Here is a 72089-nt window from a genome sequence, read left to right as displayed (position 1 = left end):
AATTACACAATTCCGCTTAATGATGATTTGCCCCTTGCTGGAAATTCATTTTAAAGTGAAAACCTTTGAAAGACAGTGCCTACATCCCCGACTCGGCTTTATTTCACTTTATTTGGTGGGTTTTCTCTGATGCCTAAACCCAAGCAGTATGAAGCCTGCTTCCTGCAGAGTCCTCAAAGTTTTGAAAAATATAATTTGTGGAAGATGCACGCATTTGGATGAATTGTAGGCTATAGTTAGAAATGCTGCCCTCTAACACAAGACCCTGAAACGTCTCATACAGCTCATATTAGATCAAATTATGTTAGACTTTCTCCTCACCATGGAGGAGTCTATGTATCTGCTTGTATTTTGCCCAGGAAATTTTCATCACAAAGCGGTTCATTTCGACAACATGATTTAGGCTCCACTAAGGCAAAGATGAGGCATGAACTTTTGTTCTTTGAAAGGATACACGTAAGGAGATGTTCCTTCATTCAGGGCTGAAGATAAAGAAAACAGGAAGCAAATGCCATATCTCCTCCTTCACGGCAAGTTATTATTTTTATGTTTTTACATTCAAGGTCCTTGTATCTCTGAACAGCTAGGAAAAGGCTTCCTGGGAGAAAAAATATCCAAAAAAAAAAAAAAAAAAAAACCCCAAACCCAAACCCAAACAAAACAAAACAACCATGTCCCCCAACTCCTATGGCTCCTCCTTACCAGAGAGAGGAGGATCTCTCTCACTGAAATCGTCAACACTGAAATCGTTAAGAGTGGACAAGTTTGCAAAGTCATTGGACCCTAAGCTCACTCGTAGTCCAAGGGAAGCCATGCAGGATGAAGACGGATATGTCACTTTAAATATTAAAGGTCGAAAACCGGCTCTCACCTCAGGTAAGAGTGCCCGGAGCCAGCAACTTGGAAATTAATTGTTGAAATCGGTCAGTCGGAGTTTCCCTTCTCTGCTAGGGGTAGCACGTGTCGTTTCATTTTCCTGATGACCTTCCTTCTCTTCAGAATTTGACTAATACCTACGTAGGCTCAGACAGACTTATTTAGAATATCAGCGATAGAAGATAAAAGCAGGGAACGTTACCCTAAGGTTTACACAGTTTCTTGCTGGGAGGAATCAAAATCAAGCGGATAAGGGGAAAGAATGTTTTCTAACCTCATTTTCGAAGATTTCAACCAATGGGTATGATTCTCCAGCTCTGGCTTATAAAAGCCATCATTTAGGGGGGTGGGTACAAAACACAACGAAGACCAAGAAACAAAACCCTTAATCGTTGTTTTTGACTCAGGGTCGAAATCCATTGGAAAAAGATGGGTGTGTGGCATGGGGAATGGGTTATGCTCGCTATTGATGATCACCAAAAGAACACTAGCAAGATTTGGCAATGAATCTGTTTATATCACTCAGATAACCTTGAGAGAGCAAGGGCAGAGGTGACACTGCCACATAGCCCGCCCCCTAACATCTTTATTGTGTGCCCACAGTTGACTCTGCTTCCTCACCTTTGTGGCGTGTGATGGCTTTGATTCTGCTGACCTTGTGCGTGGGGTTGGTTATTGGGCTGGTGGCTTTGTGGATGATGTGTAAGTATTGACTCATTGGGAAAGAGTTGACCTGGCGAAAGAAACACCTGAGGGTCCGGGTGGATGCCCCTGAACCAAATTGTCACTGTCTTGTTACTATTTCAATCATCTTCTACATGGCTGCCAAGAAATTCTCAATTTCGACTTCCGACTTTTTCCTTCTGTTTACGATCACTTTGCTGATTTATTAATTACAATCCTTTTCAAGAATTTTAAACTGGTCTTGGAGATCCCGCTCGGTTTAGATCCCCACGATCTTTTCAAGTTTTTTTTCTCCCTGTCTCGCATATCCCACGCCCCGACCAACATGGGGCTTTCTCAGTTTCCCCGCCTGAGAGTTTGCTCCCTCTAGTCCCTCTTCCTAAAAGCCCTCCTTCCCATTGTGTTTAATGAATGTGTTTATTTTCAGTCAGAAACAATTTGTGTCCCACACACAAAAAATTATCATTTTTTTCTTTTTAGAAGTCTAAAAGCCCTTCTTTTTATAAATCTAAAAGCCCATGATGTAGCTGTTGCTGGTTTGTGTACCTGTTTATTTTTCATAAGATATTGTAGAATCTTTCATTTGTCGTCTTTTTTTTTTTTTTAGAAAATGTGTAGTGTTAAAAATATTTTGAAATGTTTTATTTATTTTTGTGAAAGAGAGACAATGCGTGGGGGAGGAACAGAGAGAGAGAGGGACAGAGGATCTGAAGCAGGCTCTCTACTGACAGCAGAGTCCCACGCAAGGGGCTCGAACTCACAGACCATGAGATCATGACCGGAGCCAAAGCCTGAAGCTCAACCGATGGAGCCCCTCAGGCGCCCCTCCTGTGACATCTTTTATTCACCCGAATATCACAATATTTTGAGCACAACCAGAAATCAATAATGTATTTTTTAAATCAAAAGAGATTTTGGTATGACGTGAAAAACAAAGTAACGTGCCATCCACCTTTGAAATCTGCTTAGCAACCTGCATTCAAGCAAATCTCAAAACATGCACCTCATTTGATCAGGGCATTTTCTTACTTTGCGATGGTCTCCTTCATATAACTCAACTTCTTTTGGATGACCACCAGGTGTCAGTTTTGCGCAGTTCTTAATTTGTTCTGGGTCCCCTTCCCCCCTTTTCCCCAGACCCTTTGCAGTCCTCGTTTATTCATGTGTATCCAGTAACCACTCAGTTTGACAATTCTACTGAAAGTAGAGTTCATTGAAAGGTCTCTGCATCACCGTTATTATCCTGATGACAAATTATTACCCAATGTTTACATCCAGCTGCCACAGAGCTAAACTACCTACAAGTGGAGAACAAAAATTTCTCAGGCACTCTGCACCGGTTGGCACAGCAGTTCTGCCAGTATTTAATAAAACAATCCGAACAAAAGAGCGGCGCCAGTAAGTATGGTTTTGTAACCTCTTCCTCTCCGCCCCCCCTCCGGAGTATTTCTGTGATGTTATCCGTAGGGAATCTGGAGATCTGCAAGAAACATTGAATATAGGGAAAAAGGAAAAGTAGAAAGTAAAGATTCCTATGCTGGGTTTCTCCTTAAGGCCATAAATGCAGCCCATGTGACCGAAACTGGAGATACTACGGCGATAGTTGCTATGGATTTTTCAGTCACAACTTGACGTGGGAAGAGAGTAAGCAGTACTGTGTTAACATGAACGCCACTTTGCTGAAGATCACCAGCCAGAAAGTTCTGGTAAGGAGATTCTTCTGTCAAATATTTTGGAGTCATGCAGAGCAAAATTGTAAGTGAAGCATTTGATTTTATGCACACAACGCACACACACACACACACACACGTTTCTCGAGTCTTACAGTTTGTACTAATCTGCGAACCTTATCAAGCCCAGTAGAAATGACCACAGCTGAGACTAATAAGTGTGAAAATGAACTAATGAGACTTCGAATTCTGGTCTTACTCCTGTGACAAGTCATTTAAGCTTTCTCAGCTTTCTTAACTCCATTTACTAATTCACAGAAGAATCTGAAAGTATAAAGAAACTCAGCAGCTCAATATCACTGTAAAATATAAATAACAATGTCATCTCAGTAGTACATGGCTCCCCAGGTCCTGCTAAGTTGTTGAACAGTTGAACTTGAACAAACCATGATACAAACTCCACCTTTCCACAGGCTCTTCGGTAGGATGGGGAACAATCTCATTTACGAAACACACAGGATTTCAGTTGAAATTTTTCTGCAAAACGCGTTGCCTCTTCCACATTTTCCTCTTTGACAGCTTCTAACAAAGGCTCTATTTTTTTTTAATGGTTATTTATTTTTGACAGAGAGAGACAGGGCATGAGCGGGGGAGGGGCAGAGAGAGGGAGACACAGAATCGAAAGCAGGCTCCAGGCTCTGAGCTGTCAGCACAGAGCCCGTCACGGGGCTCGAACTCACAGACTGCGAGATCATGACCTGAGCCGAAGTCGGACGCTCAACCGACTGAGCCACCCCAAAGGCTCTATTTTCAAGCGAACTATGTTCACATCCACTCATGCACTCTCTCTTTATTATTTAGTATAGCTTTTCTCTTCTTCGTGAATCCTGGAAGCAAACCAGAAACCGTGCCTTAGAGTCTCCCTTCCACCAAATAATAGGTTATTTTTTTTAATTTTTAAGCAATACGTTTATTAAAACATTTTTTAATTTTTTAAAAATATTTTGAGAGAGAGAGAGAGAGATTGAAAGAGAGAGAGCTAGCAGGGGAGGGGCAGTGAGAGAGGGAGAGAGAGCATCACCAGCAGGCTCCACTCTGTCAGTGCAGAGCCTGATGCGGGGCTCGAACACATGATCGTGACCTGAGTTAAAACCAAGAGTCAGGCGCTTCACTGGCTGAGTCACCCAGGTGCCCCTGAAACGTTTTTTAAAAGGCATAAAGTATTTATGGTATCCATCCTACACCTTCTATTATGGTAAGTATCATATTCTGTATATTAAACATGACCGCAAGTATAAGTTCGAATACAAGATCAGGATTTGGGTTGTGTGCAGAGATCAAACCAAATGCAAATGCTCAAGCCAGTCATAGTCTACAAAACTGCCATAGTTGATCAGTAAAACTGACTTCTACTTTCCTGAGCTGGAGTCCACAGAACTGGACCAGACATGAGGAGAACATTCCACTGACACGCATGCTCCTTTGTGTGTGCTGCTTCATCTACTAACTCTTGTCGTGGACTGAAACTCAGAGACGGCATTTGGATAAATACATTAATTTTCTTTCCAATCTGGCAAAAGAAGAGAGTGCCCGAAAACCTCGACTTCAACAGCCAGAGATTAATTGGAGACATGGAAACATGTCTTGAATCTTGCTACCCTAAGCTGATGCCAGATTGGAGATTTACGAATGAAAGAGGAAGCAATGTCATTTTTGAGAAACAAAGAACAGTTGAACGGCAGGTGGACTATACTTGGTAGAGTGAAGTATACAATGTGGGTGTATTTTAGCGAAAAAAACAGGGGGTTAACAGAAAGGTGAGTTATGCCTGAAGCTTTAAAAAATAAGCAGTTAAAGGTGACTTTCAGACACTATCTCTTATGGAATGCCAGTCTGTGTCTCACATCTGTCAAAAAGCTCAAGTCACTTTTTATTTATCAAGAATGCATTCTCACCTGTTTTTTCTGAGAGGTATGAGCGTATATGAACATTTGACTCCTTTTAATTTTGTTACCCATAGATTGATTGATTGATTGATTGATCCATCAATTCCACAAATATTCACTGAAACTAGTCCAGAATCTGAACCTACGCAGTTAACAAAACTTCCAGAAGTCCCTAACCTTGGGGAGCTTATATTCTAATTGGGGCAATAGGCAATGACCCATAACGTATAGTGGGTAGTGTTCATTCCTAGGCAGAGAAAGGTAAATTAGAGGGCGCCTGGATGGATCAGTTGGTTAAACATCTGATTTCGGCTCAGTTCATGGGTTCGAGCCCCGTGTTAGGCTCTGCACTGACAGCTCGAAGCCTGCTTCAGATTCTCTGTCTCCCTCTCTCTGCCCCTCCCCTGCTTGTGCGCTCTCGCAAAATAAATAAATAAACATTAAAAAAAAAAAAAAGAAGGCAAATTAGATAAAGCAGACGCTGTTTGTAATCCCTTTGAGAAAGACCTCATATAACTTCCTTTTACTCAATCAACTGAAACAAATTAATACTTCCATATGTAAATTTTGTAGGCTACTACAAAACTAAGCTAAGCAATGAAACCAAAGCAAGTAGAGGTTAAACCTAGGGAATAATAGTTTCGCCAGCAATATATTTCTTTTTTATGTTTCTTCTCCAGTTGTTTGCCGTTATCTTATTTAAGAGCCATATTTGGTACTCTATTTGAAGTGGTAATAATAGACTCTAGTCTTCTGTCAGTGAAAGATAAACACAGAGGAGGTTAGAATATCTGCTTTTTGTGAACATTTCTTCCCTGTATTCTACAAGCAATTTTTCTTTCTGGAACAAGCGAACTTGGCACAATTCTAAACACCAAATAAAATTAATATTAATATTGACGTGTAATCTAATTTATTGTTGTTGTTCAGGGTCTTATCAAGAAGCTTTGTCTTTACATCATTACAAGACCTGTGAAAGCATGCTGACCGTTCTATTTATTTGTGTTTGCAATAGGAATACGTGAAGTCTAGGACTGGATTCATTCGTTGGGTTGGATTGTCCCGCAAGAACACTAATGAGGTCTGGAGGTGGGAAGATGGTTCAGTGCCCTCCAAAGATGTGTAAGTCACTGGACTTTTGGAATACAACTAGCAAATTTTATTCCTGAGAACCTTTGCTCTCTTGATGACAAGTTACTTAAAAGTTGGGAGGTGACTTGGGGCGCCTGGGTGGCTCAATCGCTTGAGCGTCGGACTTGGGCTCAGGTCACGATCTCGCGGTCTGCGAGTTCGAGCCCCGCATAGGGCTCTGTGCTGACAGCTCAGAGCCTGGAGCCTACTTCGGATTCCGTGACTCCATCTCTCTCTTCCCCTGCCCCACTTGTGCCCTCTCTCTCTCTCTCTCTCAAAAATAAATAAACATTAAAAAAGTGAAAAAAAGAAAGTTGGGAGGTGGCTCTGTACCCTTCTGTGTGCTACATAAGCAGTAGCTGAGTCACTGACACCCGAGTCCTAATAAGTGACCACTGGTAATAAGACAGTTCTACCTTCCTTACTCTCCCATGCCTCTGCTCTTTATCTGTGTCACAACCAACCTCTACTTCCAATATTTTTCCCCATTCATTTCTACCCTCAAATTTACCGTTGTGATATTTGCATGTGTGTGTGTGCGTGTGAATGTATTTAACGTGATCTGATTCTCTTCACATATTTTTCGAACAAAATTATCATTCTTGTTGTTTTGTGGTTGGAAGTGATTACTTTGAGGATTCTTTGGACTTTTCAGCATCATTTTACCTACTCTTTCACGCCAGGGTTCTCCAAGAATCAGGCACATCGTTTACAAGGTGGTTCCAATGTTCATATCATAAGGCTCCATCCTTCTACAGACAAGCCAGGCAAAGGAGCCAATTGCATTAATAGTTAATATGGCTTTCCAGTTTCCAACCTCAAGATTTTTGCTCATTTTGTATGTCAAAACTCTGTCTTTCCAGTTAAAATGTAAACCATATAACTAAGACTTGTACAATCTGGTCGTTACTAAAATTTGCAATTAATTGATTCAACAGATCCTAAGTATTTACTATGGGGATGAGCAAAGGATACTGCAGGTACAAGCAAATTTCTTCATAGGTCTTGAGCTTTAGCTCCTGTCATTTTCTGCCTCATTCCCAATACTCTAGGCAAACGGGTGAACCCTCTGTGCTTTCAACAAGCTCAACTTGTTTTGTTGTCTCAGGGCTTTTGGATTTACTGTTTTCTTCTGGAATGTTCCACCTCTGGAACTCCATGGTGGGCTCCCCCTTGTGACTCACATGTCTGTTTAAACCTCACTTCCTCAATGAGGTCAACTTCAATTACTGAAACTAAATTAGCCCCACATCCACTCGAGTCTGTTATCACATTGTTTCATTTCTTTGTAACTCTTACCACTCCCTGAAATTTTTTATTTGTTGGCTTCTTACCAATATCCTCTTATATTTAATGTAAGTTCCCTGATAGAAAGGACCGTGTCCTTGTTGACTCTATCATCGGCACATTAAACAGCTTTGGCACATGGTAGGTATCCTACAGATGTTTGGCAAACCAATTAGATGTATACATTCTTTGTTCTCTTGTCACGAGCAGTGTGGCAGGGAATAAAGACAAGGTAAGGCAATCACGGTAGAGTGTGCTCAGCCTTATATCTGCTACCTTGTAACATAAATCCTCATTTAAAAAAAAAGTCTAATCAACTTACTTTTTCTTGAGCTCCTTCCCATTTTGTGCAGCTACTTGTCCTACGGGGTTCTTCTAACTCCTCTCTGTTGCTCTAAATACTATCCTTCTTTCAAGACAGAGCTAAAGCATGCTCTTCTATGAAAAGATGAAAAGATAAAGCCTTCTCCATAGTTTTAGATCCCATCCATATCCGTCTCTTTCTCTGGACTCTAATGGTGCTTACTGCTCACTTACTACTTAATAGATGCTGTTTGAAATCGCTACGGAGCTCCTCAGCTGTGCATACTTTATACTCCCGAGCAGAGTGAAAATTTCTCAATGATCTGAATGTGTGTTTTCATTTTTTTTTCCACTTTGTGCCACAAAGTACTTGCACGCAGGGTTTGATCGTTGATTGTTGACATCGTTTTTCACGGGAACTCATTCTCCCTTTTCCATTCACAGGTTTGAGCTTTCTGGAAATGGAGGAGACAATATGAATTGTGCCTATTTTTATAATGGGAAAATTTACCCCACCTTCTGTAATGACAAACATTACTTAATGTGTGAGAGGAAGGCAGGCTTGACAAAGGTGGACACACTCCTGTAATGCAAAGAGATGGGAAGGATATCACAGACAGGTGCTTGATTGTACAGTGACAGATCTGGATGAAGGACTTCCTGGACATAAAATTGTTTATTTTTTCCCTTCATCCCCCTTGGAGTCATCTTTATATTATCTTTTCTACCAACCCCGCTTCATTCCTCCTTTATCTATCCCTTCATACTAAGGGATAACTTAATCCCTTCTTTATACCTCCGGAAGCCAGTCTGTGAGTTGATCATTTGTTCTCAGTTGTTCTGTTTCCATGGGTTTTCTTTCTTCTTGTCTTCTCCTCATAATTATGTCAACCCAGTATGATTCACTGCATCTTCAGACGCAAACAAAAAAACACTTTAAATTGGAATGAGAACGGCTAGGCTTTCATCAACCGAAGCTGTGCAAGATATCTACGTTTGAAAGACAACATAAGGTAGTGGAAAGAAAACTGAACTTGGACTCCGTAGAACAATGTAGATGATGACTTAACTAAAGTACAACCATGGACCAAATAGTAGTGTGGCCCCCTTAACGTTCATTTTCTCATACTTCAAATAGAATAGCATCCATTATCTCACGCTCGCACAACCTAAGAAAAGGTCAGGGTACTAACTAGATCGATAACTCCATGAAGGCAAACACCATGACTTTCCTATACGCCCAGCATTAAGCACGGCTCCTTGTGGCTCACGGGAAGCAAAAAAATAGTCACTTGTCATCGCGTGAAAAGCACCACAATCTGTAAAACATCACAGAATTACAATTTGGATTCTGAGTCTGCTTTGGTCAGACTCAACCTCTGTAATTTTCTGTGCAAGGAAAATAAAAGTTTCTTTGCAAGAAGACTGATGGGGTTTAAAAATAAGAAAATGCTTCCTTAACAAGGCCCGTAGGCACGTAGACAAAACGGCAAGTAAAAATGTTTTATCTCTTCCTGACAGTTCTATGCTTGTTTTTTGCTGAATAACTCCTGAAGTATTTATAGATACGTGGGGAGGCACCCTTTCACGGGATAACAGGCAAACATTGCATTTCTTTCCCACAGCTTCCTTGAAGCCACTCTTTCTTCTCACATTGGTGGTAATAAAATTTGTGAATGGGATTCTCAAACATCTCAACTGAGAGGTTTGTTAAACCATGCAGATGTGCAAACACAAATACTCAAGCTTCTCAGTTGGAAGGCTGAGAAGACGCTGAGTCCTGTGCTTTTAAGAAGCACTCGGGCTCGATTCTGCTACAAGTAGTTTTTAATACATTGTGAGAAAAACTACATTAGAACTTCCTCCCTGTGTGGCTTTTGGTAAGTTACTCTCAGTTTCCTCATGGGTGAAATGGTTTTAATATTATTACTTTACTCACAGGTAATGGGATCATCTGATATGATATATATATACAACATTGAGCAGAGTACCAAACATGTAATAAATACTCAACAAATAGGTATTATTTTATACCTTTGTGCTCTAATACCCAAAGACCCTTGGATCTTTATCTTGTCTTAGACTATCGGTAAACAAGCAGATTTTGGAGAGACAGGAAAAATAACACAAATACCTCAGGTTTCGCTTCCACTTCAAATGTCTTGAAATTATGGTCTTGGGGGCAGAGTATCATTATGTTACTGTTTTTATTTGCTGATTCAGAGAAATGGAATAGGAACTAATATTTGAGAAAATCATCCAGAAATCAACCATATCTCTGGACTTTAGTGTTTTATCACCCGCAAATGGAAAAAAAAAAACAACACATATATTTATACATCACTATGGCACAAGTAAATTTCAAAGAATAATATGATATCTTAGGTCCCGGAAAAAATGCAATTAAAAAATGTAAACCAATCAAACTGTGCCTACAAATATTCTTTTTTCTGGTCCTCAAATCAAAATAATCTTATACATGAAATCAGAATAGCACAGATTTTAATAGCACAGGCTCTGTGATCAGAGCACTTAATTTCAAATACTGACTTCCACTTGGTAAATAGTTTGATTTCTCTGCGCTTCAATTTACAACGAAGTTACACTGTGCTAATGACAGTGCCTGTTTCATAGAGCTGTTCTGAGAATCAAAATAATTCACATAAAAGCCTTTTGAAACACTACTTGGAAAGTCATGAATAATCAGTAAAAGGTGGTATGATTAAAAACATCAAAAGCGATACAAGTAACCTATTAATTCTTTATCGGGAGAGCCCAGTGTTTCCCCTAAAGAAATTTATCAGAGCATATACTGTGTTACAGAAAACTAGATCTTTCTAAGCTTGATATTTAGTCCTGATAAAATGTGAGCACACCTGGAAATTAATGACAACTCATTGAACTTCCTGTTCCTGTGCTCCTGACATTAGTCTTAATGCACGTTTGGTATGCTTATGGCTTCTTCCTCTTCTTCTCTTCAAGATAGAAATCACTACATTAAAAAGGCTACAGAGTTAAGTGACATTGTTTTTCAGATCAGAATCTCAAGTCACATGAAAACCATTAGAAGTATTCAGAGAATTTGCTGGATAGTCTCCCTTTACCTCTTGAGATCCTCTCGGCCCCACCCTGTGTCTTGGGAGGCAGAACTCAAATAACCAGCATTATTTGGGGAAACTTGCCGCTGGCTTCCAGTTAATTTAGCTATTGGGAGGTCCTAGCAGTGATCAAAGGTTGAAATGAGACAGTGGTCAAGGTATTCAGTCCCTTGGTCTTCCCTACCATGACATGGTTTGGCAAAGGAAAGGCTGTAAGTTCAGTATCTTAGGCCATGTCCCCTATCAAACAAGTCATGGAGTTCAAACACCCTCCCCTTAACTCCTCAGGCCTAGGGGTGATAACAGTATCCCAATGCATATCTCACCACCTTTTTTGGGTCCATTAATCCTTCCCCCAACAGTGCCCTTATTCAATGCCCTTAGATCACTCCCTGAATATGCCATTTGTTTTCTTCTGTTACAGAGACCAATGATTGACGCAGGGAGACACTGAAACAAAAGGGAACATTGCAATTTTGCAGATTGTTGAGATTTGCAAACTATACATTACTAAGACATGACCTTTGGCCATACGGACAGATGGCCAATATGTGAATGGTGATTAAAGTACCAAGTTTCTTAATACCAATGCTATAGTCACAGGATGTGACAGAAATGGCCACCTATCCACTAAATAACTCATGCTTCCCATTTAGAGTAACATTGTCATAAAAATTTCCCTGGCCAGGCAAAAATCACATTTATCAGGCCCAGCCTTTTAGATCCAAACACAAGCATTACATTAGTGGCTGTGGATGTGCTACATGTAGGTTATGGCTTTTCGAGCAGATGTAGATTTGCCATCTTCTCTTTCCCTTTCCAAAGGACTCCGGTGTCTCACGAGATAGAAGGAGCCTGGGTCCCCCTTGGAAGAAATTGACCCACTAACCAGGGTTACTCAAGCTAAATTGTTATGTGAGCAAGAAATAATCTTTAGTGTGCTTTCTGAAACTCACTTGTCACTACATTACCCTAACTACTACAGCAGGTAAATTAATTTTAGAGATGAAATCCCTCCCTAGCTTTTTTGTTTTAAGGATACACAGTGATCCACAGCTCCTTAAATCCAGGTGAGCGAACCCTGGCTCTTTGCTCCCTAGGTCATCCAAATGCTTCCTACACCAAATATAAGGGTGCTGTTTGGACTTCTTTTCATCTTGACAATAACCTAGTGCTGTCACCTTCAACATCTGCTCTGCTTTCGAAACCAGAGCAATAATCTATTCTACCATCGGCCGTTTCAAGTTCAGGTTCTTTCTCATTTCCTTCTTTAACAAGTTCTACTTTGGCTTCAACTTCACAAACTTCTACTTTCTAGATGAAGATGCATCGATTCTATTCCTTAAACCTAAACATAGTTTCCCACTGGTGTGAGAAGTAGTCAATTTCAATTCTTTCACCAGCCTGCTCCTGCCACAAGAGGAGATATTTTGCCTCGGCTTCTCCTGGAGACTGCCTTACCTATCGAAGCATCTCAGACATGCAGGAAGAAGGGACATACAACTCACTCCAGTGGGATAATCCAACACCAAACCCTTACCAGAAACATCTGTCTTCCACCAAATGTTCAGGTAACCAGTTCTGATTATTTAGTCCAAGACTTTGCAGTTTACATTTTGTTTCCTGGCCTACGATGAGCCCAAGGTGATTTTTCTAATGAGATTACTCACGTATGCATCTGATAATGTGCATGATACGCTAACGTTAAAAATGAAGTGATATGGGAGAGTAAGTAAAGGTGCGAAACGAAAAGAGCAATGGCTACGACAAATACGTAACCTATGACAAAAAAGTAACCCTTTTCCCTCTCTCTCGCTGGAAAGACAACGAATTCCCAAATTTGGAAGATTCATGAAAGAAATCATATATTTTTTTATTAGTTTGGTTCCTGCATAAAATACCCTGAAAATCACCTGACAAATACTAGGAAATAAAGAGAAAACATGGGTTGAAAACCTGGCAAAATCTTATCAGTCTGGAGCTGTCTGCTCCAGTGATCAGTGCTGGTATTATTATTTAACATTTGTATTAGCTTCTTATTATTTTGATAATAGATTAACATGGACTGCAGGGTTTAATACAAGACAAATTTGTTATCTTACAGTTCTGAAGGTCAGAAGTCCAAAATTGGTTTCATTGGGCAAGGCATTGGCAAGGGTGCGTTCCTTTAAGGGGCTCTGGGGGAGAATACATCTCATTGTGTCTTCTAGTTTCTAGAGCGGCATTTCTTGCTTTCCTCGGCTCATGGCCTTTTCCTCCATTTTCAAAGCCAGTAGCATTATGTTTTCAAGTGTTTTTCTGCTTCCATTGTCATATAGCACCCCGACTCCCGACCTCCCACTTATAAAGTCCCAGATTAAACAGGATAAAGTCCCCATCCCAAGATCCTTCACTTAGTTTAAAGTCTCATTTACCACAAAAAATATTTACTGGTTCCAGAGAGTAGAACATGGGCAGTTGGGGCAGTGGCATTATTCAGCCTACCACATAATCCAAACAAAGATAACTTTTAATTCTTTCTGGCTAGTGTTAAGAATATAGCAAATCATACATTCTTCATTTTTCCTTCCTGAATAGATGCAAAATTACCTGGAAAAAAAAATGTCCCTCAGCCAAAATTTTATGTTTTAAAATTAAGGGATGCTTGGGTGGCTCATTTAGTTAAGTGTCTGACTCTTCATTTCAGCTCAGGTCACGATCTCCCGGTCCATGAGTTTGAGCCCCGTGCCAGGCTCTGTGCTGATGGCTCAGACCCTGGAGCCTGCTTGGGATTCTGTGTCTCCTTCTCTCTCCGCCCCTTCGCGATTCATGCTCCGTTTCTGTCTCTCTCTCTCTCTCAAAAATAAATACACATTAAAAAGAATTATTTTTTTATTAAAAAAAAATTTTTTTACATTTATTTACATTTGAGAGAGAGAGAGAGAGAGCACAAGCCAGGGAGGGGCAGAGAGAGAGAAGGAGACACAGAGTCTGAACAGGCTCCAGGCTCCGAGCTGTGAGCACAGAGCCCGACGTGGGGCTCGAACTCACAAACCGTGAGATCATGACCTGAGCCGAAGTCAGACGCTTAACCGACTGAGCCACCCAGGCGCCCCCCCGCCCCAATTTTTTTTAATAAAAGAAATATTTTTGAACCAATCTTGTTCAAGTGGCACTGGAGAGAGATGAGGATGTTTGCTTTCAAAAATGAAGGCTTACTACCCGGTTTGCTCTAAAAGATTGCTGGAAGAGAAAACTAGAAAACTAGGTAGTAAGATTGTGGCATCATATACCGTTAAGAGAAGTATGTTGTTTAACCTATTGGATTTGACATTTTTCCAAATCCAACTTGCATTTCCAAAAGTTCAGAGTGCTTTTTTCCTGTTACCACAGTCCCCAGGGCTTCAGGGATTCTCTAGTAGGAATGCAAATTCTTTCTTTCACTCGGTCTGCTCTTAGCCCATGTCTTTCGTCTACTTTCTCTAACCCAGTATCATTGGCCCTATTCCTTGCTCAGGAACATGGTGTCTTCTGGTGGTGATTTCATGTATTTTCTGCGTGGGCTCAGTAACAACCTCTGTTTTCCTGGGCATCAAGTGTAAGTACAAAAGGGTATCTTCTAAATAATCTCTCTGTATACATACTACATATACTTTACATATAATTATACATTATAAAAATACATATGTACATATATGCTGCATGTAGCTTTATAGACAATTCTATACATCATTATAAATAAATATCATAGTTTATAAATAGATAAACCAATCAATGAGAAACCTGTAAATGCATATAAGTGATGTAAAATAATGGCTTACTAATTTAAGTTATGGGGCATTTATGTAACTCTCTAACCACTGGGATGCTACTGATAACTTTTAATGCTCATCTGCACGAGTTAATTGTTTAACTCAATTCTAATGCCATAGTCTCTTTGGGGAAAATAATGCAAATAATGACTTATATTATGATTCAATTTGTGACTTTTATTAGTATGCCAAAGGATGCAATTTGAAAGATTTCAGTATAATGCTCTTTCTTTTCTAAATATGCATGTATTCTAAATTTAACTTTATGCAGATTATGTTAGTAAGAGCTTTTCACTTTACATGAGGCAAAGTACAAGATAGTAAGCTTAATGCAATCTGAACACTTTATTTGGGCCATAATTAATCACATTTCTTTAGTCCAAATTTTAAGACATGTTTTCGTATCTGGCTAGTGAAATTTTTATAAAATATAATAATTACAGAGCTGCAGATTACAAAAAACAAACAAAAAAACAACCAACAACTTGGATTATCACTCATGCTAGCACTAGGAAGTATATATAGAAGGACAGAGATAAAGTTTATTGTCCAGATAATTCCTCCTTTTCATATGCTCTGGAAAAACATTTCTCTATCTAGCAGACTATAGCTGGTGAGAATTATGAGTTCTAGAATGAAGAAGAGACAGGTTCAGATTTGCTTCCACAAAGTACAAGAAACTTGATCTTGTTCATGTTAGCCATGAACTTATTTTCCTGATTGTTCTTAGAAAATTGTTTTAAGAATTACTAGAAGTTCAATAAGTAATTGTTGCCTTGTCTATCACCTCAAAAGAAATTTCACAACAAATGTTAGCACTGCGAAAGCGTTCCTTATCTCACCGTCTACTCTCTCTGGGTATCATATAAAAACGTTATTTAAATCAAACGCAAGTCTATTTTTTTTAGGAAATTCACACTTAAATGTATATTTCTCAAACAGACACACTGGAAATAGATTGAGGAGTTGAGAGAGAACTAACAGATAAGTAAATTAACCTCTAATATTTCAGTTTCTTCTGTAAAACCTGGGCACTTTGAATGGAATATTGTCTAGCTCCATTCTGACGACAGTACAAGCATTCATGCACAGAGTGACACTGGAAGGATACAAAAGTAACTAAAAATGGGGTCAGGAAAGTAAGATAGACGGTGACATCATCAGTGATTGCTGCTTGTTGTTTTTTTAATGCCGTAATCCCATGGATGTAGTCTGTATGAAACAATTTTTTTTTTAACTCCCAAAACAAAAAATATGGGAAGAAAATACTTCCATGAGGATAAAGGAAAGCTAGCTAGAAAATAAAGTATTTAAAACTTTCAGTAATTTCTGGAAAATGCTTACAACTACAAGTTTTGGCTTTTTTTTGCATTAATAGCTACAAATACCTACTTTTAAAACTTATAAATATCACTATACAAATGTAAAATATTTTTACTAGTGGCTTTTCTTCACGTATAGTGGCTTTTATTTTTTTGCTACCAATATTGCCATTGGCCAAGATCATCTTTTACACTCTCAAAACATTCTTAGGGCTTTTATTAAGTAAAAGCCAGTTACAGAAACAAGAGTTGTGCTAAACAAGAAGTGGTTTGTTTCCTTCAGACTTTCTTAACTTATTGCTGTCCTTCCAGTTATAATCTATAACTTTTATAGCCAGTATATTTTGAGTTGTAAAAATCATGTTTAATGTCTAATAATTATCTCATCTTAATCATGTTCCACTTAATAAAGAATGTTAAATATTCTCTCCATGAAAATTTTCACTGTAAGAAAAAGGCCAATATTAATATTTAAATTATTATATAATATATAATTTAATATACATATTAGAAACAGGGACATGTTTCTGACAAAGAGTAATGAATGAAATCTATATCCTGTTTAAATATGAAGGTAATGCATGGGTTAATTACAAATTTTTTTGTATACCATTAAAAATGCATCCATATATATCTGACAGTAAAATGAGTGGTAAAATTAATCATGTACGTTAATATAAAAGGATACACTGTAGTAATTTAAAGAGGTCTTCTAGAACTGTTGCTATTAACATGGAGATATGGTTACACAATAGTTCCCATGAAATAAGCAGCTTTAAAAGTCACTTATGGAAAAATACAGTTTTATAAAAATTATATGTAAAATAGATGGGGTTTTACATGCATATGTGGAAAAAAGTTTTAGTAGATATAAACTAAATGCTAACAACTGCTATTTGAATGGCGGGTTTAAATGTAAGGAGAAGCAGTTTCTTGCTTTCTTCCTACTATTTTGTATTTTCTATTTTTTTCTACCAAATGATTTATGCTAATTTCTATTTTGAAAGCTCTGTAGTGCAAAATATTTTCTAAAACATCAAATTTTTTCATTTGTTTTTACTCTTCTTTTTCATTTTCTTAATTCATCCATTAAGTATATCATACAACATGGTATAATTACAAGATACTTTTATTTGGGGGGCTTTAAAAACATTTGTCTTATATTCCCCCAAATAAATATAGTGTTTAATCTTTATTCCTCACTTGTCGCAAATTGATTACAAGCCCAACACTGTATTTTGCTTCCCATTTGGGGGGGAACAAAAGAGAAGTCTCATTTCCCTTTCTCCAGTTTTATTACAGTTTTATACAGTACAACCTTTTCAGATGGTAATAAACAGCAGCAATAACCTCAAGAATATGGTTAATCTAGAAAGAGTTCATCGAAATTTAAACTTCTGGAATAATACTTCAAATTCCTAAAAAAATATTATTTTCAATCTCTAAACGTGCCAGATTATTGATAGAATAAAATAAGTAACATCACTGTCCTACTCCCCACTCTGGTTATATCTCGCCTTTTGCTAAGAAGGAACATAATCCAAGCCACTAGCAGCCTAGGTTACTTGAACCACCAATGGACAAGGCATAAACCATCCATTGCATATCTCCCTAGCTCTTGAGCAAAATATAGAAAAGAGGGTAAGAGTCCTAGACCATATTGAGAAAGATTAGCATATGTGTAATAATAGACCCCAAAGTAGAAGAGATAGTTCAATAAAAGTGGTATTATTTTAAGACCTACTGGATGAATGTTTTCCCAAACTGATCAGAAACATTAAGCCGCGGGTTTCAAGACATTCTATAAAAACCAAACGGCACAAAGAAAAGCAATATCCATGTGAAGAAAACTATTTAATAGACTAGGAATAGATGGCTACTTTATAATATGATTTTAAAAAAGAATTGACCTAAAAAGCCAGTCAGACTTAGAAGGAAAGAACGGCAACAAAAAATAATATAAAAGTAATGTGAAAATGGGAGAAAGGCAGGCTCTGCCGAATATTGAAACAAAATTATAAATATAAAATAATGAAGGCTGTGTGGTTCATTCCGCCGAGAAGCAGGCAGATTGAATGTAACTAAAATAATAGAAATATATTATTCCTATTATTCTATCCTTTCAGCTACAGATGGCAAGTAAAAGAGGATGGGGAGGACAGGCACGTGGGAGGCTCAATAGGTTAAGCATCTGACTTCGGCTAAGATCATTATTTCATGGTTTGTGAGTTCGGGGACCCACAAGGAACTCCGTACTGATGGTGCAGAGCCTGCTTGGGATCCTCTCTTTCTCTCTCTCTCTTAGTCCCTCCCCTACTTATGCATGCAGCACTCTCTCTCTCTCTCAAAATAAATAAACTTAAAAAAAAAAAAACAAGACAATGGGGAGGGGTTTCATTCAGTAAAGGATATGAGACCACACACAATGTAGCCATCTGGGGGTGAAACGCTGAAGTCATACCTTACAAATTCCAACAAAATAAATTCCAGCTACCAAATATGGAAAAATGAACTATACTTATAAAAGTATAATCTCAAGTGTAAATTTTTTACTAAAAATGACTCAAGAAACAAAACAGATGAACATAGGGGAATAGAAGGAAACAATAAGGTAAAAACAGAGAGGGAGACAAACCACAAGGGACCCTCAAATACAGGGGACAAACTGGGTGTTGGGTGGGGGGATGGGCTAAATGGGTGATGGGCATTAAGGAGGGCACTTGTTGGGATAGGCACTGACTACCAAAGGTAGATGATGAATCGCCAGATTCAACTCCTGACACCGTTGTTACCGTATATGTTAACTACCTTGGATTTAAACAAAATCAAAAATTTTAAAAAGCATCTGACATACGTGGGGCAAACTACCAAACGCAAAGTCAAAAGACACACTGGGACAGTGTAACTGCAGCTCGTATCAGGGAAAAGCTCAGTTTACCAAAGTACAAGTGCACTAGCAGAACCCGTTAAACGAGATTGATTTGCCGAAGAAGAGTCACACGGCCCAAAATGCCAGGGCTGACAAATGTACGGTTTACCATAAGAAAAGGGTACAATTTAACGACCACATTAAAGTAAGGATATGTATTACAATGAAGGATCCGGACAGGCCAGGTACGAACAGGTGTCTTGTCCTCCCTCTGTGACTATCCTTTCGGAACACAGTTCTTCTCTTCAGTCAGGAACCACCAATGTATACACAGAATACTTTGGTACCAGGGCACCTCAAATAGAGTCTTGCTTGGGAATTTTTATATTTTGCTGACCGCATAGGCATACTTCTGTAAGGTAACCAGCTTCAACAGCAGACCCTGCTCAGGACCTCCTTGTAACCAGGGGCAAATCATCGGTCATATGGCATCAGTAAAGAATGCCGACAAGCTAGTATAATCTGGCCCCAACATCCTCAGACTGATGATTGCAAAGTGACACTATTAATCAGTATGTCTCATACCTCGTCCAGAGGTCGGTACCAGGCAGAAACTTTACAGACACTGTCAGGCTGATCCCAGGCCTGTTTGAATGAATTCTCAGCACAATAAGCACCTCATATAAAACAGTCAAGGAAAGAGTAGAAACTCAATGAGAAAAATTATAGTTAATTATGTATGTAATTATATATTATATATTATATATAATTATACACTTCATAGAAAAGGAAATACAAATGACATTTATATGTACGAGAAAAAGTTTCGACACCAAAGTAAAAAGGGAAATGCAAAGTCAAATGATATTGAGATACCATGTGCAACAGCATATATGGAGGGTAATTTGGAGATATGTAATACAACTTAAATGTACATAAACTTTGACCAAGCAACTTATCTTAAAAATAGGCTTGCATATGTGTGAAATTATGTATGACTAAGGTTCTTTATTACAGTATTTATTTCTGGAATGCCAAAAGATTACAAACAGTCTAAAAGTCAATAGAAAATGTCTAACATAAATCATGATATATCCAGACAATGGAATTCGATGAGAAAGCTATTTATATACTGATATGGAATTATGTCCAAAATATACTTTATGATTACCTTTCCTTAAAGTTTACTTATTTATTTTGAGACAGAGACAGCATGATTGAAGGAGTGGCAGAGAGAGAGAGAGAGAGAGAGAATCCCAAGCAGGCTCCTTACTGCCAACACAGAGCCCGATGCGAGGCTCAGTCTCATGAACCAGGAGATCATGACCTGAGCTGAAACCAATAGTCAGAGACTCAACTGACTGAGCCACCCAGGTGCCCCCCAAATATATTTTAAGTGGTAAAATAAAAGGTGAAAAACCATATAAACAGATTGCTACCGTCCATACAAAGGGAAGAGAGGGCATTTTATATGCATTTGCTTGTAAAATTCAAGCAAATATATGTGGAAGAGTGAAAAAGAAATTGGTAAAGCTGACTGCTCTTGGGGAGTGAAGTCAGGTGCATGAGGAGACTGGGTGATAAAGTGGCTTTTTGCTCTGTCTCCTTTGAAGTTTTTGATTCTTGAACAGTGTAAATTGTAAACAAAAACTTAATGCGAATTAAAGGCCCAAAGATCATCAGTAACTTGCAGCTGTACTTAGTCTGTATGGAAAAACTAGTTTGCAATAATTTGTTAGCATTTTTTATTAAGAATGATTGTTATTGTTTGAAGTGTTCCAGGTGTCCACTATTGCAATGAAGCAGCAAGAAAAACTCATCCATCAGGAGAGAACAATGTGGAATTTCACACGATGGCAGAAAAACCATAACCTTCAGATGAAATACTGTCAAACCTTGATGCAAAACTCCTTCATTTCAGGTAATTGATATCAAATCAGTTTCCACTGTGCAGATACAAATGCAGGCACCAATCCCTTAAAAGAAAAAGTGACATACATTTTACTCTCAGCAGAACTACAGTCAGAGCTTTAAATTAGGAGGGACATAATTTTGATCCACACTTCAGTTCAATCTTATTTATATATTTCCATAGAATGTGGAAAATACTGAGGTCCCATGAAATGCAGATTTAAAAAGCATATAGTCAAATTTCAAAGGGAAATGTGTAGGATTAGATCAGATTTTTTTTTAAGCAGCATTTGATGTTTTACCCAATCACTCCAATTTGTAAGTGCATCTTTAATTATAGTTCTAAATTCTCCAATATATTTAGTTGAGACATTGCTTTAGATTCAAATTTAGATATCCCTTTGGGCAGAAAAATCATTTTAGAAATCAGAGTATTTATCACAAAAATTATAACAATGCAGGGTTCAACTCTTTTTAAATATTCTATGAAGTTATTTCAGTTTTATCTTTTACATCTCTTACAAGCATTTCTTTTCAAATAGGCTCCACACCTAACATGCGGCTTGAACTCACAACCCTGAAATCAAGAGTCACACTCTACCGACTGAGCCAACCAAGCCGCTCCCCTCTTAAAAGCATTTAAACCTAAAACAGTCTATTTCTATTTGTTTTGTAGTTTGTCAAATATTCTATGGTTACTTAATTGGCATTAATTATCCTTGGAGTGAATACCATTTAAAGAATCACCAATGAGAGAGATCAAAAACCTACTATAGCTCCTTCTGACTAAAATGTAGTCAAATAAATGTTTACAGAATCACTGTGTGCCCCACAGTGTTTTTAAATACATCAAGCTTTTGCAAGCATGAGTCGGGCCCACATCTGAGCCACCAACCTTGAGACAATGACAATATCCATTTTGGAGACCTACAAATCTAACATGTCCTCCAGACTTTCAGCTGCTATTGTCAATGCCACTCAGGCTATAACTTTAACAATAGACAAGACACTGATCAGCATAGATTCTAAATGAAGGATAATGAAAAGCTTTAAAAAACTCAACATTGGATCCATGGAAACTGATAATGAACTATTTGTGACCCTCAGTAGAAGTCCTCTGTCTAGAAACTAGAGTTCTGGAAATGCCAGTGTCTTTCCCTCTATAAAACTGTGCAAGAAACAGTCAAATTCTTGCTTTTCGGTTCCCCTTTTATACTCTTGAGCACACTTTTTTTGTGAATACATTCTTTAAGACAGGGTTCATAAAACCGATTAAACAATATGGCTTACTTGTTAGTTATATCCAAGTTCTGAAATAAGCTTATTGGTCACTTATGTTTTTCTTCAATTTTCCTCACTCACGTTTTTCTAAAATCATTCCTCAAAGTAGAATGAACTGTTTGTTCTCTCCCTTACCTACGAAACACGTTCATGTTTAACTCTCAGAATTTAAACATCAACTTGAAACTTATTACTCAGCTTGCCTAATGGTCCAGTATATTTCCAATTAGATTGGACCAGTGAGGTTAACAGACATGAAACAATAAGCAAACAAATGAAGACATAAATGATGTCAACCTAAAGAAGGGAAATATTTATAAAAATAGAATAATCAGCTCACTTATTATAGAAGAGGAACAATTTGGGGAAAGACATTCCAAAGCTGATTTTAAGTTTAAGAGAGAGAGAGAGAGAGAGAGAGAGAATCCCAAGCAGGCTCAGCACTGTCAGCTTGAAGCTTGACGTGGGGCTCAAACCCACGACCTGAGCCGAAACCAAGAGTTGGTCGCTTAACCAGCTGAGCCACCCAGGCCCCCCAAAGTTAATTTTATCTTAAACTAGTTCTTACAGACCTATTGTAGTTGGAAATAATTATATAAATCTCACTACGGTAAGTACTGCCTCATACGAACCATTTGGTTAAAAGTGCAGTTTCATTGGGGGTGAGACAAGGGGTTCCTTTGGGGAGATGTGTTACTGATATTTTTCTGATAAATTTAACAAAGTATGTTTATATTCAAAGCCCATAACTGCAGCCCTTGTCCAAACAACTGGATTCAGAATGGTGGAAGTTGTTACCATGTCTTTGAAAACTGGAAAATCTGGCACACCAGTAAAGAGGACTGTTTGAAGGAGGGCTCTAATCTTCTACAAATAGACAGTAAAGAGGAAATGGTAAACGCTATCTCGTGGTTTCCTATCATTCTGAAAATACCCTGATACGTTAAAAGAAAGGACTGATTCTAATAAGACAGGATTCCTTAATATTCTACAAAAGTAGTATATTTGTTGTACGTAATAAAGGTCTCAAAGAGACGAAGTGGGAATTGCCAAAGTTTGTTTTCCCTTTAATTAGACAAACAAAACAAAAGCAGGAAGCTATCCAGAAATCAACGAGAATATGTTAGCTGTATGTCCTTTGTTAATCAAAAAGGCGAGGCGGTAAAGGAAATACTATTTTATGACTTGTTGATCCACTCCAAGATGTACGTTTATTACAGTTGTGTATGGTTCAGAGTCATCATTTTCAATGCTGTAGGGAAGTATAACAACCAATCACAACTCTGTAATTACCAAGGAAAAGCGGAAGTATAAAAAGGGAAGTGACGTCATGAAATGGAGAGGTCTATGAAAATAAGCATTTGCTAAATGAAATGTTTAGTCTGGTTTATTACCATCTTAAAACAAGTAGTGTTTCCCTGAAGTCATTTTACATATGTATGGAAATATGTATGAAGTAGAATACAGAGTTAACACATTTCTGACCTTATTAAAAATGTATGCTTGCTATATTCAACGATTAGCTAACGTTCAATTTTCCAAGAATAATGAGAGAACAATTTAACAATATGTTAAGGACACGCAGTAAACCAAGACAACTTGAACTCACTACAATTATAGGCTTCCACTATTTTTTCTGTGCAAATTTGGTGACAAAAGCTAGTCATGTTTTTTCTAACAGAATACCCCTACAGTTAAGTTGCCTCTGGAATCTTCTAAATTATTTCTCGTATTGAAGTATACTGGGAAAGAATGATCTATGTCAGGTCTATGATGTCAAGGATAGTTCTACTTTTCCTGATTAGTATCACACCTTGTTTTGACATGTATTAACTGCCAAACTCGGAATCTGTTAAGATTATTTTATTACCAGATGCTTATTTTCCTTATAGTCCTTAAGACCCCATCTATCGTACAATAAAAACAAATCTACGAAATGTATCCCTTCTTTTAAAACCATCTCTGTCTTATTCTTTCTCAATTTCCATCTAGGCAAAATGTCACACTTTATATTCCATCATAGTTTGTTGCTGTTTTCCCCCTAGCTCACTGTTGAGGTCTTGTTTCTTCTAGGACTTTATCACTGGCCGCCTGAGGAAGATCAAAAGTGGCTATGATTACTGGGTGGGACTGTCTCAGGACGGTCTCAGCAGATCGTGGCTTTGGCAAGATGGCTCCGCTCCTCCCCCTGACCTGTAAGTGTCTGAGGGAATTGTTACAAGAAAAATTAGAAACCTGAGGGAATTCAGACGTTCCTTTTATTTTATACCTCAGAGTTTTTCCAGAAGACAGAACCAGCAATGATAGCTTCACAGGCTTTTTATTGGAACCAAAGCTGAGGTCATTGAAGGGTAGCTTCATGGCTTCCAAGTTTTCCTCCTTCTCAGTCCTGCTGCCATCACCCGTAGCACATTCACATCAAAATTGGAGACACTGCATGAACAACATTTATCAGTATCATGACATTTCCTGTGGATTGTTTAATGGCTAGAGTACTAAGGGAAAGACATTATGGTGATTATTAAGCGATTTCCATATTAAGGTTTTTAGATAGAACTAGGGAGATTGGTGAACAGGATTAGGTGCCTTAGTATTTTGAGAGTTAAGAGTCGGGAGAGAAATCTTAAGCTAGAGCCAACTTTTCTGTCTCTATTTCTTTTAATGTGAGGCTTTTTGCTATTGTAGTAGCATATTTTTATTGAGGGAAAACAGCTCTGTTACTGAAGAAAGAGGGTGCCATAGGAGGATACCATATTAAAACAAAACAAAGAGCTACCCACCTCACGTTAGGTACCCACAAGACCATCACAGTCAGCCCCATGCCTAAAGTCAGATTCACTGACTTTGCCTCCCCAGGTCACCAGTAAAGACATTCCAATCAACTAACCAGCTTTGCGGATATCTCAAGGACAAGTCCCTGTCTTCCGCTAACTGCAGCATTTGGAAATATTTTATCTGTGAGAAGTATGCATTATGATCCTCTACCTGAACAAAATTGCACTTGAAGAGATCTATTGCAAGAGTGTGCTGATCAGGCCATTGGAAAACCTGCCACAAAATTCCAAAGGGCAAGTGAAGTATGCCTATGTGTGGACTATGAAACTACCTACCTGGGAGGTAGGTATCAAAACCTATCTCTGCATTTACACTTGGCAATTTCCTTCAATGCTTTCCAGACCTTCATTTGATATAGTGTAAATTGCCAAGAATAAAAGTGACTTCGAGCTACTGAGGACAAAATCCCGAAACGCTGAGAACAAACTGAAGAAAAAACATGTTCTTGTGCTTTTGTTTCCCCCTAATCTAGAGTGACTATAAACTCCACACAAAAATCTATAAGCCCCTGGGGGGATGATGCGTTTCTAGCTGGCTGATTTTTTTTATATATAAATAAATAAATGTAAGCTTTTAAAATCTCTGCCTGCCAGATCTTTCTTTGCATGTTTTCTAGGCTTCCAGGCATTCCACTATTGAATCTGCAGGAGAGTAGGACAGAGATATGGATTTTCATATTAGAAAGAAGACTGACAGCTATCTGCTGCCTGTAAGACAATACCCTTTTAGGATTGCAGAATTCTACTGGACGCTTGCATTACAAGCATTTTATATAAGTAGAAGGAGTAGTTAGGCCGTCAGTACCAGTGCATCTCCAGTAAAGGACAGCTGTGAACTTCCTTCTTTCCTCTCTCTGACTGTCTCTAGTACTCACAAATCAAAGGACTCAGGCTGGGACTCTCAAGGTTAACACTCCAGCATTTTTTTTTTATTTTTAAAATTTCAATTCCGGTATAGTTAACATACACTGTAGTATTAATTTCCGGGGTACAATGTCATGATTCACCAATTCCATACGTCACCCTGTGTTCATCATGATAAGTGCATTCCTTAATCCGCATCATCTATTTAACACCCACCCCCCCACTTCCCCTCTGGTAACCATCAGTCTCCTGTCAGTAGTTAAGAGTCTGTTTCTTGGCTTGTCTCTTTTTTTCCCCCTTTGCTCACTTGCTTTGTTTCTTAAATTCCATATATAAGTGAAATTATATAGTATTTGTCTTGCTCTGACTTTCTTATTTCACTTAGCATTATACTCTCTAGCTCCATCCATGTCATTGCAAATGACAAGATTTCATTCCTTTTAATGGCTGAATAATATTCCATTATGTGTGTGTGTGCGTGCGTGTGTATGTGTACCACATCTTTATCCATTCATTAATCAATGGACACTTGGGCTGCTTCCATATCTTGTCTATTATAAATAATGCTGCTATAAGCATAGGGGTGCATGTATCCCTTTGAATTAGTGTTTTGTATTTTGGGGGTAAATACCTAGTAGCATGATTACTGGATCATAGGCTAGTTCTATTTTTAACTTTTTGAGGAACCTCCATACTGTTTTCCAAAGTGGCTGCACCAGTGTGCATTCCCACCAACAGTGCAAGAAGGTTCCTTTTGTTCCATATCCTTGCCAATATTTATTGTTTCTTGTGCTTTTGATTTAAGCCATTCTGATAGGTGTAAGGTGACATCTCATGGCAGTTTTGATTTGCATTTCCATGATGACAAGTGATGTTGAGCATCTTTTCATGTCTGCTGGCCATCTGGATGTCTTTTTTGGAGAAGTAACATTCCACTGTAACTGCATCTCTCTGTGCCTCAATTTCTTCATTGTAAAATAGTAATAGGACTTATTTCAAAATATTATTTGAGAATTAAATTATTAATGTATGTTAATTGCTGAAACTATTGCCTTTCCTAGAGTTTGACACTATATCAGTGCTCATTATTATTATCTGGAGTAAATTACTAGTCATCTGTAGGCATCAACTTTATTAATGTAGTCCAGATAAACATGACCCTTTTTCTTGCTCAGGTTACAGGAATATTGAGAAGCTAAAGTATTTTCACAAGGACTAGCTGAGCTACATTAGATTCTCATCTCTCTTTACAATAAAGATACCGCTTAAATAAAGTGAAACAAAATAAATCCACTGAGGCTAGTGGAAATAACTTCAATGAACCTAGAAGTCTATTGTAAAAGGTGACCTTTGAAGGATAAGGTCCTTTAAGGATGGGAAGAGCATGTTTTCATGTTTTGTTTTGTTTTGACTTTTTTAATGTTTATTTATTTTTTTGGGTGGGAGGAGGGACAGAGAGAGAGGGAGACAGAAGCAAGCTCCAGGCTCTAAGCCTCTCCAGGGAGAGGGAAGCAAGCTCCAGGCTCTAAGCTGTCATCACAGAGACGACGTGGGGCTTGAACTCACAAACTGTGAGATCATATCTGAGCCGAAGTTGGACTGAGCCACGCAGGCGCCCCTATTTTGTTTTTTTAATTTACCCTTGACCTGGAGTTTAAACGGTGGGCTTTTCAATAACAGGGGTTTTTGTCTAATTTTCTGCTGAAACTGGAAAAGGAAAATAGCACAGAAAACACAGTATAAGTTGAGTCCTGTGTTTGGTTTTCACAGCTGACAGCTGGCGGTTGAATATAATAACCTGGAATAAACGAGAAACAATAACAATTTGACTGTCTCAAGATTCTTCAGAGTATTGTCATGGAACTATGTTTACAGAAAGGATAGGAAGCATTTAATAACTCTGTTAAGAAAAAGTACAATGAAGCCAAAGGCAAACATCCTTCAGCTGATGTCATTCCATCAATATGTGATGCATAATTTACAAGCCAGAATCTTATCTACAGTGCAGCTGGCATAGGACCCTACAAATTTCCTCAGTGGCAATACTGCTTTGCACATAGATATTACGGGTGGAAATTTTTTTTTCTTGCAGATTGCTTTTGGCCCAGAGTATCAAGGTCTTTTTCCAGGCACTGGTAAGGGATTGGGCCTTGGCACAGAGATAACAAGTTTTATATGTTGGTCTCACCAATACTCAATTGGATATCTTTCATCCATCTCATTGAAATCCAAGTTAGCTTTAAGAAAAAGGAGGAAAGGAAACATAAAACCCTATCCTATAAATGTAAAGAAGCTTTGTTACAAGCTATGGTTAAAGTACATTAAGCGTATAAAAAGGAAAACATTAGAATAGTAATGTTGATAGAATAATAATATTACCGGATCCTAAAAACTTATTCATACAACGAGCCTTGTAAAAAAGTTATGTACACTGTAAATAAAATAACGATGGTTTTTGCATTCTGCGAAAATGACAAGAATCCCTTTACAAAGTAGTTGATTGAGGAGGGCACCTGTTGGGATGAACACTGGGTGTTGTGTGGAAACCAGTGTGACAATAAATTTCATATTAAAAATAAATAAATAAATAAATAAATAACAAATATTAAGGCCAGACCCAAGGCAATCTACTAGAGTCTTCTACTTATTTCATAAGCGCTTATGTCTCCAATGTAAAAGCTCCCCTTACACTTCTCACTCTTCCTGCTGTTACAGGACAGGGCTCATGATCTGTTTCCTGTTGATAAGTTTTAAAAGCGGTTCAATATCCTCAGGAAAATAAATAACTCATTGTGTACCCTAGGGAACTCAGATCTACCAGGAAAGGCTATGTTCCTCATTTGACTTTTCCTGAAATTTCTTCAGAATTAACTAACCACACAAAAGCCTGGAAGAGAAAAAGTTTTCACGAGCCAAAAATTAATTCACGCGGTGCTGCTTTTTCTGATTATCCATGGAAACATGTCTTAGCAAATCACATTTCCAAGTTCACGTCATGATTATTTCCTTTTTTTTTTTTTTTTTTTTTGAGAAAAAGAGAGAAAGAGGATTCCAAGCAGGCTCCAGTCTCAGCGGGGAGCCTGATGCGGGGCTCGATCTCATTAGCCATGAGACAGTGACCTGAGCTGAAATCGAGAGTCTGATGCTTAACCAACTAAGCCACCCAAGAGCCCCTATTTCCTATTCTTAAGTATTTAAAAAATGGGGAGAAAATGTTGTGCCCTACTATATTTCTGTTCTTTCGAAATATCTGCTCATATTGTGATCAGTGTCGCAAGTTGTGTGATACAGATGATGGGACCGAGGGCAAATATGGAAAGAAATAGGGTTAAGAATAGCAAGAATGTCAAGTAAATGCTATTTTTTCCCTCTTCACTATCTAAAGTGACACTTTCCCTTAGGTTGCAGATTTGAAGGGAGAACACTTTTCAACACCCACTTTCCAGGCAGCTAGTCTCTTTAAAGCAATGGCATTTAAAGAGACACTTGTCATTCAACCCTGACCTAGACTGCAGTTATGTAGGATGCCAGGGGTCAAAACGATGTGTCCCATGTCCCTGTTTTACAACTTAGTCCACAAAATAATTTGACTTTCTCATATTAACCATGTTTTCTTCCTGTGGTCACAAAACTTAAATAACACTTAATTGCTTAACTAAAGTCCTAAACCACACTTCTTGTTATGTGCCTATTTTATTAATTGCATTCATTAAGTATCTGCACTCATCATAAAAAACATTTGGTAATCTCCACATCTTCCTAATGTAAGTGCCTCTCGATAATTTACTAAAGAATACAGATATCCAAAAAGGGTTGCTTATGCTTTTTTGTGGTCCCTTATGTAAAAAAAAAAAATAGGGGTGCCTGGATGGCTCAGTCAGTTGAGCGTCCGACTCTTGGTTTCTGCTCAGGTCATGATCTCATGGTTCATGGGATCCAGCCCTGCTGAGAGCACAAAGCCTGCTTGGGATCCTCTCCCAAGGATCCTTCCTGTCTCTCTGCATCACTCCTGCTCACAGTGTCCCTGTCAAAATAGATAAATAAACTTTAAAAGAAAACACTAAATCCTTTTTTTACGTGTTGTTAATGTCGTTTACATTTCATATTGCAATTTAGATTGTAAAACTAATTTCATATTTACCCCAGTTCAGCCAACAACAGCACCACGAGAAAATTACAAACATTTCCACTTCATACTTAATGAAATAAACTTCATGAGGTAAAGTGATTTGCCCAATAATGAATCAGTATAGGGGATCTAAAACATCTCATTTTATGGCCACAGGTGCAATTATTTTTGCACAACACAATAAATCAAGACAAAGTTTGTTCAACGCTGAAGACATTTCCTGACGAATCGACAGAAAATTGAAAAGAAAATTAACTCATAAGTAAGCAATCCACAAGTAGTGATTGCTAAGTAATGCAGTCTTATGAAAATGAATACAGAAATATTCTCTTTATCATGATTGCTAACTTAATATTTTACCATGAGATAGATGCTTACTGAAAATAAAACTAAAACACCCCAGTTTCCACTGCTGACAAATAAAGATTTATAATAGATGATCCTTTCTAGCATGAAACCCTTAGAATTGATTTTTCCATAAACCAACAGTCAGTGGTTGTGATGGTGTTATTTACCATGACTCCTGTTATGATTGTGCATATTGGCTTCCTGAGAAAGGAATGCTTACACAACAAACCAGTGATGTGTGCAAATGTCACAGTCTCTCTTCCCCTTTCCAGGACCTGATTGGATAACTCAACCTATTAAAATTTCCCTGACTTATCTTTAGCCCTGTGTTGATGACCAGCTTGCCTCAAAAGATTTCATCTCAGGAAAGTGCTAAAACCACCTTCTTGAAATCAGTGTGCCTCTCAAAGACTTATCTTCTTCCAGTGATCAAATAATCAGTACTCTTGTACAGTCTCTACAAACTCTCTGTAAGGCACAAACAACCAAAACACAGGTTGCTATCATAGTTTGAAGAACATCTCCACGCTGAAAATTTCCCCAAATCACAAATCTATTCTCAAATCACATACATTTCACATTATTTACATTTATTATTATTAAATCTTCAGTACCTGAAAGGCATAAGCATGGATCAAATGGAAGAAAATAGGAAATGATTAAAGACTCACATGATTAGATTCACATAAAGAGACTGACATTTGCTCTGGTCTTCAATCTCTCTGAAGGGAGGATTGGGGCAGTAACTGGGATACAAAACTGAGCTGAGAATATTTCTTTCTTGGAAGAAATTCCTCAGGAAAGGAGATAATTGTTGGAGTCTTAAGTCAACATGGGGAGGTATGTTCATAAGAAGTTAAGATTCTAATAAAGAGAGTTATCCCAGTGGGAAGCAAGCCCTAGACATGGCAGATGGGGGCTTTATTGAGAGAGTAGAAAGGGAAAAGTACGGACTGAAGCAAACAGAAACAGAAAGAATTAGTTCTGTATTTAAGAACGTTGTATAGAAAATGACTGCTAATTTCTCATGGTCTACTTGACCTTTGGAGTAAAGAATGTTACACACCTTTATTTCCTCTACTTCAGTAAGTTTCTCACTTCTCCAAATATTAAGGAAGACATGGAAAAAGGCAGATGATATTAGATGATGAGAAGGAAGAACGCTGGAAAGCATCTCTAGGTCAAGAAGGTAGATTACAACTTTACGAAAGTCTGCGACTGGTGGGTGGTATGCAGATAGGACTTCTTTGTGACTCATAAACATTTGCATGAACCCAAGCTCAGAAATGCTGGCAATCTTGAGCAGGAAACAGGAAAGTGTTTCTTGTACCTGTCAGAGAAACTGCCTTTCCTCCTTTTTTTCCATTTCCCAATGTCTCGAATATCCTTTGCAATGACCTTGCTTGGCTCAAACCATTTTGCTGCTTTGTTGTACAAACATGGCTCCAATAGGAGAAAAAAAGGAACTGAAACCAAATTATTACAGGTGCCCATAAAGAAATTGACTTTTGTTCTGATCTTCAATTTCCCTGAAGGGAGCTTGACATCACCTTTATGGCGGAAGAGTCAATCACCTCCACGTAATGGCTCAAAGAGGCTAATGGAGACTCTCAAGCTTCACTGCTGCAGCCTTTCTTTCACACGCACACCGCCTCAACTCTTTGCAGTCCTTTGAGAAAGCCTTCCCATTGAGGATGGTCACACAGTCCCTGCTTCTTAGGCTGGTGAAATCTATTATAATCTCCAACCTTGAAGAAAGAAAAAAAAAAAAAAGTTAATTGAATCATAGTTTACTTCTTTTTTTTTTTTTTCAACGTTTTTTTATTTATTTTTGGGACAGAGAGAGACAGAGCATGAACGGGGGAGGGGCAGAGAGAGAGGGAGACACAGAATCGGAAACAGGCTCCAGGCTCTGAGCCATCAGCCCAGAGCCTGACGCGGGGCTCGAACTCACGGACCGTGAGATCGTGACCTGGCTGAAGTCGGACGCTTAACCGACTGCGCCACCCAGGCGCCCCAAATCATAGTTTACTTCTAAAGTGAAATGTTAAATACCCAGAGAGTACATAGGGAGTATTCTTCGCTTGACAAAATTGTAGAATAGACACGCAGAATGAATTTACTGCGAAGACGGGGTCACCAAGCTCTTACTTTCAGCCCCTCAATTTCCATACTCATTCTTAGAAGCATCCGTTCATCTAAAGCAACAAAAGGTGTTTCTAATTAAAACTAGGATGCATGCTACAATCCATCAAATTTATCATATGATTTTACCACCATCTGAGAAATCATCTGTGACTCAGTTTAATTAACTGTAAAATTAAAAAAAAAAAATGATTACACTGATTATGTCCTACCTCCTGGGAGAAGATATCCTGTACAATATAAAGAGAAGAAAGGTATCTGTCCGAATGTGGCTTTAAACTGTAATATATTTGGGGATAGGTATTACATTTACCTGTTTCAAAAGATACCATGACAATCCTATCTAAGTGCTCATATAAGTAAAAGTAATTTTTGATAATATTACTCTTACAACGTCAGCAAATCTAGTCTCAGAAACTGTACTTTTAAAGATGTGCTCCCCTGGGTGTTGTATAGAAACCCATTTGACAATAAATTTCATATTAAAAACATTAATTAATTAAATTAAATGAAAAATAAAATTAAATAAATAAATAAATATGCGCTCCCTATTACACTACCCAGAAAGCCAAGAAATCTGAGGTCTTATATTGTCTCTGGGTATTGATAACTCCAAGGGACTTCAGGCCCTGAGATAAACACTCTGAAAGCATCCAGACGGGGAACTGCCCCCACTGTTTCACTAACAGTTTGTAGGTCTCCTTCACAGGTTTATAAGCCATTGGAAAGCAAGCACTACGTTTTATTTTTGAACGTCTTGGTCCATCCTCTTACAAACTCCGCACCCAGTGCGAAGCAGATGTTCGACTAATGCTGATTGAACCCAATTGTTGGACCCTGTGACGCAAGCAAACCCTCTCTATTAAATGCTTTTCCCACAAAATGTTCTGAAGGCTTACAGTTCAGAGGAGTACGGGGTTCCATCGGTCCATAGCCACGCCTGTCCGCTGCCATTGCGGGATAGCCCTGTCCAATAAGAGTAGAAAAACTCAGAGTAGCTCTGAGGCATGGCAAACTCCTGTGAAAGGCACACAAGAAAATCTTTAGCTTTAGAGATGTTACACCCTATACACACAGAGATGTGTAGGGCCAGCCAACACTTTTAATACAAGAACAACACATGAGTCCTGCCCCACATAGGTGATAGTGCCCTTGAGAGAAAAAGTGTCTGCGGGGAGGTCAATTTGGCCAAGTTAAAGAATTGATCTTGTCTTAATAATTATGGAATGTATACTGATATTCTGAAACCATGAATCTCATCAACCAAGATTTATAAACGACCCATTATTTGCAAGTCACAAATACTAAGGTTTATATAAAAAAACGAGAGGCAGATTTACAAAGAGATGGGGAGTAATTCTGGGAAATGGAAGAATATGGAAGGACAAGTGTAAACATGGGAAAAATAACCTTTATACAGGGACTGACCCAGAAGGAGAAAAGACTAATGAATATAATTTAATGCAAAAAGATGTAAGAGAAAATCTGGAAGGATGATTTATGTCTCAGACAAGGAAGGGCAGAGAAATTTTTCCTATATGTGTGTCTATTTATATTTTTGTATAGTATTTATATATACGTATATACTCATATATATAATTTCTTCCCTAATATCTATATTGAAAATTTTTTATTTTTTTTAACATTTATTTATTATTGAGAAACAGAGAGAGACAGAGCATGAGCATGGGAAGGGGCAGAGAGGGAGACACAGAATCTGAAGCAGGCTCCAGGCTCTGAGCCATCAGCACAGAGCCCAATGTGGGGCTCAAACTCACAAATCGCAAGATCATGACCTGAGCCGAAGTCAGACGCTCAACCAACTGAGCTACCCAGGCGCCCCTATACTGAAATGTTTTTAAGTTATTCACTTCCTTCTATCTAGTCTCACTCTTGATAACATAGAAATTATATAAATTTGTGATAATTATCCATTTTTATGTCCTTCTTTTCCACCATATTATGAGTTCCTTAAGGACACACACATTTTTTTATGTCTTCAACCCTTCAGTTAGTTAATGGCACATGTTTGTTCAAGAAAAGATTATTGGCAGTGTATGTGAAACTATCACTAAGTAATAGTCATCAAGTAGGCCTATCAAAAGAAGTGTAGTTGAAATACTTCCGACTGAAGAGTAGATCCCTCAAATTAAAAGTTCTGAATATAAATCACATGGAAATGATTTAAATATATACAAGGATATGAAGCATGAGAGAAAATCACTGTATAACTTCCACGATATTCCCTACCACTATATATAACACAGTTCAATTATATACCTGAGTCCTCAGTATGTATGAGAGGTGGGGGAAACAAAGAGAATAAGAAAAATTAGATGGGCTTATGGTACGACACATTGTCTTAGTCAAATAAAGGTACCTCCCTTTCTGCCTAAATTGAGCTGTCAAGAAAGGATACAAATATTATTTTAGTGGATAAGAGACAGTGCAGAGTTCTATTCATCACAGATTTCAGAAAGTAGGTAGGAATTCGGATGTAACCAGAGGGATGTTAAGCGTTTGCATAGTGAGGTGGCCTTTTATTTCAATTAAATAATCCTTTGTGGATAAACTACTTACTCTGGGCCGAGACCTCCGCTAAAACAATGATAAATACATAATGGCCACACTGCTTGAGGGACTAAATCCAAAGGCAACGATAAATATTTTTTTAAGGTGGCGACAATTACGTGATTTTTAGAGTTTATTTTAACCGCATATACTTAATATATGTCAATTTATAATTTCACATTCATATTTGCCTTGACCAGTCTATGTTAGGTTATAAACTTCTGGAAAGCAAGATATTTATCTGCAAACTCTAGTAATGATTTACTTAATGAAATATTTTTAATGAAAGGCCTTGTCCCTTTATAAAAGAAGGACAGGAAGGACTATTTTCATCTTTCTGACACTGCCTCCATATTGTGCCCTTCCTGCCCACAACCAAGGAGGTGAGGCACGAAAACAGGTTTTAATTTGATTCCTGACTGGTGGAGATTTTGAAGCGCCTCCTCTCGTGGTTCTAAGGCATGGGTTTCTGTGGAGAACAGAAAATGCCTTCTTCCATAACCCAGGGAATCACTCGACACAACAGGAATAAGACTTAGGCCTTGATGGCAGTAAGTGTGAGACTCTGTGAGCATTGACTCCTTAGATTCTTCTTATACGGCGCTTTGAAAGATCTCCTTTTGCGAACAATTCACGCACCGACTAAGCCTCAGGATCTTACCAGCACTTCCTGCGTGTTTATCTTCAGCATGGTGGCGTTCTCTGCAATGCAGAAATATTCACAGCCTTGCCAACTCTTGCTGTCTCTACAGAATCGGTAGCATTTGTCCCCATGCCATTTCCATTTTTCTGGACAAGGGCTGCATCTGTGTTCTTGGAAAGAAACCAATTTTTTTTTTAATTTTTTTTTTTTTAACGTTTATTTATTTTTGAGACAGAGAGAGACAGACATGAACGGGGGAGGGCCAGAGAGAGAGGGAGACACAGAATCAGAAGCAGGCTCCAAGCTCTGAGCCATCAGCCCAGAGCCCGACGCGGGGCTCGAACTCACGGACCGCGAGATCGTGACCTGAGCCGAAGTCGGACGCTTAACCGACTGAGCCACCCAGGCGCCCCGGAAAGAAACCAATTTTGATACGTTATTTTTCTATCCAGGTCTACCTTCTTTCCTTTCCTGAAGTTATAATAGTACGTGATGACTCAAGAGAGAATTGATGCCCTTTCTCTTATTTAGTTGCCCAGGTAATGATAACTACAAATGTTTACCGAACACTCTCTATGTGCCATGAGTTGTTACTGGTACTGAATATACAGTGCAATTTGAAAATATCCAGTGAAAATTGAAACAGGGGCGCCTGGGTGGCTCAGTCGCTTAAGCATCCAACTTCGCCCCAAGTCATGATCTCCCGGGGCCGTGAGTTCGAGCCCCGCGTTGGGCTCCGTGCTGACAGCTCAGAGCCTGGAGCTTGCCTCCGATTCTGTCTCCCTCTCTCTCTGCCCCTCCCCTGCTTGTGCTCTCTCTGTCTCTCTCTCCGTCTCCCTCTCTCGCTCTCAAAAATAAATAAACGTTAAAAAAAAAAAAACTAAAAAAAAAAAAAAAAATGAAAACAGACACTACCTGCTTTCATGGAGTTTGGAACCTAGCAATGAATGATTGGAACTTCCTTGCTTCTTGCCATATGTAACAGAGAATATTCAGTTTCATAAAGAGCTTTTCATTATGCATGGTATTTAAGAAACAACTGAAGCTTCCGTACTTTTCTTCCTCAAAATTCTCTTGAATAATTGTAAAAAAAAAAAATTTTTTTTTTCATAGAGAGAGAGCATGTGCATATGCACGTGTTCAAGCAGGAAAGGGGCAGAGGGAGGGAGACAATTCCAGTCAGGTTCCATGCCCTGCACAGAGCCCCACGAGGGGCTCAGCCTCATGACCATGAGATCATGACCTGAGCTGAAATCAAGACTCCATGCTTAACCAACTGAGCCAACCAGGCACCCAAAGGCTTTTTTTAAAATGCAATATATACCAATAAGATATGGACTCTTTTCTCATTCTAAAAAAAGTCAATAAAATTTAAGAAAAAAAAAGCATAAGTACTAAGCAAAGTATGAATTCAAAGGGTAAATCTCCCTGAAAGCCATGGTTTTAACACTGGTGAGGGTACATGGCCTTGGGCTTTTGAGAACAGATATTTGTAACCACAGTCCTTAGGGAGGTATGGGAACTCAATCATTCCATAAAAATATATCTATTTTAAAAACAACCCAGTGTCAAAATGTTAACATGTTACAATGTAAATGGTCAATATGCTAATGGGTATGATGTTATTGTTTGTATTTTTTTGTGTGTGTGTATGTGAAATATTTCTTAAGGTAAAACGAAGTTTGAAATAAGTAAATAATTTGGGAGATTTTTCGTAAGTTAGTTGATATTTCTGGCCCAGACTTTATAGCAAACTACTTACTAGGCTCAGCTCTCCACTTGGATATCCACATGATACTTCAAATTCAACAGGCCCAAAACAGTGTTCTTTTGGTTTCTAACCTTCCCCCTCATAACTACAGAATTCTGCCCCATCTCACTTGATCACATCTCCCCTAATTGCGTTGTCCAAAATCTCTGGAGGTATCCTTGACTCCTTTATTTCTCTCACCTCCCATTTTATTCCATCCTTCATTCATCTCCACTAATAACATCCTAGTTTGAGGAACCATCATCGCTCTCCTGGATGACTGCAAAAGCCATTTCTGATGTCATTTCTCTGTTTTCACTCTTCCTTCCTCCAGTCTATTTTCAACATATGTGCAGAGTTAGCCTTTAAAACTCATGTCAGATATATATTTCCTCAGCCGGAGATGCTGCAGTGGATCCTTATTTTGCCCAAAATAGAAGCCAAATCCCTTACCATGTCACCTAACGCCATAAATAATCACTATTAGTTCTCCACTCCCTCACTCTGCCCTAGGCACACAGGCTCCTTATTATTCCCTGAACAGGCAGTTGTATTCACTTGAGGGCTCCTGCACTTCTTGTTCTGGTTCTTTCCAGAACCTCCTTGGCTGGTTCTTTCCCCATATTATCTACATGGCTAACTCCCCCAACTCTTCAAATCTTTGCTCCGATACCCTCACCTTAATTAGGAATTTATGGTCTCCCTACTTTAATTAGCAACCCACTATCCCTAAATGCCTGATGCCTCATGCCTTATCTACTTTATTTTCCATAGGATTGATTACCTTCTTATAGATTATGTTTAGTTTGACCAACCCTTTCCTGTGTACCTGAAACCTGAGCTTTCCCAAAATGTGGGACTTTCAATACTAAAGCTGGAAAAGTTTCCAGCACACTGGAACAAGTTGATCATCTTATTTTATGTTTTTAAGTCTATTTATTACCACCACCCCAATAGAGCAAGAGGTCTATGAGGGCAGAAATCTGTGTATACGTTGCATGGCATGCATCAGTCAGTGGTCAATAAATCTTAGCTGAATGGAAGAGTGGATGGATGGATGGATAATGGGAAAGGAATGGAGAGCATCAGAATAAAACTGAGAAGGAACATCAAACCAAAGCTATATGGACATTTTCATGGCAATAAGGGATATCGTTAACAGATGGCGTGTAGATTTTATATTTAAGGGAGGCATGGTTTACTTGCATATCCAGCTTTCTGTTTGTTTTTATACAGCTAGCTGTAAATCCCAGATACCACCGGTTTCAGAGAAACTTGGATTACCTTTCGAAGGCACAGCGCCCACCGTAGAAGACAACATACAGCGGGTTGTCGGAAGCACAAGATGAAAAAAACAAGACTCTATGAGGTGGTTAGATGCATTGATCATCTTGACTTTGAGTATGATTGCATAATGTATGTGTACCTCAAACCATGACGTTATCTACTTCAAATATACACAACTACATTTGTCAACTATTCCTCAAGAAAGTTAACAAAGAAAGACAAAAGAAAGAAAATCATGACCAGTGAGGCCATGAGTCATGCGGAAAAGAGTCATTTAGAGAAATGGAAGCGTGCACGTGGGTGCCATTTACTGGCTAACCACGCAGTCTGGCTGTCTGGTTAGCGTGGGAAGTGATACCCGTATGGAGGAGGAAGACTTCAACCCAATTTAAAGTCCCTGAAAGAAAAATAAACAGTAGACTCGAAATGTGGGTTGCTTCCTGTGCTCACACAATGAGCAGAACAGAAGAGAAGACTAACTTGAATAGAGTTAGGCATGATGAAACCCAAAAAAGACAGGAGAAAAAGCCCTGGGAATGAGATGAGGCTTCCGGTCTTATGGTCATCAAAGCGTGGCTCATCTATCACTGGCATTGTCATCATCACCACAATGCAGATTTCTGGTACCCAGGCAAGGCAGAGTGGATTTAAATGACTGTGATTTTATTCAGCCTATCAGCATTTTTTAAAATTTTTTTACTGTTTATTTATTATTGAGAGACAGAGAGAGACAGAGCATGAGCATGGGAGGGGCAGAGAGAAGGGGAGACACAGAATCTGAAGCGGGCTCCAGGCTCCGAGCCGTCAGCACAGAGCCCGACGCGGGGCTCGAACTCACAAACCATGAGATCATGACCTGAGCCGAAGTCAGACGCTTAACCGACTGAGCCACCCAGGTGCCCCGATACCGTTTATCAGCATTTTTAACCTGATGCCAGTGTGGTTCTTAAAATGGGAGAACTATAGTTACGAGCTCATTAACTTCTCAGTGAGAAAAGATTTATAAACTCATTACGAAATGTATACTACTCTCAGCTCTTTATGTGCCAAGGTAAATTAAGAAATAACTCTGTATTTTATTTACGTACACTGTTATCTTGGTTATTCAACGTTAATTGTTTTTATTGTTTAAAATGTCTGAATTTGAGGGGTGCCTGGGTGGCTTGGTCGGTTAAGCGTCCGACTTCGGCTCAGGTCATGATCTCACAGTCCGTGAGTTCGAGCCCCGCGTCGGGCTCTGTGCTGACAGCTCAGAGCCTGGAGCCTGTTTCAGATTCTGTGTCTCCCTCTCTCTCTCTGCCCCTCCCCTGTTCATGCTCTGTCTCTCTCTGTCTCAAAAATAAATAAACGTTAAAAAAAATTTTTTTTAAATGTCTGAATTTAAAGAATCTTTTTAGTATTATAACACAGAGGTACCTGAACTAAATGATCCAGTAACTGGGGATGGGAGGCGCCCAAATTCTTTATTATGTTTGCCAGACAACAAACTGAATATTATGTGACTCCCAGGTACATGGATGGGAAAGTCAGCTCTACCATGACAGATATCCTGAGGGCGGAGGGAGCTTAGTAAACAGGACTCACCTCCAGTTTTGTTATACAGCTCACGACACAGTTTTTCAGCCACGCGCTGCAAAATTTCTGCAAGCTTCCTGTTCTTTGTCTGGAGAGACTGCAGCTGTCGGGAGAGATTTGCCAATCTTTCTTCCTTGTTAGAAATGCTGTCTTGCTGAGTGTTGGAAAGCTGGTAGAACTGGAAAACTAACCCGAGTTACCAAGTCAGACTGGACAGCTGGCTTCTTCATTTCTACTTCCCCTTTTTACATACGGGGAAGAAAAAACATTGTACTGTTTAAGATCTCATGCTTTGAGATTTCATATCACGTGCATTCAAGTTTGAACTGCAGTACACAATAAATTGTATTGTCTCAAGCAGTTTAATATCTCAAACTCCGTCTTTTGATCTGACAATGTAGAATCATAATAACGGTTTCTAACTTCAGGACTAAAATCTTCACCCATATTCACTACTCAATAAATATTTTGTGCATACGCTTATAGCACTGCTTAACCTGAAACCACAAATCCACTCATCTAATGATTCTTATGTTGACTATGGACAATCAGCATATATTGTTATCTCATTCAGTCATTAAAGTAGTCCTATTATCATTTCCATAGTTTTATGGATTCCCACTGGGTTCAGTGAGAACAAGCAACATCCTTAATATCTCTTGTCTAGAAAATTTCAACCAACCCTTAGGCTTAAACTCCAGATTTCAGATATCTAAATCTAAGTAGAAAAGTCCTTCATGAATCATGAAAGTTGCTTCATATCCCTAAAAGTAACGGCGGTCATGAAACAAATTATATCAAAATGAATTAAAACTTTGGAGGCCATGGTAGAAAGAGAAACATATATTTTTTTAATTTTAAAAACTTACGATGTCTTGAACCACCTTCTTCAACTGCTCAGGAAACATTACTATAGGGTCTCAATCTCATGAAGCAAATTCACCCACTTCGCTTTTTTAGTTTTTGAACTTGTGCTTCCTGGTTTGAAATTTCAAGACTTTTCCACACGCATGTTTCTTTGTTTGGTTTTCACAAGATTTTGCAAAATGATTCTATAACTTCCTGGGCTTTCTGAAAAATACTGTGGTCATTAAGGACCTAGTCTGTCCTCCTTATATTGAGGGGGTAGACATCAATGAAATCTCTTCCCTCTGTATTAGCCTGCTGAGTCATGCATACTAAGAGCAAAAAACACTGCTTCTACTCTTTTGTAGAATAAAAGAGGGTTAAATCATGCATGCATTAAAAATTGCTGATTTTAAATATCGACCTGGAAACGGACAAAACCCTGCTCGATCTCAAACGTAATGTAGAAAAGTCTAGCTGGCAAGCGATTGCTGTATCTTAATGCTTCTTTCACTACTCATCATTTACATGGGTGCTTTAGAATAAGGTACACTGAAGTACCCATGGGGTTAGGGTTAGGGTTAGAATTAAAGTAAAAAAAAAATCATAAAAGTATTTCTCATCCCAGACAACCCTTAGAACCAAGATCCTCCCGCCAAGTCAGAGCGCAGACTTACACACAAGCCCCAGGGCCAACAGGCCAAGCAGCAGCACCAAACACAGAGTCAGCAGGGTCAGGGCCACTGGTCGCCAAACTGAGGAGGGAGGCCGGTGCCCTGCAGGGAACAAAGGAAAAGGCAGGATTTCGCTTTTTGTTCCTCTGGATCTCTGCCACCAGCAGGCAAGTGAGAAGAGCTGGTTCTGGGAAGGAACCCCTTCTGCAGGAAAACAGTAACCAGGGGCTAGATAACATGCCCTCCATCCTCAGGAATGCTGTTAAAAGGCTCACCGCCAAGCCTCACTTACACAGCGGGAATCCTTCACCGGCCCCACTGAGTTCCGCCGCCCTGCCCCCTCCCCCCCCCCGTTCTACTTTGCGCTGCATCCAGCAAAGCATTGCCAGTATCTTTATAAGTTGGTTTGTGTAACCTTCTTTTTGCCAAAATCCGAGTTATGAAAGACATGGAACTGCCTCAGCGAGGAACTGTTGTTCACACCAGCAGAGAGGTGAAATTAGTGTGCTGGTACTTTCGCGACGCATCGCCCCCCCCCCCCCCCCCCCCCCCCCCCCCCCCCCGTTCCGCATCGTGTTTCTTCTGAAAAGCAAATTGCGTATGACTAATGAGAAGTGATCATTTTACTGTTTGCTTTTGGGGATTTCTTTGTTGAAAGCCCCTTTCCTGTAAAGATTTTGTTCGTTCATTTCATTTATATCTCCGTCAAAATGGACCATCAAGAAATGTGATCATCAGGGGCTCAAGGATGGATCTAAGCTATCTCAATTTAGAACAGTTAAATAACAGGGGCGCCTGGGTGGCTCAGTCGGTTGAGCGCCGAAGTCGGCTCAGGTCAGGATCTCGCGGTCCGTGAGTTCGAGCCCCGCATCGGGCCCCTGTGCTGACAGCTCAGAGCCCGGAGCCTGTTTCGGATTCTGTGTCTCCCTCTCTCTGACCCTCCCCCATTCATGCTCTGTCTCTCTCTGTCTCAAGGATAAATAAACGTTAAAAAAAAAAAAAAAAAAAAAAAAAAAAAGAACAGTTAAATAACAAATGCTGCACCCCCACAGTCGTGCTGTGGTAAATGCAGAGGAGCTACTGAGTCAACAGGGAACCCGTCACCTGCTGAGGCTAGCTATGGATCCGAATGACCTGTGTGGTATCCTACAAGGAAGTCGCTGCCCCCACCCCCGAACGTGTGGCATCTAGCATGGTGATTAAAATGAACAAAGAAAGAGCAAAACCCTCAATAAAACTCTGATGCTTCCTTGAAACTGTGTTTCCCTTCATTGGGAACGTTAGGTCAGGCCCTAAAACAAAAAGGTTGAAGACATCTGAATTCATCTCCCCTTTGACACGGTCCTCCATGTCATGTACTAGGTACAGAGATTTGTGTTACACCTTATTTCCAAGTGAGGAATGATAAGTAGTAATGATGGTGTAGAAATAGCGAATGTGAGGAATGATAAGTAGTAATGATGGTGTAGAAATAGCGAATGTGTGGGGCGCTGGGTGGCTCATCCAGTTAAATATCTGACTCTTGATTTCCGCTCAGGTCCTAATGTGAGCCCTGCTTCAGGCTCCGCACTAACAGGGCGGAGCCTGCTTAGGATTCTCTCTCTCTCTCTCTCTCTCTCTCTCTCTCTCTCTCTCTGTCTCTACCTGTCTCTCTCTCTCTCAAAAAGATATATATAATTTTTTGACATTGGTGTTGATATATTTTAAACTGTGAATCTTATTTTCTACTAACAATCACCTCCACGAAAACTTCCACTGGATTGCATTACAGTTAGAAAAAAATCCAAATTACTTTTCATAAAGACTCAGATTGCTCTTTAAAAAAAAAATTAGGGGCTCCTGGGTGGCTCAGTCGGTTAAGCATCCAACTTCAGCTCAGGTCATGATCTCCCGGTTCATGGGTTCGAGCCCCGCGTCGGGCTCTGGGCTGACAGCTCAGAGCCTGGAGCCTGTTTCAGATTCTGTGTCTCCCTCTCTCTCTGACCCTACCCTCCCCAGTTCATGCTCTGTCTCTCTCTGTCTCAAAAATAAATAAATGTTAAGAAAAAAATAATAAAAAATTTAAAAAACTAAAAAATTAAAAATTAAAAAAATTAAATTGGGTTATGTTATTTCCCCACCTAAAAGCTTCCAATAGCTTTTCTGCACTTAAAATAAAATTCTACAAGAGTCTTGTTCTTCCGGACCCTACCTAGTTCTTTCATTCTTTTTTCTGAACTACTCTCCCCTCATTCAAAGATTCTACACACAGTGGCCTCTGTTTAACCTTGAAACAAACTTGTCCTTTGTGTTAACCTGTGTTAGCTCCGCCTCTGCTCCTGCATAGTTAATTGGCAGGCTACTCCCTGCTCCTCAACTTTCCATTTAAAGGATGCACCCTTGGAAGAGGTCCAGGAGTTCATTTCTTTTTTAAGTTTAGGTATTTATTTTGAGAGAGACGGAGTGTAAGCAGGGGAGGGGCAGAGAGAGAGAGAGAGAGAGAGAGAGAGAGAGAGAGAGATAATCCCAAGCAGGCTCTGCAAGGTCAGCACAGAGCCTGAGGGGGGGCTTACACTCACCAACAGGGAGATCATGACCTAAGCCAAAATCAAGAGTCAGATGCTTAGTCAATTGAGCCACCCAGGCACCCTAAACATTGTTGATTTTTAAAAATCTATTGCGTTTTCAGCCATATTTCTGACAGCAGAAGGTGGACTCAGCTAAATTCATCTTCTAGCCATACTGGTTTCTATTCACTGACTTGTGTGAGATTCTGAATCACAAACAGATATTGGAGAGATGTGCTTTCTTCCCCATTTCCTTTGATTAACTGGCCTATGTGATTTGGTCTAAATTTTCCTGGAAATTGTTGGACTGTCAAGGCATTGACTTAAGAGTATCTCAAATCAACAGAACATAAAAGAACGAGATCAGAAGCCAGAATATAGCTGATGCTAAACACCCTCTCCAAACCCTAAGTCTTTTTAAAGTTCCTTATGGCCAAAAAAACCTTAAATAGGTGGATATTTCTGGATTCCAGAGGTACTAGCCCATATGTGCACCCACCACCATGATGGCTTTATTTTTCTCTATATATCTTAATACTATCAAATATATTATATATCTTACTCGTTTCTGTCGGTTTATATCTGTCTTACCCCAATAGAAAGTAAGCTCCTTTTTGAAGAAGATTATTGTCTATTTAACCACTAGAAAAACATCAGTTCTAGTACCTAGAACATCAGGTGAAATAAGCTCAATTAATGTGGAAGGAAGGAAGGAAGGAAGGAAGGAAGGAAGGAAGGAAGGTGCAGATTATATGTAAATATCTGTCATATACCTATCTACTCCTGCTGAAACCTACTTATATTAATACACTCTGAAAGGCATAAACTATTTCTTAAATGCTGTTCCTTTTTTATGACTAATATTTCCCTGGTCCAAATTATAAATAATAAGAAGGGAAAGGGAAAGAAAAACTATAGAAATCAACCAAACTATCCCTTAAGAAACCTGCTTTTCCTTGTATAATATCGGGGCCCAAGAGAGGTGTTGATCTTCTACTGAAAGAATAAAAAAGAAGAATCTTAAACCTTTACTGTAAAGCGAGGGCATGGACTTAACATATTAGAATATTATTTAATAATAATTATATCCATGTAAAGAATAAATACATGACCTTTCCTAAGATTGTCTCTAGGACAGAAGACAAAAGCAGGAGTCTATATCTTTTGCTAAGGAACAAAGTTACAAAAATTCCCTTCTAAAGAATCATCTTTCCCTGGTCATTTGGAAATTTTTCTACTCTGCCTCTCCTCTCTCTCCCTCCTTTTCTCCCTTTCTCCCTCCTTCCCTCTCTCTCCCTGCCTCCCTCTCTCAGTATTCACAATCTCTTCCTGTTTATCTCAAGACTCAGAAAAACACAACCCTAGGAAGTTTCTACAGGAGGTGTGCTCATTTCCCAGGAAACCGGGCTTCCATAATGGAAAGCCCTTGGAGTTGAAAGTTTCACTTCTTTTTTTTTTTCTTTCTTTTTTTTTTTTATATTTCCCTCTATTTTTCTAAGTTTAATATTCCTGAGTTTTATTCCAAGTGTCTTGATCATAAAATGAGGTCTGTCTCTAGGGGCCACCTCCACCCTGAAATAAGAAAAAAAAAAAAAAAAAAAAAACTGCCTGGGAGATGCTTCAGTTTGGCTTGGCTTTATCGTGGTTCTATTTTTTGGAAGAGAACCCTTGTGCTGTCCCCTGAGGCATGTTTAGAAAAAGGTGTGGACAGGGCAAGGAATGGTATAAACATCCTTAGGAATAATAAGATATATATAGAAAAAAAAACCACCCCTTTCCTGTATCGTTTTACTATAACTGTATTATAAAAGGCTACAGTGCTGAGGTCAAGTTTGGAAGGCAAATTCCTTTGTAATTATAAGAAACGTTGTAGATGGAGAGAGTTGGCATCCTTGACCCGTTAGTTACTCTTTCTTCATCAGGCGTCAGAAAGGAGGAGTTTCCCTTGAAAGAAAGTCTCCATTCCCAGGGCCTATAAGAAATGACACCTGTATTACCAGATGTAGTTTTTTAGTATGCCTCTGAAAGAGAAAGCATACTAAAAGCTGGAAAAGACACAGAGAATCTAAATAATCTGCACAAAGCCACATGGCAAACTAGGGCCAGAGACAGGATTACATCATCATGCTTAACAGCACACTTTGTAGACTTCTTTACCAGGACTCACAGACATAATGGAGGCGAATTAGACCGGTGGCAAGGTGCATCATCTTTCAGAAATTACTTTTAACGTTTTTTAATCATGAGATATTGCCGATTAGATATCTGACTTTCAAATTTCCAATGTTGTCTTTTTAGCAACTTCTTTTTGTTTCCTTACTCCTCCCATAGGGCACATAATAAATCTCTGGGAGAATATTTGAGGGGCCATGAGTTGAGAATATTTTTCAGTGTTCATGAAAACGCAGATTTTCATTATCTTACGATTTTATTTCAAATCCTATTTAATATTTTCATTCTCTCTAAAAGTAAATGGATGTTATTCTTCCTATCATTTCAAAAGAATATGCATCTAAAAATGTATAACCTATTTGCAGAATATCATTGAGTTTTTAACTCACTGCAATTAGAAAGTCGATTACACATATGTTTTTGAGTAAAATTTAGGTGAGTCAATTTTATATCTTAATTAAGAAGTTTCACTTATGAAACACAATTCAAAAATAACATCGCTACTCATAAAGATTGCTAACACTCCTTGAGTTACTAAGATAAATGCCTTATGCATTATCTCGTATCTTACAACCCCCTGTGAGTAGATACTCCTCATGATCCCCATTTTACAGGCGGGTAACTGAGTCCTAGAGGGGCGAGTCCCCTTACCCAAGGACACACAGCTTTTGATAATGACAACTACTGAGTGTATTATGTGGTCGTATTTCATTTGACTCATCCAAAAACTACCCAAGAGGGCACTATTTTTAACCTTCCTTTGGATTTTTAAAAACTGCAGTATCTAGGAGTTGCTTAATTTGCTTAAGTTTGCACAGCTAGTAAGTGAAGGAGCAAATGAAATTTGGCTGAAATTTTTAAATCATTTTCCTAGCCTCCCAACAGATCCCACATCAATATTTGTCCTTATATGGCAGTTCCGTATGGAATTATGGAAAGGCTCTAGTGTTTTACCGCTTACTACTTTTCACTTCTTTATTGTGAAACACCTCAGAAATAGCCACCTTAAATCATACCTTCTCCACTCTGCCACCAAATACAAGTTTAAGTTCTTCCCAAAGGAAAAACAAGTCTTTTTTGGTATAAAAGACCCTGTGTAGCAGGATCCCATCCAACGTTTTAGCTTCATCTGCCAAAGGTCCCTCCTCATATGCCCCTTTTCTTTGAAGACTACGTCTCAGCCCATAAATCTACCTTGTCATTGCATTTGACTCTGCGGGTGATTCCCCCAATGATCTTATCCTATCTAAATTCCCATCCAAAAGTAATACTTCACCTTTTCCCTCTGAGTTCTTGCCTTTCTTAATTTTACCCACTAATACACTGCCCCAGGCTAGCTCTTACCTATCTGCTTTTGTCCCTGCCCGCTTCTTCCTCACTACTAGTGCCCATCTTGCTCTGCCAAGAGCGAACATCACCTCATTCAAGGATATTTGCATGAGTAAACACAGTCAGGAACTTGTTCATCCCTATCTGCTCTTGTGGCCTTCTACACACCCTCAACAGCGTTACCTGCCATTTTCTTGTAATTGATTCCCATTACTCCTTCCACTCCTCCAAGCACCTAAAAATCGGCTCTCCTCATCAATGTACGGAAAACAAACGGTTGCCAGACAGGAGGCAGGTGACGGGGTGGGCAAAATGAGTAAAAGAGAGTGGGAGGTACAGGCGTCTAGTTATGGAATGAATAAGTCAAGGAACGGAAGGGACAGCATGGGAAACACAGTCAGTGTGATTGCCATAGCATCGTGTGCCGATGGATGGCAGCTACACTTGTGGGGAGCAGAGCGTGAACTTGTCAAATCACTAAGTTGCACAGCTGAAACCGATGAAACATTTTGGGTCGACGATACTTCGCTTAAATAATAATAATAATAGCCTTCCGTGCCTACCATCTTGCTTGATGTTAAGTAGGTATGCCTTAAAGGTTTGTTGGATCAGTGAGATGTGATTTATCCCATGGCACGTGACACTTTAGTTGAGGAAGGGAAGCTGAAAAGCTAGAAAAAATTGAGAATATTGTAATGAACGTAAGCAGCGGTAAAGTAGAACATAAATGTATCATTAAAGTGTTTTTATGTTTTTTTCTTAAACCCTAATATGTCTTCAGGTTCTTTTGATAGGTTTATAGTCTTCTGTTGGAACGTTGGCCTATCAGAGGAAGCATGATGAAAACACACAGGAGGGAAAATGCTGGGATTCTTCTTCTAGGGATGGAATACGTTCATGCAAATAAAATGCCTCACTAGACTCTTAAAAATAATAATAATAATAATAATAATAAATAATTTTCAAATGCACTTGTGCAAAGTCATAATACCTCAGATCTGACACTTGATCTTTTCTCTTTACAGCTAACTCCTCAAAAAGAGAAAATATTTAAAAAGGAAAATGACAAATTGTTTATTTTCCTATTTAACTAGGTTCCTTCCAAAGTCCTGGTATTAAAAATTACCAATAATCTATTTTTCTTCTTATTGCTAAAACAATAAATTGTTTTTAGCCTTCCTTTTGCTTGCATTTTTCTGCAATATTTATTATTTAAAAAATTTTTTTTCATGTTTATTTCTGAGACAGAGAGAGAAACAGAGCATGAGTGGGGGAGAGGCAGAGAGAGGGGGGTACACAGAATCCGAAGCAGGCTCCAGACTCTGAGCCATCAGCACAGAGCCCCACACGGGGCTCGAACTCACAAACCATGAGATCATGACCTGAGCCAAAGTCGGTCGCTCAACCGACTGAGCCACCCAGGCGCCCCTATTATTTATTATTTTTAAAATTCACCATTGACTTTTCCATTTCTCTTGAAGTTATTGTTTTTTGGCTTCCTTAATTTCTCTCTCTCTCCTGGTCCACCTCTGCCACTGTTTACCGTTCATTATTAGTAGCTTTTATTGGAACGTCTCATCCATCCTGCCCCTGATTCTCTCTTCGGAGCTCTATTCCTTCGGGTTTTTTTGTCTTTTCATTTTCCATTCTCCTTCTCAGTGACCTTGCTCATCCTCAGAAAGTTTAATTCTAACCAAAATGTCAACAATTCTCACATACATATGTAGCTCAAAATCCTTACTTGCAACCCACTTGCAACACATCCAAGTGTCTGGGCAACTCCAACTGCCCGGAGTCTCTACCCCAATTGTTGGCAACACCATCTACAGAACATCGGTGGAACCTAATCAACCTGTGTTCTTTCTTTCCTTGGTCTTTTCCACTTGTAACCAGTCACCAACTCTTTAAACTCTATCTCCTCAGCGTCTGATTCCCCCTTCTCATTCTCACACTACTTCAGTTTAGGTTCTTCTAATCTCACACTTAGCTAATGCTAACTACCTAGGTATTAGCTCGTGCAGTTTCGTACTCCTGCAATGCATCTACCTCCTTGCAGCCTAGATGGTTTTCTAAAAACACAAAACTGATTATGTTACTCCCTGTTTAAATCCTTCTGTGAGCTTGTTGTAGTGAATTGGAATGAAAATACCTCAATATGACATAATAGGCCCTTTTAAGCTTTCCATACTAGCTCTTGTCAGCTTCCCCTCTCTCCAACTCTACCCGTCAGCCAGAACGCAGAGCTCATAGATTTCTGAAAACACAAAGTTACTTATGCCCTCCGTGGCTTTTCTGTCATGTGTCTGTCTGCCTATCATGCCCCTAACCCCTTAAACCCTCCCAGCTTTGTTTTCATATGATGTGGAACTTTCTTTCTTCCTTCCTTCCTTCCTTCCTTTCTCTTTCTTCTTTCTTTCTTTTTCTTTCTTTCTTTCTTTCTTTCTTTCTTTCTTTCTTTCTTTCTTTCTTTTCTTCCTTCCTTTCTTTCTTTCTTTCTTTCCTCAAGTTGGTTAACATACAGCTCAGTCTTGGCTTCAGAAACTGAACCCAGTGATTCATCTCTCATATATGACACCCAGTGCTCATCCCAACAAGTGCCCTCCTTAATGCCCATCACCCATTTAGCCCATCCTCCCACCTGTCTCCCCTCCAGCAATCCTCAGTTTGTTCTCTGTGTTTAAAGAGTGTCTTATGGTGTGCCTCCCTCTCTCTTTTTATCTTATTTGTCCTCCTCTTCCCCTATGTTCATCTGTTGGCTTTCTCACATTCCGCATACGAGTGAAATACCTCTGTCTTTCTCTGAGTGATTTATTTTGCTTAACGTAATACCCTTCAGTTCCATCCATGTCGTTGCAAATGGCAAGACTTCATTCTTTTTTATTGCCAAGTAGCATTCCATTCTGTATATAAACCACAGCTTCTTTATCCATTCAACAGTTGATGGACATTTGGGATCTTTTCATAATTTGGCTTTTGGTCGATAGCCAATATCAACAAATTGGTTGATAGTGGTTGATAGAGCTGCTATAAATATTGAGGTGCAAGTTCTGCTTCATGTCAGCATTATTGCATCCTTCACAATTGCATCAAAGACCATAAAATACCTAGGAATAAACCTAACCAAAGAGGTAAAAGATCTGTATACTGAAAACTATAGAAAGCTTATGATAGAAATTGAAGAAGACACAAAACTTTAAGTTTCCTCATAAACAGGGATCATATTATATTTGCTATTACTTTGCAATATCGTATTTAGCATACCTTGCAACATGCCTGGCATAACATAACCTTGAACATAAGTTTTTAGAAAGAAGGTATGAGGACATTGTCTTTCACTTTTACTTTTTATCTTCTGAATTGTTTAGCATTTTTTAAGATGAACATAACTTTTATACTGAAAAAAATGAAAATCGAGGAAATAAACGAGTGGACATAATTTATTTTTACTGATTTTAGAGAAAAAATTAATTTTCCAATCATAAGAATTTAAATCTTCTGCATTGCCAAAATATTCCCGGAGTGAGTTTTGCTCTGGTATTTTTCCCCTTCTCCTCCTCCTCCTCCTTCTCCTTTTTTTAATGTTTATTTTTGAGAGAAAGAGAAACAGAGCATGAGCTGGGGAGGGGCAGAGAGGGAGACAGAATCCAAAGCAGGCTCCAGGCTCTGAGCTGTCAGTACAGAGCCCAATGCAGGTTCGAATTCACAAGCCGCGAGATCATGACCTGAGCCGAAGTCAGCTGCTTAACTAACTGAGCCACCCACATGCCCTTCCTTTGCTCTGTTATTTTTAATAGTAAAATTACATCAGATCATTTTCCTAAGAAATAATTAAACTTCAACAGTGACATCCCTTTAAATATTTGCATTAACACAAGGTAAAAACGAAGTATCATACATGAAGGGCAAGATAACTATTTTCAGAGGTTTGCCTTCAAGACACTTCTTTGTAACCTCTTCTCCTACTGTTTCAGTTTCCCCTTCTAATGGAAAGGTTGCCAGATGTTTCACTGTTTTATCCTGCCCCACCTACCTCTCCACCCCCTAGCTCGGCAGAACTTATTCGTACACCCTGTTCCTGATTATGCTGATCACTAATCTTTGTGAATTCCTGGCTCTAGTTAAAGATGAAAAATGAAGTTATACACAAGCCACTTAAAACCACAGCCCTAAAAGCTGATTCTTCACAGGATTTGTTGGAGGAAAACATATCGGATCGTGCGGCTCCCAATCGGTGACTACAGAAACTGACATCCCAAAGTTGTCACTTTGCTTCACATCAAGGAGGCTCGAAGTCCCCAGTATCTTCTTACAACTTAGTAGATAGTGTAGTAGAAAGAAAACAATAAGATAAAGTCACATTAGTGAGTCTCAGGTGGTGATCATTCAATGAGCAGAAACTGAATGGAAAGGTTTAATAGAGGAAAGGAAGAAAACCTCAAAGTTATTTGATAAAGGAGAAGTGGAAGGGAACGGTGAAAAAGTATGTGTCCAGATTTATAGAAGTGAAGAAAACCTGAGTGTGGCCAAACGAGAAGGACATACTATGATCCCGTCACTGATTAAGAATCTTTCTGATGCAGGGGCGCCTGGGTGGCTCAGTCGGTTAAGCTTCCGACTTCGGCTCAGGTCTTGATCTCGCTGTCTGTGAGTTTGAGCCCCGCGTCGGGCTCTGTGCTGACAGCTCAGAGCCTGAAGCCTGTTTCAGATTCTGTGCCTCCCTCTCTCTCTGACCCTCCCCGTTCATGCTCTGTCTCTCTCTGTCTCAAAAATAAAAAAAAATAAAAAAAAAGAATCTCTCTGATGCAGACTAACACAAAAATGTTAAACAGAACACTTAGGAATTCTCAAGGAATGGCATACTGAAAAGAAACACACAGGTATGTCTGTGGTATGCCAAGGACTTTACATAACTTCTCAACCTTAAACCCCAGCCACTCTATAAAATAGAAGTTTCATATACACAAGTGCTTAAAATACTTTGAGGCACACAACGCTCACTGTATACGTGTTTACTGTCGCTAACATTTTATAAATGAAGGAATTGAGGCCCCAGAATACTTAAGTGACTTGTCCAATACCCCAGTCTGTAAGCAGCACAGCTGCTATTGGAACCTGGCTCTGGGGCACCCGGGTGGCTCCGTCGGTTAAGCGTCCCACTTCGGCCCAGGTCATGATCCTGCCGCTTTGTGGGTTCGAGCCCCACATCGGGCTCTGTGTTGACAGCTCGGAGCCTGGAGTCTGCTTCAGATTCTGTATCTCTCTCCCTCTCTCTCTCTCTCTCTCTCTCTGCCCCTCCCCTGCTTGCACTCTGTCCCTCTGTCTCCTATAAATAAATATTAAAAAAAAAACGAAAACAAAAAAAAACAAAAAAAGAACCTGTTTCTGTGTTACACTGTGAGGTCTTTCCACTAGAACTCGTCACATTCCGCCTTACATTGACTGAGTTGCCCAGGATATAAGATCCTTCTCTCTGTATATGAATTCTATGGACTGAAAAAAAATATTTTTATTGCTATGTCAGAAAGTGAGTTATTAGAAATAGAAGCATAAGGTAGAAGCTTAACCAAAGTAGAAATGTAACTAAGATTAAATATTTTTATAATTCACTTCAACCATCTCAGTAATATTCTGGTAGTAAGCAGAACAAAAGGGAAGGGAATGGGATGTTATTGCATCTGAGGCCGCTATTTAGATCATCGAATCACCGAATTAAGCTAAGGGGATCTTAGAAAGCATTTACTTTAATCCCACCTCATCTCACAGATGATAAAAACCAACACCTGAGGTTGACATGACTCTCCCGAGGCCTCACAACTTCAAGATGCAGAATTATGACAAAATACCCAGGTTGCTGTGTCTGCTGGGAAAACTCCTTCTAAAGCCACGAGTCCCAAACCAGCGAATTCCCAGATCGGATTGCAGATGGTAAATAGAACAGCATTGGATTTGGCCTTCATGGGAAGCCGGGAAAGAGAAGGAATGCTGCTTTAATTCTACATACAATCTCACCTTTGTTAAACACAATACACCCTTAACTGCAAACCACTGTGCTCACGATAGAATCTTAGAAAAATAAACATCTTTGTTCGTACTGAGCTTAGTTTTTCAGACGTTCATATACAAGGCACACAAGTTGTGGAAAGTGCACAGTGACAGGTAATTATCAATCATGGAAACGCTTTCTCTTTCCCTCATGTGGCGCATTCCCCAGAGAGAGAGCTCATCCCAGGCATCGCCCAAGGGTCTTGCCAATTTGCACTCCGGGAGGCAGAGTACCTTTGCGTCCGGCCTCTGGCTGCTGGGTTGGAGACGAGGCTCGAGAATGCACACTCACGACGGTGTCCCCATCGTCGTCCAGCATGTCCCTTGTGCTGCTGTACTTGGCCTGCATCTGGATTCCTGCAGGGATGAGGCTGGGCCGCAGTTTGATTGCACCCAAGCTGCGTGGCTTCTGCGAGCACCACAGGAACTACTGCACTGAAAGTCATTCCTGATGTTCTTCTATCCCAGCGAGTAGCAGGGGAAGCCTCTGGCTCCAGTTCCTGCCTGGAGAGGCCCAGCCCCTCTCCTGGGAACTTGTACGCGGAATGCCAAATTGCTCAGGCAGAGGGGAAATAGCATGTGTTTTTCATTTGGGCGGTCTCCATCTGAACAATTTTCGAAGGGTTGCACTTCTCGGATCCCTTTTGTTCATTTATTTATAATTCCTGTGTAAGTACAGTGCAAAAAAAAGGGGGGGGGGGGCAAGACCTTATAATCACACACAGATTCCTTCAGGCTCTGCAGAGTAATAATCGGCCGAAGAGATACGTATCACCTGTTTCTTATCTACCATACACTCACTGAGTCACTTAGATGAAGGTTAACTTCTGTGCCTTTACGAAAAGAGAACAGACCACAGGACCTCCCTCTTCCGCGAGGGCATATTGTGTAGTATGAAATGTTATATACGTGGGATGTCATCACGGAAACTATTTCGAGAACATCTCATTGATTGTGCTTTTCCATTTTACAGAAAAGGGAGATTGAAGTCCAGTGAGCTGAAGGAAGCGGTTGTTGTAAAGTCACATAGCTAGTTAGGGACAGTATTAGCTTTACAAGTGTTCCCCTATTGGACTTCTCCAGAAACAAAGGAACTGGCAGGCGCCATTTCCCTCCCCCGCCCCTCAACATAAACAGCAACCACCTGCAGGAACCAGTGCCGGGCTGACATTCCCTACCTAACTTGCTAATACACACCACCAGCCCCCACCCCCCACCCCCCCCATCTTCCCATGCTGCTTCAGAAGATCTGCCCTTTCCAATTATGCTTGCCTCAGTCTTGGCACTGCAGGTCCCCTCCCCCCCAGAAGACCAGAGCAAACCTTGCCAACGCCCAGTCTACCGCCCCACAGGTTTTGCAGGGTCCCGGGCCAGTTTTGGCAATCAGAGTGGTGGCAGTGGGTCCCACAGAGGCCTGGCAGGCACCTTATTGAAACTGTGTGCCCTGCCCATACATGCTTTGCAGATCTGGCTTTGTAAAGGCGGTGGTGGCGGCAGGTCTCATTTTGCAAGCAGACCAGCATGCGCCTTACTAAAACTGTGGATCCTACCCTGGCCAGTCCCATGTCTGTGGCAGTGGCATGCCTGTTCCAAAAAACTCTTGGGCATAGCCCATTCAAATTGGGGCCACAAGGCTGGCAGTGTGCAAGCAGCCCCAATAGGGGCCAGCATCACTCCAAAGTGACTCCTGCCCTGGGATGAGAGGAAGATAAACACACATGCCAGTTAGAGGGCTGCCCCAGCAGTGGGCTGGGGGCACACTGCGGGTTAGATTGTAGGCTCCACTCACCAAAGAAAACTTCTTAGGGGACACTACAGGGAAAGTGCCCTGCAATTTGCTACTACTGCATCTCTGGCAAATGCCTGGTCAGACTCAGCTCGAACCCAAGGTGGCCCCAGACTGGTCCACTAACACCACAGAGACAAAACACTGCCCCAAACATGGAAAGAAAACCACTGCAGATGACTGGACTGAAAGAAAAGCAGTCAAGACTCAACAGCAAAGGCCACACAGCACACATAGGAGATACCCTTGAAGCACCAGGTTCAAGAAAAGGAGATGTAGCTGGCTTCCCTAACACACAGAAACAGACAGAATTAGACAAAGTGAGGAGACAGGAATATGTCCAAAATGAAAGAACAGGACAAAACTACAGCAAGAGATCTAAGCAAAATGGATATAAGTAATATGCCTTAGAGAGAATTTAAGTAATAATCATAACTTCACTCATAGGACTTGAGCAAAATGTGGAGGGTATCAGTGAGACCCTTAAAGAGTTTAAAAATAACATATCAGAGATGAAGAGCATAATAAATGAAATTAAAAATAAACTAGATGGAATAAATAGCAGCCTAGAGGAAGCAGAAGAACAAATTAGAGACCTGGAGGACAGAATAATGCAGAGCGGTTGAGCTAAGCAGGTGAGAGAGGAAGGAAAACACGCAAAATGAGAATAGACGTAGGGAACTCAGCAACTCCATCAAGTGTAATAACGTTTCCATTGTAGGGATCCCAGAAGAAGAAGAGAGAGAAGGTTTTACAGAAAATTTATTTGTAAAAATAATAGCTGAAAACTTCCCTAGTCTGGGGAAGGAAACAGATATCAAGATGCAGGAGGCAGAGACCCCATCAAAACCAACCCAAGGAGGTCCACACCAAGATACATATATACATACATAGTAATTAAAACGGCAAAGAGTAGTGAAAAAGAATTTTAGGAGCGGAAAAAGGGGAAGCCTATAAGGCCATCAGAGGATTTTTCATCAGAAACTTTGCAGACCAGAAAGGAGTGGCATGATACATTCAAAGTGCTGAAAGAAAAAAAATCTGCAGCCAAGAATTCTCTATCCGGCAAGGATATTATTCAGAATATAAGGAGAGATAAAGAGTTTCCCACACAAACAAAGGCTAAAGGAGTTCATGATCACTAAACCTACCTTACAGGAAATGTTAAAGCAGAGTCTTTGAATAGGAAGGAAAGGCCATAAGTAACAGTTAGAAAATAGGAAGCACAGACAGTAAAAAGAAGTATATCTGTAAAATGCAGTCAAGGGAGTCACAAAATAAAGATATAAAGTATGACACTATATACCTAAAACGTGGGGAGGAAAGGAGTAAAGAATGGGTTCAAAGTTAAGTGACCATCAACTTAACATAGACTGCCATATACAGAAGGTGTTATATACAAGCCTAATGATAAGCACAAATAAAAAACCAGTAATAGATAAGCTAAAAATAAAGAGAAAGGAATCCGAGTATACCACTAAAGAAAATGAGCAAACTGTGTGAGAAGAGAGCAAGAGGATAAAGAATCAGAGAGCTACAAAAATAACCACAAAACAAGTAACAAAATGGCAATAAATATATACGTATCAAGAATTAATGGGGCACCTGGGTGGCTCAGTTTGTTAAGCATCGGACTTCAGCTTAGGTCATCATCTCATGGTTCATCAGTTTGAACCCCGCATCAGGCTCTGTGCTGACAGCTCAGAGCCTGGAGCCTGCTTTGGATTCTATGTCTCCCTCTGTCTGTGCCACTCCCCTGCTCGCACTCTGTCTATCAAAAATAAATAAGCATTTAAAAATTAAAAAAAAAATTACGTTGAATGTAAATGGACCAAACATTCCAATCAAGAGACATAGGGTGATAGAATGGATTAAAAAAAAAAAAAAAGTACCCATCTATATACTGCCTACAAGACACTCATTTCAGACCTAAAGACAACATGCAGATTGAAAGTGAGAGGATGGGGAAATATTTATCATGGAAATGTATCATGGAAGAAAGCCAAGGTAGCAATATTTATATCAGACCAAATAGACTTTAAAACAGAGGCTTTAACAAGAAACAAAGAAGGACACTATGTGATTATTAAGGGGACAATCCAACAGGAAGATATAACAACTGTAAATAGTTTTGCATACAAAAGGGGAGCACCCAAAGACATAAAAGTTTTGCATACAAAAGGGGAGCACCCAAAGACATAAAAGACATAATAATCAGGGCTCCTGGGGGACTCAGTTAAGAATCTGACTCTTGATTGCCACTCAGGTCATGAGATGAAGCCCCGTGTCAGGCTCCACACTGGGCGTGGAACTTGCTTGAGATTCTCTCTCCCTCTTCTTCTGCTCCTCTCCCACTCATGCTCTCTCTCTCTCTCTCAAAAAAAAATACAAGTTAACAAATATTAATAATGCTAAATAAATAAATAAATAAATAAATGAATAAATAAAACAGTTAAGAACAGGTAGAACTAATTGATAGCAATACAATAATTGTAGGGGACTTTAAGACCCCCCACTTACATTAATAGATCATCTAAAAAGAAAATCAACTAGGAAACAGTGGCTCTGAATGGCACACTGGGCCATATGGATTTAACAGATATATGAGAACATTCCATCCTAAAACAACAGAATACACATTCTTTACAAATGCACATAGAGCCTTCTCCAGAATAGATCACATATTAGACAATAACACAAGTCTCAGCAAATTCCAAGTGATCAAAATCATACTATGTATCTTTTCTGACCAGAGTGTAATGAAACTAGAAATCAATCAAAGAAAAATATGGAAAAACCACATATACATGGAGGTTAAATAACATACTACTAAACAATGAAGGGGTCAACAGCAAAAAAGGAAATTAAAAATTACATGCAGAGGGGGTGCCTAGGTGGCTTAGTTGGTTAAGTGCCTACTTTGGCTCAGGTCACGATCTCGTGGTTCATGAGTTCAAGCTCTGTGTCAGGCTCCGTGCTGACAGCTGGGAGCCTAGAGCCTGTTTTAGATTCTGTGTCTCCCTCTCTGTCCCCCTGCTATTCCCTCACTCATGCTCTGTGTGTGTGTCTCTCTCTCAAAAATACAATAAAAATTAAAAAATAATTACATGGAGCAAAATGAAATGAAAACACAAACAGTCTAAAATCTTTGGGATGCAGCAAAATCGGTCCTAAGAGGAAAGTTTAGAGCAATACAGGCCTACATCAAGAAGCAAGAAAAATCTCAAATAAACAACCTAACACAAACTTATACCTAAAGGAACTAGAGAAAGGAGACTACACAAAACCCAAAAACAGCAGAAAGAAAGAAACAATAAAGATTAGAGCAGAAATGAATGATATAGTAACTAAAAACAAAACAAAATAGAACAGATCAATGAAAGCAGGAGCTGATTCTTTGAAAAGATCAATATAATTGATACTCCTCTAGAGAGGGGACTCGAACAAAATCCAAAATCAAAGAAGATGGGGGCACCTGGGTGGCTCAGTTGGTTAAGCCTCCATCTTCAGCTCAGGTCATGATCTCACAGTTCAAGCATTTTGATAGATGTAGAAAAAACATTTGATAAAGTACAACATCCATTCATGATAAAAACCCTCAACAAAGTAGGTTGAGAGGGAACATACCTCAACCTAATAAAGGTCTTATGTGAAAAAGCCACAACACACATCACACTCAATGGTGAAAAAGGGAATTTTTCCCCTAAGGTCAGGAACAAAACAAGGATGTTCATGCTCACCACTTTTATTCAACATATTACTGCAAGCCCTAGCCATAGCAATCACACAACAAAAGGAAATAAAAGGCATCCAAATTGGTGAGGAAGAAATAAAACGTTTACTATTTGCACTTAATATATATATATATATATATATATATATATATATATATATGTATATATACATATATATGTATATATATATACGTATATATATGTGTATATATGTGTATATATATATATATATATAGTGCCTAAAACATATATATATAGTGCCTAAAACATATATATATATATATATATATATATATATATGACCCTAAAGACTCCAGCAAAAAATTACTAGAAATGATAAATGAATTCAGTCATTGCAGGATACAAAATCAATGTACAAATATCTGTTGCATCTCTATACACTAAATGAAGTAGCAGAAAGAGAAATTAAGAAAACAATTGCATTTACAATTTCACCAAAAATAATAAAATCCCTAGGAATAAACTTAACCAGAGGTGAAAGACCTGTACTCTGAAAATTATAAAACCCTGATGAAAGAAATAAAACACAATATAACAAATGGAAACACATTCCATGCTCATGGATTAGAAGAACAAATATCATTAAAATGCCTATACTACCCAAAGCAATTTATAGATTTATTTCAATTCCTATCAAAATGCCAACAGTTTTTTCATAGAACTAGAACAAGCGTTCCTAAAATTTTTATGGAGCCCAAAAGACTCAATTAGCCAACGCAAACTTGAAAAAGAAGAAAAAACTAGAGGTATGACAATTTTAGACTTCAAGATATATTACAAAGCTATAGAGATCAAAACAATATGGTACTGACACAAAAATAGACACATAGATCAGTGGAACAGAATAGAAAGCCCAGAAAATAACATATAATTATATGGTCAATTAATCTTTGACAAAGGAGGCAAGAAAAAGCAATGGGGAAAAGACAGTTTCTTCAACAAATGGTTTTGGAAAAACTGTACAGCTACATGAAAAAGAACAAAACTGGACCACTTTCTTAAACTTTGCAAAAAAAATAATCTCAGAATAGTTTAAAGACCTAAATGTGAAACTTGAAACAGTAAAAATCCTAGAAGAGATCGTAGGCAGAAATTTCTCTGACATTGGCCATAACGATGTATTTCTAGATATGTCTCTTGAGGCAAAGGAAACAAAAGCAAAATTAAACTACTTGGACTACATCAAATTAAAAGGCTTCTGTCCGGCAAAGGAAACAACCAACAAAACTAAAAGACAGCCTACTGAATGGGAGAAGATATTTGCAAATGACATATCCAACAAAGGGTTAGTATCCAAAATATAGAAAGAAATTATACAACTCAACACCCAAAAACCAATTAAAAAATGGGCGGAAGACATGAAGAGACATTTCTCCAAGGAAAACATACGGATGACCAAGAGACACATGAAAAGATGCTCAACATCATTCATCATTAGGGAAATGCAAATCAAAACCACACTGAGATAACACTTCATACCTGTCAGAATAACTAAAATCAAAAACTCAAGAAACAACAAGTGTGGTTGAGGATGTGGAGAAAAAGGAACCCTTGTGCACTGTTGGGGAATGAATTGGTGCAGCCACTGTGAGAGAGTCTGGAGGTTCCTCAGAATATTAAAAACAGAACTAATCTAGGATCCAGTAATCACACTACTGGGTATTTACCCAAAGAATATGAAAACACTAAATTGAAGGGACATATACACACCTATGTTTTCTGCAGCATTATTTACAAAGCCAAATTATGGAAGCTGTCAAATTTAGAATAAATTTAGATAAATGGAAAAATATATATATATATATACACACACATACATATACATATATATGTACATATATATATGTATATACATATGTATATATGTATATGTACATACATATGTATGTATGTATGTATGTATATGTACATACATATATATGTATATATGTGTGTGTGTGTATATTATATATTATATATATTATATAATATATACACACACATATATATACACACACACATATATATACATATACACACACACACACACACAATGGAATATTATTCAAGCATAAAAAAAGAATGAAATCTTGCCATTTACAACAACATGGATGGATCTAGAGGTATAATGCTAAGTGAGATAAGCCAGTCAGAGAAAGGCAAATACCATATGATTTTACTCACATGTGGAATTTAAGAAACACAACAAACGAACAAAGGGGGAAGAAGGAGACAAACCATAAGACTCTTAACTACAGAGAACAAATGGTTACCAGACGGGAGGTGGGTAGGGGGATGGGTGATAGGTGAAGGGGATTAACAGTAAATTTATCTGATAAGCACTGAGTAATGTATAGAATTGACGAATCACTGTATTGTACACCTGAAATTAATGTAACACTGTATGTTACCACACTGAATTGTTTTAAGCGTTTTTTGGTGGGTAACTAGGTGGCTCAGTCACTCAAGCATTCAACTCTTAATTTTGGCTCAGGTCATGATCTCATGGTTTGTGGGATCGGGCCCCATGTGGGCTCTGTCAGTGCAGAACCTGTTTGGGATTCTCTTTCTGCCTCTCTGCTCCTTCCTTGCTCATGTGCATGCTCTCTCTCTCTCTCTTTCTCTCCCAAAATAATTAAACATTAAAAAAAGTGTTCTTCTGTTGTCAATTCAATCATCTTTTTTTCTCACAGTATATGAGCTCAGTTTAACATTTTATAGCATATTTGGTACACCACGATCATGAACAATCACACATTTAGCTGGAAGTCAGGACTTCTGCAATTATTGCTAACTACATGTGATTTTATATGTGACTCCAGGAAGCCGGGTAATAATTTTTACCTAAATTTCCTAACCTGAGAAGACTGTTTTAGATAATGTCCAAAAATCCTTTCTGAACCAGTACAATATAATTATATTATTCTACCAATACTTTTCTATATTTTAGTTGACATCTTGGCTAAATCAAGCATACTAAATATAAAAAAGTGGAGAAGATGCTTGGGTGGGGTCAGGCAGGCCCTATGAGGGCAGGATTAGGAAGCACACATTCTAGATTTATCATGTGTCTCAAACTGTGTATTCTTCATCAAGTTATTCTAGATAAAACGAACGTAAAGACATTTTCTCTTGCCTTATGCCTTGTAAAAAGTAGTAAACCCAAATTAATTTGGTCATTTGCATTGGATTGATGTATTAGAAAATGGTATAGGAGCTAAGGCAGTAAAAAAGTTTGAAGTGAGGGGCATCTGGGTGGCTCAGTAGGTTAAACATCCAACTCTTGATTTTGGCTCAGCTCATGATCTCACAGTTCATGGGATTGAGCCCTGCATTGGACACTGCTGACAGTGAAGATCCTACTTGGGATTCTCTCTCTCTCTGTCTCTCTCCCTCTCTCTCCGCCCCTTCCTTGCTCATGCTCTCTCTCTCTCAAAATAAATAAATGGATAAACTTTCTAAATAATTTAATTTAATTTAAATAAAACTTGAAAGGAGAGGTAAGTGAAGCACACAGTAGAAAGAAGCAGGAAGATCAAATATTAGAAACTGCAACAGCTGGGGCCTGAAAAAAATAAAGTTAGAAAGTGTTAATAATTATGATTTTCCTGGGGCGCCTGGGTGGCTCAGTTGGTTAAGCAGCTGACTTCGGCTCAGGTCATGATCTCATGGTCCGTGAGTTCGAGCCCCGTGACGGGCTCTGTGCTGACAGCTCAGAGCCTGGAGCCTGTTTCGGATTCTGTGTCTCCCCCTCTCTCTGACCCTCCCCCGTTCATGCTCTGTCTCTCTCTGTCTCCAAAATAAATAAACGTTAAAAAAAAAAATTAAAAAAAAAAAAGTCTGACTCTTGATTTAAAAAAAAAAATATGATTTTCCTGAAATATCAATTAAAACTCTTCTCCATTCACTGATTCAAGTAGATTCTTGATACTTTTTGCCACAAAACCTACATTACCATTTCTCCTACCCGTACTTAAACATTTACTTTTTTTCAACAATGACAAAAATGTCTTTTGAACACCTACTTTAATTCAGGTGCTAGTCTCAGATTCTAGTTTTGTAAAAAAAAAAAATGCTCTGCCCTTTGGAGCCTATGTTCTAGGAGGAAGGCAGAGGATATACAAGAAAGACAGTAAGCCAATAATAGAGTATATTAGACTTGGACAAGACTTATGAAAATATGTTGGAAGGTAAGGGAGATTGAGAATATACAAAAAGGAAGGTTGATAATTTTATTTATTTCTTTATTTATTTATGTATTTATTTATTTGAGAGAGAGAGGGAGAGAGAATCCCTAACAGGCTCTGCCCTGTCAGCGCAGAGCCCGATGTGGGGCTCGATCTCACAAACCACGAGATCATGACCTGAGCTGAGATCAAGAGTCAGATGCTTAACCCAACAGAGTCACCCAGGCTCCTGGAGGGTTGATAATTTTAAATTAGGCAGTTGACGTCAGCCTCATTAAGAAAGTGATATTTGTGCAGAGCCTTGAAAGAAGTGAAAGAGTACATCCTGCAGATTATCTAGGGTAAGAATCATTCAGGTTAAGGGAACAGAAAGCTCGAAGCATGCCAGTTATTATGAAACAAGAGAGAAACCAGTGTCCTAGATGGAATAAATGAAGAGGAGAAAAGTAGATTAGGTCAAAGAAGTAAAGTGGCCCACAGTAATTGTCTCACAGACCATTGAAAAGGTCTTTTCTTTTTTGTTTTGATTTACCTATATTTATTTTCACTCTGAGATACGTGGGAAGTGAGGTGAATTTTAGCAGAGGCTTGACATGATTTGTTTTCAATTTAGAAGAATCACTCTGCCATGTTGGCAAAAGACCTTAGAAGGGCAAGGGAGATTACTCCGAAAATTACTGCAATGGCTCAGGCCAGAGAAGATGGTGGTCATCGAACAGGAAAGTGTTTCCTGTAGCATGATCATTACCCACCTTGAATTTACCCTTTGGAACTAAGTTCAGTTAGCAGCCATCCTCCCTTTTCTGTCTCTTGGTGCATGTTTTCTGTTCATTCCAACGTCCGTGTCCATGTAAACTGTGGTATAACCATGTATTGACGAGTCAGGTATAGTGTGCTTTGGAAAGCCTAGAGCCATCTTACTGTATGCCAAAGTTGTGTCACAGTCACATTTTTATCTTTAAATCACAGCTTATCATTGCCTAACCTGTCTGCTCTAAGTACAGCTGGACATTCAGCATCCGGAATTATTTTTCTTTATGATTATGATTTCTTCAAATCATTCACTCTGTCCTTGGGGCTCAAGAGGCTCGGATCAAGCCAAAAGCAAAACTAAAATACATGGTATCTCTTCAAAATCTCACCTTCTGCCTTAATTTAGCTCTCAACCTGAATTAACTTTGCCCTTGACACATTTCTTTTGGTATGTGTGACAATGCACAAGCTTGCATATTAAAAGGCACGAGGAGGGGCACCTGGGTGGCTCAGTCATTAAGCTTCCGACTGTCAGCTCAGGTCATGATCTGGCGGTTGGTGGATTCCAACCCCGCGTCGGGCTCTGTGCTGATGGCTCAGAGCCTGGAGCCTGCTTTGGATTCTGTGTCTCCCTCTCTCTCTGCCCCTCCCTTATTCACACTCTGTCTCTGTCTCAAAAATAAATAAACATTGAAAAAAAATTAGAAATAAAATAAAACGCATGAGGAAATTTCACCAAAAATCTCTATCATCTTCTCTTAGGTTTTAAATACTTGAGAACCCAAATTTATTCTTCAATCTAAAATGACTATACTACCTTCTCCCCAGTGCCAGAATCATTATCATTTTCTGGTGGGGAGAGGGCGTATTGCGATAGTGTTTATTACACACAGCATTTGGAGGCCAGAAGTTTCTTTAACATTTTTGATTACAGTGATTCACATAACATACAATTACACATTTTAAAGTGAAAAATCCAGTAACTTGGCATGATTTCTGTTTGCTTGTTAATAACCACGGGAAGGTTGTAACTCCCTCTCCACTAATACAAGGAAGACCCTTTTGGGAATAAAAATAGCACCAGTGGGAAAATTTAAGAGAAAAAAAAGAGAGAAATCCTCATAGGAGGAAACATGTTCCAATAATACCTTTTTACAGGCATTATTGAGAAAGTGCTAAAAACTTCCAAATGTGGGAGGGAAGATGGCGGCGTAGGAGGATGCTGGGCTCACCGCGCGTCCTGCTGATCACTTAGATTCCACCTACACCTGCCTAAAGAACCCAGAAAACCGCCAGAGGATTAGCAGAACGGAGTCTCCGGAGCCAAGCGCAGACGAGAGGCCCACAGAAGAGGGTAGGAAGGGCGGCGAGGCGGTGCGCGCTCCACGGACTGGCGGGAGGGAGCCGGGGCGGAGGGGCGGCCCGCCGGCCAAGCGGAGCCCCCGAGTCTGGCTGGCAAAAGCGGAGGGGCCGGACGGACTGTGTTCCGACAGCAAGCGCGACTTAGCGTCTGGGAGGGTCATAAGTTAACAGCTCTGCTCCGAAAGCGGGAAGGCTGGAGGACAAAGGGAGGGAGAGCTGCTGAGCCCCCAGACGGCAGAGCTCAGCTTGGCGGGGAACAAAGGCTCTCGCCAGCGCCATCTCCCCCGCCCATCCTCCAGCCAAAATCCCAAAGAGAACCAGTTCCTGCCAGGGAACTTGCTCGCCCCGCGCAAACACCCAACTCTGTGCTTCTGCGGAGCCAAACCTCCGGCAGCGGATCTGACTCCCTCCCGCTGCCACAGGGCCCCTCCTGAAGTGGATCACCTAAGGAGAATCGAGCTAAGCCTGCCCCTCCTGCCCCCGTGCACCTTGCCTACCCACCCCAGCTAATACGCCAGATCCCCAGCACCACAAGCCTGGCAGTGTGCAAGTAGCCCAGACGGGCCACGCCACCCCACAGTGAATCCCGCCCCTAGGAGAGGGGAAGAGAAGGCACACACCAGTCTGACTGTGGCCCCAGTGGTGGGCTGGGGGCAGACATCAGGTCGGACTGTGGCCCCGCCCACCAACTCCAGTTATACACCACAGCACAGGGGAAGTGCCCTGCAGGTCCTCACCACTCCAGGGACTATCCAAAATGTCCAAACGGAAGAATTCCCCTCAGAAGAATCTCCAGGAAATAACAACAGCTAATGAACTGATCAAAAAGGATTTAAATAATATAACAGAAAGTTAATTTAGAATAATAGTCATAAAATTAATCGCTGGGCTTGAAAACAGTATACAGGACAGCAGAGAATCTCTTGCCACAGAGATCAAGGGACTAAGGAACAGTCACGAGGAGCTGAAAAGCGCTTTAAACGAAATGCAAAACAAAATGGAAACGACGACAGCTCGGATTGAAGAGGCAGAGGAGAGAATAGGTGAACTAGAAGATAAAGTTATGGAAAAAGAGGAAGCTGAGAGAAAGAGAGATAAAAAAATCCAGGAGTATGAGGGAAAAATTAGAGAACTAAGTGATACACTAAAAAGAAATAATATACGCATAATTGGTATCCCAGAGGAGGAAGAGAGAGGGAAAGGTGCTGAAGGGGTACTTGAACAAATTATAGCTGAGAACTTCCCTGAACTGGGGAAGGAAAAAGGCATTGAAATCCAAGAGGCACAGAGAACTCCCTTCAGACGGAACTTGAATCGATCTTCTGCACGACATATCATAGTGAAACTGGCAAAATACAAGGATAAAGAGAAAATTCTGAAAGCAGCAAGGGATAAACGTGCCCTCACATATAAAGGGAGACCTATAAGACTCGTGACTGATCTCTCCTTTGAAACTTGGCAGGCCAGAAAGGCTTGGCACGATATCTTCAGTGTGCTAAACAGAAAAAATATGCAGCCGAGAATCCTTTATCCAGCAAGTCTGTCATTTAGAATAGAAGGAGAGATAAAGGTCTTCCCAAACAAACAAAAACTGAAGGAATTTGTCACCACTAAACCAGCCCTACAAGAGATCCTAAGGGGGATCCTGTGAGACAAAGTACCAGAGACATCGCTACAAGCATAAAACATACAGACATCACAATGACTCTAAACCCGTATCTTTCTATAATAACACTGAATGTAAATGGATTAAATGCGCCAACCAAAAGACATAAGGTATCAGAATGGATAAAAAAACAAGACCCATCTATTTGCTGTCTACAAGAGACTCATTTTAGATCTGAGGACACCTTTAGATTGAGAGTGAGGGGATGGAGAACTATTTATCATGCTACTGGAAGCCAAAAGAAAGCTGGAGTAGCCATACTTATATCAGACAAACTAGACTTTAAATTAAAGGCTGTAACAAGAGATGAAGAAGGGCATTATATAATAATTACAGGGTCTATCCATCAGGAAGAGCTAACAATTATAAATGTCTATGCGCCGAATACCGGAGCCCCCAGATATATAAAACAATTACGCATAAACATAAGCAACCTTATTGATAAGAATGTGGTCATTGCAGGGGACTTTAACACCCCACTTACAGAAATGGATAGATCATCTAGACACACAGTCAATAAAGAAACAAGGGCCCTGAATGATACATTGGATCAGATGGACTTGACAGATATATTTAGAACTCTGCATCCCAAAGCAACAGAATATACTTTCTTCTCGAGTGCACATGGAACATTCTCCAAGATAGATCATATACTGGGTCACAAAACAGCCCTTCATAAGTTTACAAGAATTGAAATTATACCATGCATACTTTCAGACCACAATGCTATGAAGCTTGAAATCAACCACAGGAAAAAGTCTGGAAAACCTCCAAAAGCATGGAGGTTAAAGAACACCCTACTAACGAATGAGTGGGTCAACCAGGCAATTAGAGAAGAAATTAAAAAATATATGGAAACAAACGGAAATGAAAATACAACAATCCAAATGCTTTGGGATGCAGCAAAGGCAGTCCTGAGAGGAAAATACATTGCAATGCAGGCCTATCTCAAGAAACAAGAAAAATCCCAAATATAAAATCTAACAGCACACCTAAAGGAAATAGAAGCAGAACAGCAAAGGCAGCCTAAACCCAGCAGAAGAAGAGAAATCATAAAGATCAGAGCAGAAATAAACAATATAGAATCTAAAAAAACTGTAGAGCAGATCAACGAAACCAAGAGTTGATTTTTTGAAAAAATAAACAAAATTGACAAACCTCTAGCCAGGCTTCTCAAAAAGAAAAGGGAGATGACCCAAATGGATAAAATCATGAATGAAAATGGAATGATTACAACCAATCCCTCAGAGATACAAACAATTATCAGGGAATACTATGAAAAATTATATGCCAACAAATTGGACAACCTGGAAGAAATGGACAAATTCCTAAACACCCACACTCTTCCAAAACTCAATCAGGAGGAAATAGAAAGCTTGAACAGACCCATAACCAGCGAAGAAATTGACTCTGTTATCAAAAATCTCCCAACAAATAAGAGTCCAGGACCAGATGGCTTCCCAGGGGAGTTCTACCAGACGTTTAAAGCAGAGATAATACCTATCCTTCTCAAGCTATTCCAAGAAATAGAAAGGGAAGGAAAACTTCCAGACTCATTCTATGAAGCCAGTATTACTTTGATTCCTAAACCAGACAGAGACCCAGTAAAAAAAGAGAACTACAGGCCAATATCCCTGATGAATATGGATGCAAAAATTCTCAATAAGATACTAGCAAATCGAATTCAACAGCATATAAAAAGAATTATTCACCATGATCAAGTGGGATTCATTCCTGGGATTCAGGGCTGGTTCAACATTCACAAATCGATCAACGTGATACATCACATTAACAAAAAAAAAAGAGAAGAACCATATGATCCTGTCAATCGATGCAGAAAAGGCCTTTGACAAAATCCAGCACCCTTTCTTAATAAAAACCCTTGAGAAAGTCGGGATAGAAGGAACATACTTAAAGATCATAAAAGCCATTTATGAAAAGCCCACAGCTAACATCATCCTCAACGGGGAAAAACTGAGAGCTTTTTCCCTGAGATCAGGAACACGACAGGGATGCCCACTCTCACCGCTGTTGTTTAACATAGTGCTAGAAGTTCTAGCATCAACAATCAGACAACAAAAGGAAATCAAAGGCATCAAAATTGGCAAAGATGAAGTCAAGCTTTCGCTTTTTGCAGATGACATGATATTATACATGGAAAATCCGATAGACTCCACCAAAAGTCTGCTAGAACTGATACATGAATTCAGCAAAGTTGCAGGATACAAAATCAATGTACAGAAATCAGTTGCATTCTTATACACTAACAATGAAGCAACAGAAAGACAAATAAAGAAACTGATCCCATTCACAATTGCACCAAGAAGCATAAAATCCTTAGGAATAAATCTAACCAAAGATGTAAAAGATCTGTATGCTGAAAACTATAGAAAGCTTATGCAGGTAATTGAAGAAGATATAAAGAAATGGAAAGACATTCCCTGCTCATGGATTGGAAGAATAAATATTGTCAAAATGTCAATACTACCCAAAGCTATCTACACATTCAATGCAATCCCAATCAAAATTGCACCAGCATTCTTCTCAAAACTAGAACAAGCAATCCTAAAATTCATATGGAACCACAAAAGGCCCCGAATAGCCAAAGTCATTTTGAAGAAGAAGACCAAAGCAGGAGGCATCACAATCCCAGACTTTAGCCTCTACTACACAGCTGTCATCATCAAGACAACATGGTATTGGCATAAAAACAGACACATAGACCAATGGAATAGAATAGAAACCCCAGAACTAGACCCACAAACGTATGGCCAACTCATCTTTGACAAAGCAGGAAAGAACATCCAATGGAAAAAAGACAGTCTCTTTAACAAATGGTGCTGGGAGAACTGGACAGCAACATGAAGATGGTTGAAACTAGACCACTTTCTCACACCATTCACAAAAATAAACTCAAAATGGATAAAGGACCTGAATGTGAGACAGGAAACCATCAAAACCTTAGAGGAGAAAGCAGGAAAAGACCTCTCTGACCTCAGCTGTAGCAATCTCTTACTCGGCACATCCCCAAAGGCAAGGGAATTAAAAGCAAAAGTGAATTACTGGGACCTTATGAAGATAAAAAGCTTCTGCACAGCAAAGGAAACAACCAACAAAACTAAAAGGCAACCAACGGAATGGGAAAAGAGATTGGCAAATGACATATCGGACAAAGGGCTAGTATCCAAAATCTATAAAGAGCTCATCAAACTCCACACCCGAAAAACAAATAACCCAGTGAAGAAATGGGAAGAAAACATGAATAGACACTTCTCTAAAGAAGACATCCGGATGGCCAACAGGCACATGAAAAGATGTTCAACGTCGCTCCTTATCAGGGAAATACAAATCAAAACCACACTCAGATATCACCTCACGCCAGTCAGAGTGGCCAAAATGAACAAATCAGGAGACTATAGATGCTGGCGAGGATGTGGAGAAACGGGAACCCTCTTGCACTGTTGGTGGGAATGCAAATTGGTGCAGCCGCTCTGGAAAGCAGTGTGGAGGTTCCTCAGAAAATTAAAAATAGACCTACCCTATGACCCAGCAATAGCACTGCTAGGAATTTATCCAAGGGATACAGGAGTACTGATGCATAGGGGCACTTGTACCGCAATGTTTATAGCAGCACTCTCAACAATAGCCAAATTATGGAAAGAGCCTAAATGTCCATCAACTGATGAATGGATAAAGAAATTGTGGTTTATATACAAAATGGAATACTACGTGGCAATGAGAAAAAATGAAATATGGCCTTTTGTAGCAACGTGGATGGAACTGGAGAGTGTGATGCTAAGTGAAATAAGCCATACAGAGAAAGACAGATACCATATGGTTTCACTCTTATGTGGATCCTGAGAAACGTAACAGAAACCCATGGGGGAGGGGAAGGAAGAAAAAAAAAAAAAAGAGGTTAGAGTGGGAGAGAGCCAAAGCATAAGAGACTCTTAAAAACTGAGAACAAACTGAGGGTTGATGGGGGGTGGGAGGGAGGGCAGGGTGGGTGATGGGTATTGAGGAGGGCACCTTTTGGGATGAGCACTGGGTGTTGTATGGAAACCAATTTGACAGTAAATTTCATATATTAAAAAATAAATGAAAAAAATAAAAAAAATAAAATTAAAAAAAAAAACTTCCAAATGTTAATCATCAAAAATAGTACGACACGTTTTGCCTTCTAGGATGTTAATACCGCAGCAATGGGATTGTTTTTTTCTATATTCATTACCAGATCCTTTTTGATTGATAGTATTTATAAAGGAGAAAGCTTTCTTGTAAGAGAAATTCCCATACAACTTCACATTATACAAAATCTTATTAGTCAGAAATGTGGCAGACGTACTCTCTGAGCTATTTATACGAAAAAATAAATACATAAAAAGATGGAGTTGCTGCTTTTTCATGATACTTTTTTTAAACAATTTTTTTTGTTACATTTTTATTTACTTTTGAGAGAGGAGACAGAGCACAAGTGGGGGAGGAGCAGAAAGAGAAGGAGACACAGAATTCAAAGCAGGCTCCAGGCTCTGAGCTGTCAGCACAGAGCCCAACGTGGGACTCGAACTCATGAGCTGTGAGATCATACCCTGAGCTGAAGTCGGATGCTTAACCGACTGAGCCACCCATGTACCCCAGAGACAGAGAAAAATTTTTTAAAGGATTTTTTTAAATGTT

At 39.3% G+C, this 72089-nt stretch overlaps 4 protein-coding genes across 16 annotated transcripts in view; 2 read left to right on the top strand and 2 right to left on the bottom strand.

The window, feature by feature from the left end:
* The first annotated feature begins 714 nt into the window (after nucleotides 1-714).
* Nucleotides 715-10225, top strand: CLEC1B (C-type lectin domain family 1 member B). The gene is made up of 6 exons (XM_019436386.2): nucleotides 715-876; nucleotides 1480-1578; nucleotides 2839-2958; nucleotides 3115-3266; nucleotides 6192-6298; nucleotides 8342-10225. The coding sequence occupies exons 1-6, from the start codon at nucleotides 813-815 to the stop codon at nucleotides 8484-8486; spliced, it is 687 nt and encodes a 228-aa protein (XP_019291931.2). The 5' UTR covers nucleotides 715-812; the 3' UTR covers nucleotides 8487-10225.
* Nucleotides 10226-12398: 2173 nt separating this feature from the next.
* Nucleotides 12399-25587, top strand: CLEC9A (C-type lectin domain containing 9A). The gene is made up of 6 exons (XM_019436384.2): nucleotides 12399-12566; nucleotides 14492-14572; nucleotides 20752-20898; nucleotides 22912-23063; nucleotides 24243-24364; nucleotides 25026-25587. The coding sequence occupies exons 1-6, from the start codon at nucleotides 12476-12478 to the stop codon at nucleotides 25144-25146; spliced, it is 714 nt and encodes a 237-aa protein (XP_019291929.2). The 5' UTR covers nucleotides 12399-12475; the 3' UTR covers nucleotides 25147-25587.
* Nucleotides 20861-54507, bottom strand: CLEC1A (C-type lectin domain family 1 member A). 10 transcript variants are annotated; one of them, XR_002076547.2, is made up of 8 exons: nucleotides 54159-54507; nucleotides 41839-41937; nucleotides 40325-40501; nucleotides 35722-35873; nucleotides 33389-33507; nucleotides 31895-32092; nucleotides 24439-24602; nucleotides 20861-20953 (listed from the first exon to the last, which is right to left on the bottom strand). XR_002076547.2 is itself a non-coding variant. In XM_019436389.2 (7 exons), exons 1-6 carry the CDS (start codon nucleotides 54271-54273, stop codon nucleotides 31942-31944), a joined length of 813 nt encoding a protein of 270 aa, XP_019291934.1. In that variant the 5' UTR covers nucleotides 54274-54507; the 3' UTR covers nucleotides 25911-27574; nucleotides 31895-31941. The 10 variants fall into 10 exon arrangements, 5 of the variants coding, with proteins under 5 accessions (XP_019291934.1, XP_053750574.1, XP_053750575.1 ...); XR_008419401.1 differs by having other exon boundaries at nucleotides 31411-32092; nucleotides 54159-54506; XR_008419402.1 differs by lacking the exon at nucleotides 20861-20953 and having other exon boundaries at nucleotides 24412-24602; nucleotides 31411-32092; nucleotides 54159-54506.
* A 17321-nt stretch (nucleotides 54508-71828) lies between these two features.
* CLEC7A (C-type lectin domain containing 7A) overlaps nucleotides 71829-72089 on the bottom strand; it is a 13129-nt gene continuing 12868 nt past the window's right edge. For all 4 annotated transcript variants that reach the window (XM_019436416.2, XM_019436415.2, XM_019436413.2 and 1 more), the window contains one exon: nucleotides 71829-72089. This exon is cut by the window's right edge and continues 893 nt beyond it. The gene's annotated coding sequence lies outside the window, so the exon portion shown is untranslated.

The sequence above is a fragment of the Panthera pardus genome, unplaced genomic scaffold, assembly GCF_024362965.1.
Source record: "Panthera pardus isolate Hobbes unplaced genomic scaffold, ASM2436296v1 HiC_scaffold_6, whole genome shotgun sequence".
Lineage (NCBI taxonomy): Eukaryota > Metazoa > Chordata > Mammalia > Carnivora > Felidae > Panthera > Panthera pardus.
The sequence above is the reverse complement of the archived record's forward strand: the minus strand, read 5'-3'. Positions and strand labels throughout refer to the sequence as shown.

Coding starts and splice junctions, on each gene's coding strand:
- CLEC1B (XM_019436386.2), top strand. CDS start 813: ATGCAGGATGAAGACGGATATGTCACTTTAAATATTAAAGGTCGAAAA. Junction 877..1,479: donor AAAACCGGCTCTCACCTCAG/GTAAGAGTGCCC, acceptor GTGTGCCCACAG/TTGACTCTGCTTCCTCACCT. Junction 3,267..6,191: donor TCACCAGCCAGAAAGTTCTG/GTAAGGAGATTC, acceptor TGTTTGCAATAG/GAATACGTGAAGTCTAGGAC.
- CLEC9A (XM_019436384.2), top strand. CDS start 12,476: ATGCAGGAAGAAGGGACATACAACTCACTCCAGTGGGATAATCCAACA. Junction 12,567..14,491: donor GTCTTCCACCAAATGTTCAG/GTAACCAGTTCT, acceptor TTCCTTGCTCAG/GAACATGGTGTCTTCTGGTG. Junction 23,064..24,242: donor TAGACAGTAAAGAGGAAATG/GTAAACGCTATC, acceptor TGTTTCTTCTAG/GACTTTATCACTGGCCGCCT.
- CLEC1A (XM_019436389.2), bottom strand. CDS start 54,273: ATGCAGGCCAAGTACAGCAGCACAAGGGACATGCTGGACGACGATGGG. Junction 41,938..54,158: donor GCCAGAGGCCGGACGCAAAG/GTACTCTGCCTC, acceptor TGTTCCCTGCAG/GGCACCGGCCTCCCTCCTCA. Junction 33,508..35,721: donor TAAACACGCAGGAAGTGCTG/GTAAGATCCTGA, acceptor TGCCTTTCACAG/GAGTTTGCCATGCCTCAGAG.